Source organism: Mus musculus, chromosome 15, assembly GCF_000001635.26.
Source record: "Mus musculus strain C57BL/6J chromosome 15, GRCm38.p6 C57BL/6J".
In the NCBI taxonomy this organism is placed as follows: domain Eukaryota; kingdom Metazoa; phylum Chordata; class Mammalia; order Rodentia; family Muridae; genus Mus; species Mus musculus.
The window spans coordinates 11,947,102-12,018,514 of record NC_000081.6 but is presented as its reverse complement, the minus strand read 5'-3'; the positions used below and the strand labels follow the sequence as shown (position 1 = coordinate 12,018,514).

Here is a 71,413-nt window from a genome sequence, read left to right as displayed (position 1 = left end):
TGCTCCCTGCATCTCCCCCCACCCCTTATATTCTATTGATTGTGTTTCTTTGGAAACCTTAACTAATTTAACATAAAAACTATAAAGTCCAGAGACCTATAACTCTTGCACTCTCTAGAATTTTGTGTTTGGCTGGATATTTACAGGGCCCTTGGGCCCAGTCTTATGGGGGGGGCAAAGCTGCAGAAATAACCAATAGGAGGCTTAGTAGGATACAGTGTACAAGGGCTGTCCCCTTTAAAAAGTGCCAGGAATGTATACAGCCTGCCCTTGAAATGTTCATGGTCTAAAACACGACCCCGTTTGTAGCTTTTTTTTTTTTTTTTGTTATTCCTCCTCCTCCTCCTGCTACTCTCTCCTCTACTCACTCTTTCAGGGAATCTGCAAAGCCACCCCAGACTTATCCTCAGGAAGACAGCCACAGAAACAACGACACACTTTGGGAATTAATGGTCCATCTCTATCCTGTCCCAGAGCCTCGGGTACAGGAGGTGTCCGTGGTGAGGCGGGGCGGGGGCGGGCAGAGGGCGGCTCTGCGCATATTCAGAGGCCCACCTTGAAGCAATGAAAAATTGATGCTACCAGCAGAGAGCTGCGGAGCAGCAGTGACAGGCAGAACCAGTAGAGGAGGGAATGGAGCTGAAGGAAGGGGAGAAGCCTGGCCCTGGCCCTGTGCATGCCCAGGAGGCAGAGGCAGAAAAGAACCTATCTCCCCCCCCCCCCCCGCCCCAACACACACACTCCTGTGGCTACCACGGATGCAGGATGCACAAGAAAAGGTGCCAATCACTCACCACTGTGCTGGGAGCATCCTGTGTCAGAGCACTTAAAGCTGTACCACCATCCATTTCACTGCTGCTTTCCATATCTGGAGAACAGCAACTCCTATTGTCAGTTGGTTAGCTGTATGAAATGACTTTGTAAATACAACGGCTCATACCTGTTTTAGACGTTCATCTATGCCAGGGTTTCATTTTATGTGTGCAGGTAAGGCTCCGCTCTTGAAAAAGTGATTTCTTAACTGATAACACTGTTGATATTTCCCAAATTACACAATTTACAGTGTGATGAGTGCAGCTCTTGGCATCCTTTTCAGCCATGAAGGGCAGAGCGGAGGAACAGCTACAGCGAGCTTTGGGGTACGGGGAGGTGTGTGCCATTTTAGAGATCTTCACCTTTGGGAGAGGTACCACGTCTCTTACCCCCTCACTAATCAGTTTCTATGTAGTATATTGAAAATACAGTTATAATGCGTTTTTGGAGACTGGTCTGAGGTAATAGGACTGGAAGGTAACTACTGGTCTGGGATCAGTCAGGTCAAACTCAGAGTTCCCAGGCATTCTATGGGTTTCTGAAAAGTTCCCAGGACCTGAAGCAATGGCAAGTCTCAGAAGTTGTGGTTTGGGTCAAGGACCAGTTTCCTACAACTCCAGGGGGCGTTTGGTAATGTTTGGAAAGAGTTCTTGGTTATTTCTGGGGGTGGGGGTGGAGGTGGGGGTGGTGATAACTGGCATTCAGGGAGTAGAGGCTAAGGATGCTGCCGGTTATGGTATAGCAGTGGTCCCCATGACAAGGAATGACCCGACTCAAAGCCGTGTAGCGTTGGGGTTGAGGAACCCAGCCCAAGAGAAAGTCTGCCGTCCCCGAGACTGAGAAAGTCCGCCACACCCCAGACCGGCCCCTCATTCCACGCCATGTAGGACACGAGCTTAAGGTAGAATCATCAACCATCTCTGGCTTGTTTGTTTGTTTGTTTTTCTCTTGCTTTTTTTTTTAATCCCTTTTGAAATCTCTTGTCTAGGAGGTCCCCGGCGGCTGCCTTTTAAACGGAGAGAGGGAGAACACTCCTGTTTAGACCATGGCGCCCTTACTATCTTTCATCTTCTGCTCCATTTCACTATCAAACCAGTGAGTCATGCAGGCATGTTGTCAGGATCAAGGTCTCGCTGGGGTGTGAGCCCTCATAGGTGCCTCCCTTGGTCTCCAAAGAGATGTGCTGAGGAGAGCCCCTGCAGGCTGGCCGGCAGCAGGGAGAAGCCCACTGGGTAGAGGTCTCCTTTCATATCTGCTTATGGCTCTGGAACTTTGATGTCTTCAAAGTTAACTTAAAACTAAAGGTGGGAGGCATTCGGCCTTTGTCTGAGTGCTCCCCTGGGTGAAAGGATCCATTGAAATTGCCTAGACTCTGAAATGAAGGTGTCGGCTAGGGGTTATATTGAGAAGACTCATAAATTAGGCAGTTTAAAATGTCCTTCTGCAGGACTAAGGATGTAGTCTGGTTGATAGAGGGCTTGTTTAGTATGTGGGGAGGCCTGGATTTTGGCCACAGTATCACTCACATAAACTGGGCGTGGTGGTGTGAGTCTGTAGTCTCTAAACCTGGAAGGCTGAGGCAGGAGGATCCTAAAATCAGGGCCATCCTCAGCTACATAGTAAATGATAAGCTAGCCTGAGCTATGTAAGATTGTTTTTACAAACAAAATCCTTTTTCAAATTGTTCAGCACTGATACAGTTTGCATTTGTGGAGGTCCGTCCCACGTTTGAATGCTTGGTCCTTAGGTTTTGGTGCCAGTTTGAAGGATGTGAAGCTGTTATAGGCCTGGCTGAAGGGGGTAGGGGACTAGGAATGGGCCTTTGAATTTTATACCGGCCTCTGGTTCTGTCCCGCCTTCTCTGCTCCATGTACCTGCCACAGAGTATGCCGAAGAACTAAACTCATATGGAACTATGAGCCCAAATAAACCTTGCTTTTACCTAGTGGCTTCTGGCTGGTGCTTTGTCACAGCTGACAAGGATAACAAATGAACACACACACACACACACACACACACACACACACACACACACAGGCTTAGTATATTCTTCAAGGAGATGTCGTTTATATGTAAGTCTCTCAGAACTGGGAAAGAGGAGAGATGCCATGGGTACAGAGTTTAAGGAGGAGGGAGGCCTTCACTTTCTGGGTGCTCCACGCTCAGGGCCAGCATGGTCGTCAGCTCAGCAGTGCCTTGGGAGGCCCCCTTGTTTTACTTGGTGCCAGCATCCCGTTCTCATGGCACGCAACCGTCATGAAGGACGTGGGAGGACAGGAAATGCTTAGACGATATGTCCCAGGTCATGAGTGATCTTGCATCTCCTCGTCCCACTTTGGAAATAAGCCCTCATGTGAGGTCTTCCGGTCTCAAACTCTTCCCTTCAACCCCCACATCAGCCCATTCAAAATTCACAATTATTTCCCTAGTTCTCAGCGCCGTTCCACTGTCTTCCTATTTCCAATCAGTGGCTACTCCTTCATCTGACTGAGAAGGGTTTTTCTACATTCTATATCTCTATGGTTCTCACCCCTCCTTTCTTGTCCTTATTAATGCAATAAGCCAAATAATATCCATGTCCTAGTGGCTGAGACTATTTTTCACTGTATACAGCAAAAGGAATTTGCAGGTGTAATTGGGTTAAAGGTCGGAAATGGTGAGACTTTTCCTGATTTAGTCAGAAGGACCCTGAGTATAATCACAAATACAAATATCTTTTTTCTCTTAAGTCTCTCTCTCTCTTCCTCTCTCTCTCCCCCCCCCTCTCCTCTCTCTTCCTCTCTGTCTGTCTGTCTGTCTATGTGTATGTGTACATGTGTATAGGTACTCATGAAGAACAGAAGAATAAATGTGTTAGGTTTCCTGGAGTTGGAGTTACAGGGGGTTGTCAGTCACACAACACAAGTGCTGGGAACTCTGCAAAAGCAGCGAGCCTTCTTTACCACTGTGCCATCTCTCCAGCCCCACAGACATCTTGGGGGGCTGTGGTGGTTTAAGTGAGAATGGACCCCTACACATGCTCAGATATTTGCATGTCTAGCCCCGAGTTGGTGAACTCTTTGGAAAGCTTAGAAGGATTAGGAAGTGTTGTCTTGTTACAGGAAATGTGTCACCAAGGGTTGACCTTGAGATTTCAAGAGCCCAGGTCAGGCCCAATGCCCTGCCCCCCCCCCCCCCAGTGCCAGTGGTCTGCTGATCAGGATGTAAAGTTCTCAGCTACTGATCTAGTGCCATCCCTATCTGCTTTCCACCATGACAGAAATGGACTAGCCCTTTGAAACTATAACCAAGCCTGCCCCCGTCCTCCAGTTAAATGCTTTCTTACGTAAGCGTTCCCTTGGTGTCTCTTTACAATAATAGAACAGTAACTAAGACAAAGACAGAGGGAGATTTGACACAAAAGCAGAAGTGACACAAAACAAAGAGCTAGAATGGGGTGGGGGGAGATCCCTTGAATCTAGTTTCTTTCTTCTTGCTTCTCCTTTAAGCATGACTACTATCAAACTGCAACCAACCACCTTGAACCACCACCAACCACCAACTCCACTGCTCAAGCCCCTAGCATCTATATACTCTCTGAAAAATTCCCAGAATCTACGTGTCACAGAATCGCAGAAACTGTCTGCAGCTGACAAAACCACACCTCTGCTAGAGCACGAGGCAAATCGTAGTTAGCTGCTGTGGACAGTGCAAAACAGTCCCATATCCCACACCTGGGGTTAAAACAAAGAACATACCTTTTAATATGTCTCTGTGTGTGTTTTAACAAAACCAAAATTTCAAAATCCTTACTTCAACAGACAAATAAATAAAATAAATAAGAAGATGTACTGATTAGTTTTTTGTCAACTTGATACAAACTAGAGTCATCTGGGAAGTGGGACCTCAATTGAGAAATTGTCTCTAACAGATTAGCCTGTGAGCATGTCTGTGGGAGAATTTTTCTTATTAGTGATGTGAGAGGGGCCAGCAGACTGTGGGCGGGGCCACTGGGGGCAGCTGGTCTTGGGTTCTATAGGAGAGCAAAGTGATTGAGCTATGGAGACTAAGCGGCTTTCCTCTGTGGTTTCTGCCTTGGCTTCCCATAATGTTGGACTGACACTCAGAAGTGTCAAGTGTCTGTCCTCAAGTTGCCTTTGGTTCTATTCCAGCCACAGAGAGCTAGCAAACTAGACTACTAGGTAATTCATTCATGCTGTTTAGAGGTACAAAGTTTGTGTCAATATGAAACAAGGAGAGATATATATCTATATCTATATATATCTATATATATCTATATATACACATATATATATGTATATATTTATACAACATATACCTTTTTATGATGTATTAGCTTGAGTGTATATTTTTCTAGACTGTATAACTTTTAAGGAGTCAGCATATCCTGGAGTTAATCATACTGACTCAATGAGAAGACATGAGTTCAAATCCCTATAAGAAACATTTGTTGACATGTATCTGCCCACATTTTTGCACTTTCTTCCTGTTTGCGGCTCAGTGTGTTAGCTGACTTTAAATATTCACTATCCATCATGAATAGATAATAAATGTGGCCAGCTTAAAAATAATCACATTTTGTAGTCTTCATAGAAGCCCCGACAGAGTTCTTGCCAAGTGGTCAAACCTGGGAGGGATTTAAGGGATAGCTCTTTACAAAGAGATTTGAAGGGCCTGGGACATACATGACACCTAGGGTTCTATTCTCCACCACTGCAGAAACTGGACATGGTAGCACATACCTGTGGGAAGGAACATCAGAAGTTCAAGATCACCTCCAGTTTCCAATCTGCTGGCTACTTTTATGTCAACTTGGCACAAGCTAGAGTCCTTTTAGAAGGGGTACCCTTTACAGAGAAAACGACCCCTCCAGATTGGCCCATGGACAAGTTTATGATGCATTTTCTTGATTGGTATAGGAGGGCCCAGCTTCTGTGGGTTGTGCTACCCCTAGGCCGGTGGATCCATGCGTCATAAGAAAGCAGGCTGAACAAGCCCTGAGAAGCAAACTGGTAAGCAGTAGTCCTTAACGGCCTCTGCTTCAGTTACTGCCTCCAGGTTCCCGTTCTAACTTCCCATCATGCTGCACTGTGGTTAGGACACAGAAGCTGAAATAAGCTCTTTCCTCCCCAAGTTGCTCTTGTTTACAAAACCCTACCTCGAGGCCAGGTTGGGCTACATAGGGCTGTCTCAAAATTCACCAATCAGTTAGTAAATGGGAGTGGATATGACTGGCATACAGTATTATTGTTATCCTCCCAGAATAGCACATGGAGTAGGAAGGTAGCTATAGCCTGGTCTCTAATAGAATCACAGAGGTAGTCAGTCCTTCATGCCTGGACTGCTGGCCTCCAAGCTTCTTGCTGTGTAAGAGCTAGCCATTTACTTGGCCCAGCCACTGTTTTGTGTTCTCTGTTAGGTAAACTCTATGCTCCATCATAATGTAAGGAGGTTACTCATTTCAATTTTTTAATTCCAGTTTGCTGGTGCATTGTGTATTTGGCCATCTTTAGATTTGAATGACCAGCAGGTAAGAGTGAGTGAGTACATTGGAGTTCGACAGCTCTGGTCTGTTAGTCAGGCATTCCATCAGACATAACCCAAGTTCTTTGTGGCTCTACAAAGAAGCTTGCCTCTTGTTGCTGTGACTTGCTTTCTGGAGTGTGTTGTCATTCATAGATGTGGGCTCTTATGTTCTTGTGGTTCTGTGCAGCATAGTCTTGATACTACAGTCTGACCCGTGCAACGGAGAAAACGGACCCACATTTCCAGTTAAGTTGGACCGTAAGAAGGGGATGATGTTTAAGGTAAGCATGATGGTAAACGCCTGTCATCACAGCACTTGGGAGGTGGAGGCAAGTGGACCACAAGTTTGAGGATGGCTTGGGCTTCATACTAAGACTCTGTTTCAAGAAACCAAAAGTATCATGGTGGTGGGTCATACCTGTGATCTCAGTTACTCAAGGAGCTGAGGCCAGAGGATCGCAAACTTGAGGTTTACCTGAGCTACAGGGAGAGTTCAAGTCTAGTCTGCGCCCTAGTAGATCCTGTCTCAATACAAACAAACAAACAAACGAACAAACAAACAAACAATGTGAGGAGGGCCACATATTTATCTCAATGATAAAACTTGTCTAACTTGTGAGAGGTTTCAGGTTCAGTTTCCAATGTCAAACCAACCAACCAGTCAGTCAACCAACCAACCTAATAACATTTAAACACAAAATCAACCAACTAACCAACCAACTAACTGATGGTTATTTGAACACAAAACCGCCTAAAAAATGCAGATTCATTTGATTTGATCTAGTTTTACGTGTGTGATTTTGAGCAAGGGGCTTTGTGAATCTGTCCCTTGTCTTAAACAAGGTCCTAAGGCTCTCTTAAGAAAGTCAGAGAATATCTACAAAGAATATCTCAGGACCAAGTCTGACACATAGTAAGTGACTCAAAAGGATGAGCTTTAAATATTATTATTATTATTTTTATTATTATTATTATTAATCCAGTACCTAGTACAGATTCCTGGCACACACTAACTACTTTTTAATCATTTTCTTGTCAAAAGATAGGACTATAACTCATATAGCGTTAAGTTCAACCTCTTAAACTGTATATGATTTGGAAGGCTTTAGCATGCTCTGATCACAGATCTGGCCCAGTTTTTATTTCCGGGGAAAGAAACTTCACACCCGCTAGCAGTCACTTTGCTTTCGTTTCCAAGCGGCTGGTATGGCACCTTTCTGAGTCAGTCAACCTCAGTAGCTACTGACTTGATCTTGCTGGGTTAAAGAATAAAAGTCCCTGTTTATTCAGCAACAACTGAGATGCTGCCAACACATACAGTGCTCACCTACTACTCGGTAACAAAAAGGACAAGGACAGCAACGCAGCCGCTGATAATGACTGTGCATCCACCCCTTCGTGGGCTCGCGGTGCCAGCGGGCCAGCACAGGAATGTCCTGCGCCTGCGGTTTGCCGTGTAAGAGAATCTGAAGATGGGGAAGGGAAGTGTAGCTGTGCCCTCCTCATCCTCACGCCGCCGCATCTCTTCCTCCCTGCTCCCAGTGGTGGCTGCTAATGGGTCCGAATGAGCAGAAACTGCACCAATGGTCAGGGGACTGCCTCGAAAGCTACCGGGTATTATTAACCTTTTGATTCCAGAAACTTTTCGTAGATAGCGTTATTTTGGTCACACACAAACAAGGGTGAGTCAAAGCGAAAACGGTCTACTTCTCCTTCTGAGCTAAGAGTGCCTGCTCTTCACACCTGCACAGGGTGTGCCATCCCGGATGGTGCCTGGCGGCTGAGTCACAGCTGAAGGAGGAAATGCATTTTTACCTATTGAAAGCAACACCCCCACCCCCACCCCGAGGGGATTCTTATATTTTCATTATGAACCTTCCCTTACGTTTCCTTAACAACCCTCTTCCTCTACATTCTGTTTTCTTTTCCTTCCAATTTCACATCTTTTAGTGTTTCTTAGGGTTTGTTTGTTTGTTGTTGTTTTTCGAGACAGGGTTTCTCTGTATAATAGCTCTGGCTGATTTGCCTGCCTCTGCCTCCCGAGCGCTGGGATTAAAGACGTGCGCCACCACGCCCGGCTTTTTTTTTTTTTTTTTTTTTTTTTTTTGTACGTGTATGCGTATGTGTGGATGCTTGAGTGTAGATGCCCGTGGAGGCTGGGGGACCGGATCAGATCTCCTGGATTGGAATTACAGCTGCTTAGTGTGATGTGCACGAGACAGGAGCTGGGAACTGAACTCAGAGACTTTGGAAAAGCAGGGAGTAAATACTGAACAATCTCTCCACCCCCTCCTATCTTCAAAACTGTGGAGTACACCGAGAGGTCTCTCCCCTGGCTCTCCCCTGCCTTCCTGTTGGTTCCTTGCATTGAACTCAGGTTGTCAGCCATTGTGGCAAGAGCTTTTAACACTGAGCTATCTCACTGGCCCTGGTTGAATGAAAGAATGAATGAATGAATGAACTATTTACTGTTTATTGAGTCCCAGTCTCACCAGGAATTTCATATACAGACCCTAGTTTATAGAGTCCTGCCCGGTTCTGTCCCTATCCATCTAGTGCTGGGACTAAGGGCAGGCACACATACCCAGCCCAATCTTCTGATTTTTAAATAATTTTAAAATTCTTAAATTAGCATACAGAATACTATATATCATTATGGCATTTTCAATCAAATTGTGTCTTACTAGATTCTCCTTACCCCTACCTTCCCCTATCTCCCTGCTACTCCCTCCCCCTTCCAGCCCCTTCTCCTATGTCCCATGTGTCCACCCCCCACCCCCTGCCCACCCGGTCTTGTTTCATAACCTAATCTTACTCTCTTGCTCTCCTTTCTAGCTTTAGATTTTACCCTAATCTACACACACAAACACACATATACACAGACACCACACCACACCACACTAAAGGCTAGATACTACATATGAGAGAGAGCATGTGGTTTTTGAATTTGAGTAATTTAATATAATAGAGGAATGTGGTTCCTCTTTCTCCACGTCCTTACCGGTATGCGTGGTCAGATTTTGTGATAATGGCCATTCTGATTGGAAGGAAGTGATGTCTCAAAGTAGTTTAACTTTTCTTTCTTGTTTTGTGTTATACTTTCTAAGTCTACCCATTTCCCTGTAATTTGCATTTTCTTTGTAACCAAGGAAAATTCCATGATGTATCTGTACCACATTTCCATCCTCTGTCCATCAGCTGGTGAGCACCAAGACTGGGTCCGTCTTCTTGCTACTTCAGGTAGAGTAGAAAGAGGCACAAATGTGCAAGTATCTGTCCGGTAAGACTATGGAGTCCTTGGATACATCCCAAGAGTTGTATAGGTGGATCATGTGGTAGTTTGTTGCGGCCATCCAGCGGCTCACATGGACGGGGTACACCTGTGTGGCAGGCTGGCGCTGAAAGAAAGGGAAACTAGGCGGATGAGAGAGAAATGGAGCCAAGACAATGTTCTGATCAAGGCTCAAATGTTTAATGGCAACTGTGCTTATAAAGGGGGGAGGGGAGGCCCATTCCCGCTAATTCATTCTTGGAGCCCAGGTGCAGGTGATGACATGCAGGATAGGGTGTAGTCTCTGGAATAGGCTCAGCGGCCTCCCAGCAGGTAGCAGTATCTTGAAGAGGAACAGCACACAGTGGCTGAACAATAGAGTGATCTAGGGAGGCTCCATTTTAGGTAATCTCCTTAGTGGCAGCAAAGTCGAGGTCTGGCTCAGCCTGCTTCAGGCTTGAGGGAGGTTACAGTAGTTCTATTTTTAATTTTTTTTTTTTGAGAAACCCAAATACTGATTTCCACAGCAGATAGACTATTTTGCACTCACGCCAGCAGTGGGTGAGGATTGCCCTGGTTCCTCTTTCTCCACGTCCTTACCGGTATGCGTGATCAGATTTTGTGATAATGGCCATTCTGATTGGAAGGAAGTGATGTCTCAAAGTAGTTTAACTTTTCTTTCTGCATCATCATCACTATCATCACCGTCACCAGATCTGCTGAGGAAATGACATCATGGAAAATAAACCAATTTAATCTTAACATGACTCTGCATGGTTTATGGTTTCAAGATGCTAATTGTTTATACCTATGGGGCCCGTTTCCTCGCTCTTGTTTTTTAAATAGCCCAGTTCTCTTTTGAGCCAGCAGTGGCGCTCTAGCCTGCCCTCTGCTCTCTTTCTAGTCTTTGAAGGTTTGCACTGCTGTTTATTGAGGAGGAGGAACAACGGTATTGGCTCCAGTTTCTTTCTTTGGACAGCAGCCGGTGATGTCCTTTCAGGGCAGTGAGACTTGACTTCGCTCTTGACGTTCAAGCAGGTGTAGCCAAGGAACAGGGATGTTCAGACACAGACTCACTGTCTTGGTTCATTAATCACACTCAGACTGCAAAGCAGAAAGAGACTAAGTCGATGACTCCCAAGCAACACATACATTTACCGAGGACAATGCAGTCAAAATATGATCAAATGACGCGGTAACCTTGGCCTGGCTGTTCCCTCTTTTCATAGCTGGACTTGGACTTGCAGCTGTTCAGAACGCTTGGGATCCCAGAGATGTTGTTGCCCAACTGTATTTGATTTGGACTTGTTAGTATAGATGTCACTGAGGTCTGTTGTCCCCGATCAGTGAACCTGCAGAGCTTGTGGCAGATCCAGTTTTTACTTCTGTGGAACCCGTGACAGTGCTGGCCACTGCTCAGTCACTACAGCAGTTCCTGCTCTGGTCCTTGCTAGGGGCACAGCTGATCAATGCTACTTCAGCATTGTGTCCAGGTATCGAGACGTGAACTTGGGTTGTTTCTCTTTTCTTTTTTCCCTTTTTATTTTTAATTGGTTTATTTTATTTATTTACATTTCAAATGTCATCCCCCTTGCTTGCTTCCCCTCCTCAAGTCCCCTATCCCACCCCTCTCCCCTGCTTCTATCAGGGTGCTCTCCCACCCACCTTCCCACCCACTCACACCTCTCATTCCCTTACACTGGGGTATTGAGCCTCCACAGGATCAAGGGCCTCTCCTCTCATTGATGCCAGATAAGGCCTGCTACATATGCAGCTGGAGCCATGGGTCCCTCCATGTGTACTCTTTGATTGGTGGATTAGTCCTGGGAGCTCTGGGGGTTCTGGTTGGTTGATATTGTTGCTCTTCCTATGGGGTTGCAAACCCCTTCAGCTCCTTCAGTCCTTTCCCTAACTCCTTCATTGTGGTCCCTGTGCTCAGTCCAATGTTTGGCTATGAGCATCCGTATCTGCATTGGTCAGACTCTGGGTGGCCTTTCCTTTACCCATCTATCTCAAAAATCTTAACCCAGAATTGCTCCTGTCTAAAGAAAATACAGGGACGAAGAGTGGAGCAGAGACTGAAGGGTTGAGTTTTTCCATTGATTCCACCAGCAGAAGCATAACAGGATAGAACTCATATTAAATATGAGGAACAGTGAAAATTTAACCCAAGTGATACTACGCACAAACCTTCTTCCCAGAGACTCTCTGAGGGGTTACGGATTTATTCAGACGCTGGTCCTGCACTTAACACTCGATTTTTAAAAAATCGTTAGTGGGTCAATTAGTGGTCCTTGTCACTTCATTACTTCATAAATGTCTTCATCAGCCACATTACTTATCTGATTTCTAGAAAACACATTGGTGATGTACAAGGAGGAAAGGCCTCACAAGCTCAGCATTTCTTGTCTCAGGGACTTCTAAGAGGTGATGCTTCAAGTGAGCTGCCTTCTCAGACTTCCAAAGACTAACTCTGGCTAGTGTGAGCACTACTGCGGCACTCGTGTGGCCTCCGCAAGGACTCCTGAAGGAGAAAGCACTTTCAGGCTTGAGTTATGGCATATGTACGAGAAACTAATTACACTGTTTTATAGCACATTAAATAGAGCAGGTGTAGCTCACAGGAGACGCACACTATTCGCCCACTCAGAATGGTGTACACACTCATTCCCTGTTATAAAGTGCATTCTTCTATAGAAAGTGATCCAGTGTTTCTAATGAAGGTTGGAGCTAAGAAGAGCTTAAGTACCAGGTCCCCAAAAGTCACCTTAGGGGGAAAACACTCAGCAGGTTGAAATTTAAATGCTTCCTCAATATGGTTTCTGGTACTTATTACATATGACCTTCATAGAACACATGTTTATTTGTAATTATTTGAGTAAGGAGTATTAAGCCTTAGGACTTATAGCTTTTTTATATTGTACTTTGAAAGTTATGTTCTAAGAGCAGGCAAGATGTGAGCCTGTAGCAGCTTTTTTGCGACAGTTTTAGTAAGTGATTCATGGGTTTCCCTGTTGTGGAGCAAAGGCAGGTTTTCCTTTTCTTCTTCTTACCCCTCCACAACATTGTCTCCTGTGGGATCCAAATGACCAGCATTGCTGGCATTTACCGGCCAAGTGTGGCATGCGCTTTTCTAAGTGAAACGGTCACTAGTTTACGTTAGGCATGGCAGACTGGAGGAATGACTCCACTCAAATCTAGCTCTGTGAACCAATGAATTACATTGTGCTTGCTAATTGAGCAAATAGGTTACTGAGAAGAACATGGGTGAACTTTATTTTCAGGTACATGGCCTGCCTTCTGAGTGCTTATACCATGGAAGAAAATGTCCCTCATTCTCCCAGTAATCATCAGCTGTCCACATCCTCAGGGGTGGAGGGGTGAGTGAGTGGGGTGAGGCATCTTTCTCCCATCCCCCAGGAACTGTTAACTGCCTATAAACCTGCTATAGTTCCCCCATTCCCACCCCACAACGGAGCATTAATGGGCTCAGTCCTGCTCAGCTCCTGGGCTGTCAGTCACAGCGTTGAGTTTAGAAGGGCAACAGCAATGTCATGTCCAGAGGACAGTGCTCCACCATACAGAGCGAATGCTGCTTTCTTGGGTTTTGATTGCTGTTGACTTTCTGACTTGGAAATAGCCCATCAGAGTTGAACCTATCTAAGACTAGGCAGACACATAGTGTTTGCTGGTTGCTCCTCCTCTGTTTCCAGGAGTCATTTTCCAGCATCTCAGCAGATAAGACAGAAAAGTGTAGTGGTTTGAAAGAGAATGTCCCCGGTAGGCTCATAGGTTTAAACATCTCATCCCCAGCTGGCTTAGGAGATGCGGCCTTGTAGGAGGGAGTATACCACTGAAGAAAGGCTTCGTGCCATTTCCAGTTTTGCCTTCACACTGTTTAGGAGACGAATTCTCAGCTTCTTGCTCTGACTACTAATTATCTCCCAGCGGCCTTCCTTCTAATATAACTTCACTGGGGGCTGGCATTTCAATGACTGAATGAGAGGGCATAAACATTCAATCTACAGTAACTTTCTTAGTTGTCTCTCTTTCTTCCCAGTTCTTTGCAATGACTGATTGGAGGATGACCAGGGCTCCTACTTAGGGTTTCTAGTCCTGCACAAACATCATGACCAAGAAGCAAGTTGGGGAAGAAAGGGTTTATTCAGCTTACACTTCCACATTGCTGTTCATCGCAAAAGGAAGTCAGGACTGGAACTCAAGCAGGTCAGGAAGCAGGAGCTGATGCAGAGGCCATGGAGAGATGTTCCTTACTGGCTTGCCTCCCCTGGCTTGCTCAGCCTGCTCTCTTATAGAACCCAAGACTACCAGTCCAGAGATGGCACCACCCACAAGGGGCCTTTCCCTCTTGATCACTAATTGAGAAGTCCCTTACTGCTGGGTCTCATGGGGGCATTTCCTCAAAGGATGCCCCTTTCTCTGTGACAACTCCAGATTGTGTCAAGTTGGCACACAGAACCAGCCAGTATACCAGGCTTCCCCTTCGTTAATGTTTTCCTCTTCTGATCTAGATGACCTCATCCTAAGTATCCCAAGACCCCAGACCTGCAGGGACACCATATCCTTTCACAAACGTACCTGCTGGTGCTACCTTCCCTTGTGTTCTGAGACCTCCAGCATCCTTGCTAGGTTTTCCCCAAGCTTCCTGGAGGAACGTATACTCTTCTAGTCCTGTGTGCTGAGATCTGCTTTCCTGATTCAGTCTGCAGACGGAACCGGAAGCTGCTGCCTTCCATCTGTGTACACTGTGGTCCCAGCATAAACACTGCTCTTCTCCCTGTAGTTCTTGCTTCTTACTCTTTGTACATCTCTGGTAATAACTCTGCCACAAATCTAAACTCTCACAAATTGGGAATACCTTGATTTTTCTACAACTGTGATGAACAGTGTTGGGAACTTATTCTTAGCTGATTTGGGGTCAAACTCATGACTCTTACACTTCGTCTTTTCTCTCTTCTAAATCCTATGTAGAGGTGGGTGGTCTGCTGTGATGTCGGAGCAGCAGGTGAGGTCCTGGGGTCTGGTGCATTTCCCACGTGTCCTTGCTGCTCCTGAGAGTGCATGCTGCATCACTCCCTGGCCTTTTGTAGGATGAAGTGAGGAGTGCCTTTTCCTCAGGCTGGTGCTCATTGAGATGCCTTTGTTCTGCCCAATCTATGCAGGCCATTGCAGCCGCAGGCTTTTCATTCACACCCCAGTTCAGATAGATAGTCAGAGGCTGACTATTCATTTAAAATGCCTAGGCCTTAAGCTAGGCTTGTTCCCACTGTCTCGTGACGTATTTAACCCATCCATACTATCCTATGCCTGCCACATGGCTAGTCACCTCCCCTTGGTTTCATATGTCTAGACTTCCTCTGAGTCTGGGGTGAATTTCCTGCTTACCTGACTCTTCCCAGAGTTTCCCTCTCTCTACTGGAATTCCCACCTTCCACCTCCTCCCTTTTGCTGATAGGCCATCAGCTATTTATAGACAGGTGAAGCTTTTACACAGTACAGAAGAGATTATCCCTAATGGTTGGTGAGTTCTTGACCTGACTGTAAGGCCTTCTTTGCTCTCCTTGGCAAGGGTCTGGGGCTCTGTGAAGCCGCCTCACTTCTCCTTTTCCACAGAGACCTTTCCTTCTCCTCCCACAGCCCCGAGTCTTCAGGGGGGCTTCCCTTCACTCCCTTTCCCCCATCAGCCTGGTGAAGCACTGGCTTGCTTTGCTCTCAGAACCCTGAGTGAGATTATCTCAAGCTGAGTCACTTGAGGAAATATAACCTCAGAAATGGTTATTTGATCTGTCTTCCCTTTCATGCAGAAAGCTAGAAGATTCCTTTGGGAGAGATAGTTTTCACTTACCAAGGTCTGAAAATAGCCTTGATCACTGGAAGCTAGCAATTGGGGTTACAATAATTTGAATAAACAAGTTCTTTGAAGCCACTCTTATCTTTTACTAGCCATCTTCCCACAACATATATTTCTTAGAAATTTGCCCAGAATTAATGATGCTAGCCTAAATAGCCATTGTCCACTATCCCTTCATGATTTTCTTTGTCTGAAAAGCATCATGCTTTGATCATTTCTTTTGACATCATTGTCTTGTGGATACCCAGGTATATGTACATTTAATAAAAGCGTGGATACTTTTCTCTTGCTAATCAGATTCAATATTAATTAGATCCCTAGATCCAGCTCCAGAGCCTAAGAATCAGTGTAGGTTGGAGAGGAACCTTCTCTTCCCTAATCTCCAAAGTGTCTTCATGGTTTCTTCTCCCCTGAGCTGTTCTGGGAAAACAGAGTGAACAGCTTTTCAAAGACACTGAGGTGGAGTCTTTCCCTTTGACTCTTCCCTTTCACAGTGCCAGGAACAACTAAGAGGGGGTGGGGGGGGGGTGGGGACTGAAGGGTTTTATTCTTTGACTAAGAATATTTTATTTAAGTTTGTAATTTGTGCCTGAAATCCTCATAGTTTAAAGGTCCGGTGCCCAACATCTGACTCCTGTGCTCTACCGTAATATGCTAACAAAATGCTGTGGGGGAAGGGCAGGCTCAGAAAGAAGCAGCAGCAAGAGATGGTGCTTGACACACACATGGGCAAGAATACTCATTATTGTTTGGGGCTTCCTTTTATGGTGTTCAAAAGAAGGAGGACTTTGGTCACTAGGCATAATTTGGGTGGTTTTCTATTTTGATAAACAATTTTCAAGTTGTACAACCTTGTCTCTACTGAGCATATCCCTACCTGTAATATCCCTGATTTTAGTTACATGCGTGCTCCACTGTAAATATGAATAAGATGGTAAGTAGAAGATTCCCTCTAAAAGTCCCCTTAGAAGACAGTTTTTCATATTGTGAATGAACTCAAAAGCAGTTCAGACCTGATCAGCTCCTCTACCCTCATATCCATGATGGGTGCTCAATTGAATAGAATATGTGTAAGTTTGATAGTTGTTAAGGTGAAGAAAAACTTAATGCACTGTTCATAGTGGTGTGTGCATGCAAATTGATGCAGATTGGAGTCCCTTAAAAAAAAAAAAAAGCCAGGCAGTGGTGGTGGCACACGCCTTTAATCCCAGCACTTGGGAGGCAGAGGCAGTCCGATTTCTGAGTTTGAGACCAGCCTGGTCTACAAAGTGAGTTCCAGGACAGCCAGGACTACACAGAGAAACCAGGTCTTGCTAAACAAAACAAAAAACCCCAAACAAACAAACAAACAAACAACAGCAGCAGCAACAACAATAATAATTTGTGTGTGGGTGTCTCACCTGCATGCATTCAGTGCCCATGGAGGCCAAGGCAGGCATCATATCTCTTGGAACTGTAGTTACAAATGTCTGTAGTCACCTTATGGCTGCTGGGAATTGAACCCAGGTCCTTTGGAATCAGTCAGTACTCGTAACTGCCAAGTGTTCTCTCCAGCCCATAGGTGGGAGTCTAAGTTGCTAGGAGATGCGCATGTGCTTAGGGCGTGTAAGCAAGAGACTTCGGCTGTCAAGTGCATTACTATAAGTGTATGCAGACTCTAAGCCAAGTGCAGTTCCAGGATGCTAAGCTATTCCTTATGCTTACGTACCTTATAAAGAGTTCTTTTCTGAGACGTCTGCTCACGTTAAACAAAAATCTTGATGTATGCCACAGAAAAGGACTTTCAGGACAAACAAGTAAGAAAAAAACTTAATAGGATAATTAATATGAATAAAAGGGGTACGTGGAGAGAGAGTTCAGCAATTAAGAGTGTTTTCTATTCTTGCAGAGGACCCAAGTTCAGTTCCCAGCACCCATTGTTGGGCAGCTGATAACTATTTTGTAATCCCAGCTCCCAGGAATCTGATACCTTTGGCACACATCCATGCATATAGTTAAAATACATCTTTAAAGAAAAGAAAAAGCGTTAGGAGTTGGAGAGATGACCCAGTAGTTAAGACTACTCACTGTACTTCTGGAGGACTGAGGTTCAATTTCCAGCATACACATGGTGGCTCATAATTGTAACCCCAGTTCTAGGGGAATCCAGTGATATCTTAGAGCCAGAAGTGGATTTAAGCTCATACCAATTGTCCTGCTTCAACTTCCTAAGTGATGGAATCACACAAGTGAATCATCATACTTAGACATTTTAAGTGTATTAACATTAGTTATATAGATGATTTAGGTGGCATTTGCAGTCACATTTTTCAAAGGATTTAAAATAAGGACTAGAGAGATGGTTGAGGTTCAAGCATGTCTGTCTTCTGCCGAGGATCTGAGCTTGAGTCTCAGCACCCAAAATGGGTGGCCACAACCACTTGTAACTACAGCACTTAGGGAGCTGTACACCTCTGACCTCATCAGGCATTTTTTGATGTCAGTGTTGATCTTTGTGTGTGTGGTGTATGTGTAGGTATACACACGTGTGTACGTGTGAGCGCGTGTGCAATAGCTGGAGGCTGGTTGGCTTTGGACGTCTTCCTCTGTTGCTACTCATCCTGGGTTTTTGAGACAGGGTCTTTTGGTGAACCTGGAACTCTCATCCAGCCAGTGTGGTTGGCCATGACACCAGGCACTCTCCTATTTACTCCCTACAGTGTTGTTCTCCCCTGCTCCCCCAACCCCATGCTAGTGTTTCAGAGGAGAGCTGCCACGCCCAGCTTGAGGGTGCTGTGGATCCTAACCGAGGTCTTCAGACGTACACAGTCAGCACTTCACCCATGGAGTCTTCTCCCCAGCCCTGTCAGCGTTCATTTTTACTGTGATTACGTGCTTCACAAAATATATTTTACAGGTCTATTTGCATTTTTGTCTGCATCTAATTTTTTATAAGTAGTTCTAAAAAGATTCAGGGAGGGATGCTTGCACAAGATTGTGACTCAGTCCCCTCTGTTGTCTGCCTTTCACTCCCTTAACATACACCATTTATCCATTCCTTCCAGCCAGCTCCCCACAGAGGGACAGCATTATTCATTCTTCTGTGAGGGGGGAGTAGACAGGAGTCACGGTGGCGGGCTATTTGGTTTATTCTTCTCTTCTTTCTTTTTCTATTTTTGAAACAGGGTTTCTCTGTCCAGCCCTGGCTGTCTTGGAACTCACTCTGTAGACCAGCCTGGCCTTGAACTCACAGAGATGCACCTGCCTCGGTCTCTGCTTCCCAAGTGCTGGGATTAAAGGCGTGCACCACCACTGCCTGGCTTACTCCCTCAGGGTTTCATCTACCACCCTGACTTTGCCTTCTCTGGTACCTCTGGTCTGCAGCAGGGCCTCTCTCCAGAGTTGTTTATCTTCTCTTTGCTCTTCTGTCCCTCTCTGATTCACTTTGACATTCCTTCCCTTTTGTCCCACATTCTAAATCCTAACGATGTTAACTGTTAAATAGTGTTGCCTAAGATTTACAAAATCCAAAATGATGATCCTTATCACCTCACCCCCCACTCCCTAGTCTTTAGTTCTGTCAGTTGCTATAAAGCTTAACTTGAGGAAAAGCAATTTAGCTGAGATCAGGCTGGCCTGGGGTGATCCATCCCAACCTCTACAGTTGCTATAATAGTCTCCGTGCCAGGTTACAATTCAATTTCAACCTTTTAAGTTTAATGTTTATTGAAATATACTTTTACGCTGGAACAAGCACAAATGGTAAGTGAAACATTTTATCTGCATACTATGTGTAACTACAGTCCAGACCAAGATATTTTCGGCACCAGGCAGATGGCTCCATATTGCCCCCAAAGACCTCCTCCAGGGCAGCCTATAGCTATGTTTGCCCTTCGTTTTAGTCAGGGTTTCTATTCCTGCACAAACATCATGACTAAGAAGCAAGTTGGGGAGGAAAGGGTTTATTCGGCTTACACTTCCTTGCTGCTGTTCATCACCAAAGGAAGTCAGGGCTGGAACTTAAGCAGGTCAGAAAGCAGGAGCTGATGCAGAGGCCATGGAGGGATGTTCTTTACTGGCTTGCTCAGCCTGTTGTCTTACAGAACCAAGACTACCAGTCCAGAAAGACCCACAAGGGGCCTTTCCCCCTTGATCACTAATTGAGAAAATGCCTTACAGTTGGATCTCATGGAGGCATTTCCTCAACTGAAGCTCCTTTCTCTGTGATAACTCCAGCTGTGTCAACTTGACACAAAACTAGCCAGTACAATTGACCCCTTGTCAACTTGACACACAAACACATCACTAGTAAGCCTCAACACTTACATTCTTATTCATCCCCAAGATCTAAATAACTTTAAAAGTCCCACAGTCTTTACAAATTCTTAAAATTTCAATCTCTCTTAAAATCCAAAGTCTTTACAATTAAAAGTCTCTTAACTGTGGGCTTCACTAAAAAAAAACTTCCTTCAAGAGAGAAAAATATCAGGGCACAGTTCTACAACCATCCAATGTCTGGGATCCAACTCATGATCTTCTGGGCTCCTCCAAGGGCTTGGGTCACTTCTCCAGCCATGCCCTTTGTAGCACACGTGTCATCCTCTAGGCTCCAGATGCCTGACCACCACTGCTGCTGCTCTTGGTGGTCATCTCATGGTACTGGCATCTCCAAAACACTGCATGACCCCTTCAGTCCTGGGCCATCAATTGCAACTGAGGCTGCACCTTCACCAATGGCCTTCCATGGCCTCTCACAGTGCCGAGCCTCAGCTGCTCTTCGTGACCCCTCATGCCTTCAAAACCAGTACCACCTGGGTGACTCTTACACATTACCAAGTCCAGCCACAGCACAAGGTACAACATTGGCTATCTCTGGAACACAGCCTCTGTGCTCTCAAAAAAAAAAAAAAAAACAAAAAAAACAAAAAAAAAAAAAAAACAAAAACAAAAAAAAACCAAAAAACCAAACCAAAACAAAACAAACCACTTCCCAGAAGATGTCAAATCATTGATGCTGGTCTCTTCTTAATCACCGCTAATTTCTTAGCTCCAGCTAACCAGCATCAATTGTCCCAGTAATGCAAAGGTTTCACTCTAGTGGTTCTGGTATTTTGTTAATCACAGCTGATTCTTCAGCCCCAGCTAACCAGAACCACTGAACCTTCACAATCAAACTAGCAATGGCCCTGAAAAGAGTCTTTAATTTTCCCTCTGAAATTTCACAAGCCAGGCCTCCATCTTCTGCACTGTTCTCAACATTATCTTCCAAGCTCCTACACAACATCTCACAGAGTTCTTAACAGCGAATGGATCTTCTGGCCCAAAGTTCCAAAGTCCTCCCCAAAACATGGTCAGGCTGTCACAGGAATACCCCACTATGCTGGTACCAATTTGTCTTAGTCAGGGTTTCTATTTCTGCACAAGCATCATGACCAAGAAGCAAGTTGGGGAGGAAAGGGTTTATTCGGCTTACACTTCCTTGCTGCTGTTCATCACCAAAGGAAGTCAGGGCTGGAACTCAAGCAGGCCAGGAAGCAGGAGCTGATGCAGAGGCCATGGAGGGATGTTCTTTACTGGCTTGCATCTCCTGGCTTGCTCAGCCTACTCTCTTATAGAACCAAGACTACCAGTCCAGAGATTGTCCCACCCACAAGGGGCCTTTCCCCCTTGATCACTAATTGAGAAAATGCCTTACAGTTGGATCTCATGGAGGCATTTCCTCAACTGAAGCTCCTTTCTCTGTGATAACTCCAGCTGTGTCAAGTTGACACAAAACTAGCCAGTACACCCTTGTTTAGAGCTTCATACACAAAGACTCCTCTCTCACTTTATTTTGATGACGGTGTTGCTCTAGTTGGACTCCCGCATTCAGTAGGGATGCGCTGGGGCACTTCCCTACTACCCTTAGTAGGTAGTAGTTCCATTCAATACAAGGTTTGAATCACTTATTAATTTTTGCAGCTGTTAAATGTGAAGACAACGATCATTTCAACTCTTGAACCTGTTAGGATGATCACTATCTGTCAAATGCTGTATGTAAACCTTTGTGATGAACAGAACTCTGTTTGTTGTTGGCTACAGGAGGAAACCATCCAGTACACATTCTAAGCCACCTGCTTGTGGTTATTTGTGATGGTGGAGTGGATTTCCTCCGCGAGACTTTGGATCCGTGTTTAGACAAAGGTATGGCGATTCAGTATGCCTCCCGGTTTCTGTCTCCAGTACTTAGCTCCTGTATTCTAGGCTGGTAGTGAGGCGGAACACCAAGTCCATGGTAACCTGCAGAGGAGGATGCTGCGGAAAGGGAACACAAAAGGGGCCAGGGAAAAATGTAGCCCCCAAAGGACACATCCTTACTTTTCACCACCTCGTAATAATGCTGTCATATTATGACTATCAGAGCATTAATTCACTGATTAAGGCACAGCTCTCAGGATCCAGGCTCTTCTGAAAAGGTCATCAGTTGAAAACCAGATCCCCAATGAATGAGCCCACAGGGAGATTTTATATTCAAACCACAATTACTTTGGAGCCCCAGAACTCCATTTTAAGAATAAAGGTTTCGTGGCTAAGGACATTTGTAAGATTTCTTTGACTTTCTGAATTAAATAGTGCGCCTCGCAGGCTTGCTTCCTTTGGATTTTAGCAGCATGAGTCAGATCTTAAAGGTAGAAACGGAAAATCATCTGTAGGCAAGTGGGTCAGCACATTGTTTTTTCTCAGAGTAGCTCCCATCATTTCAGTACAGCATTTATAGAGCGGTACCATATACAAGCTATTTGCAAGCGCAAAGCTCCGTGGATCTTGTCATTTATGTTTCATTGACATCTCATTCTCCTTCAGATCAGGCCCAAGCTGCGTGGCATCTCACTGTGGTGCCATCTCCCTCTTTCAGGAGCATTTACTTCAGTATCTGTGGCGGCCCCTTTAAGGCCCTGGAAAGGGCCGGCTGGCGGTTGGGCGGCGAGGCCACGCCCCCTTCACGTGGCCTTCGTGCCATTGGGCGGAGCCAGGGCCTCTAAGCTGCCGTCATTTCCGGCTCTCTGTCAGTCCGGAGTAGGCGAGCGAGCGAGGCAGAGGTTTTTGGTCGGCCGGAGCGGAGCGTGAGTGCGTGGGACCCCGGGCCCATTCCTCGGGGCTGCGGCCAGGCCGACCCCAGGCTACCGCGGCCCCCTTCGCTCTCCTTGCCGGTGGGGAGAAAAACGGCAGCTCGGGGGAAGGGCCTCCGCTCTTGCCCGCGTCCCCGCGGGGCCTCGTGTGGCGGCCGCTCTGGGGAGCCGAGCCGAGGCGGTGGGCGCGGGCAGGCAGGCGAACGGCGGGTGATGGCCGCGCGCCCCTCGGACTGGGTGATGGGGCTCCGGGCGGAGGCGCTAGCGGTCTGCCCTGAGGCTGCGCTCGCCCACCCCTGTCCGGACCACCGTGCTCGGGAAGCCATCCCTTCCCCACCCTCGGGGGACGCTGGCCCCGCGGGGTCGAGGGGCGGGGGGCGCGCTCGGCAAACATGGCTGGGCTCCGGGGCGAGGAGAAAATGGCGCTGGCGCAAGGCCCTCCTCTTGTGCACGCTCTCGACGCCCCACGCCCCCTTCCTGAGGCCGGCAGTAGCCCCAGCCCTCGCCTCGGGGCTTTCGGGAGCTTCCTGGCCGCGACCCCCACGGTGCCACGCGCCGGCTCGCCCTCGAGAGCCTCGCACTCTGGGATGTTTTCAGTATTCCCCAGCCCCGGGCACCGACTGGTCGGTCTATAAACTACGGTCACCCCTTTTAGTTACCTTTTGCTCGAATTACGAAGCCCCCCGCCCCCCGGCCTCCAAGAAACCACCCCAGTAAAGCCTCATTAAAGTTAAAAGTCCAAGTGTAGGGAACGGGGCTGGCTTTAGTTCCCAGTAACAAACATTGTTTTCTTATTGGGTAGATTTAGGTTAGATAATGACGTGGTTCTTTGAAGTAATTTTAGTTCCCCAGACAGCTTTTCGTAATGGGAGATAGATATGGCTGGCTGTTTGCAAGCGAAAGATTTGTTTATGTGCAATTCCCTCTCAAAAAACAGGCTTTGTGTAGTTGTGTGACCGAGCTAGCTTGGGAAACTTGATTTTGGAGGTCGGGTTGTGAAATGGAGCAGTAAGAGGAAAAGCGAAGGGACTGGTTAGGAGCCTTCTCCCTCCTGAGTTTAGGTATTACCTCTAACGGACTGGCCAGTTGTGTAGAGTCGTGGGCAGGATTTGGGTAGCTCACTTTTGCCTTGACCTCCTATTTTGCACATTGAATGCCAGTTTGGTCTTTAGAGAGCTGGGTTATAATTTTTTTGATGTAGGAGGTAGGAATTGATGTATCTTTCTTGAGCATTTACAGAATCTTGTGTTTTTTAGGACCTTTAAGCCATGTAGAAGTTAGTAAGTTTATTTAGATGGAGAGAGCAGAAGATAGTTTGGTAAATAGCTTTTGCTACCTGGTTTTACCATTTGGTGTAAGTATCTTGAAAAGTAGTTAGGACCTGCCTAAGGACTTCTTGAAATGTGGGTTAGACGAGTTGTCTGCCCTTTGTTTTATGCAGTAAATAAACAGCAGGCTCTGCACTGTGTGCCTGTCTGGTGAGTTTTGCCTTGCACATAAAGCCTTCACATTTTATATATTTCCCTAAGTAGAAAATCAGTGCAAAATTATTGTGAATTGTGTATAACATTGTGAACTCCGATTGTTGCCTGTTGTTTTGATAGTGTGGCCACAAAGTAAAAACTAGTGTATACAGAACATGTAAAAGATGATTTATAAGGGCAAAATTAATTAGGTATTATGCTTACATGGGCAAGCTGTTTATGTTGGAGCTGGTCCCCTCAATGTGAGTGGAATTATGTACATTTCTCTTGATTTTACGGTCATTATTCTCAGCTGCTTTCTTGTAGTCTACCCACAAACTTTATAACCTGTCTAAAAATCAGTTGTTAAAAAGGCCCATTGACTTTGAGAAGGGTGAAGGAATGTGCACATGGCTTTTATTTCTTTTTTCTGACTGGGTTCAGAATAATTGGCTGTGCTTGTTGTTTGCAATTTAGACATGTGTTCTGTGTAACGACTCCAGTACCACAAAAAGGCAGAATGAGCTGTGGAAGTTAATTTTTTCTTTTGGTCTGGGAGAGCTAAGATGAAGGTACTAAAACACCTTGTAAATTATTCATGTGATGTCTTTTTCTTTCAGAATGCCTAAATCAAAGGAACTTGTTTCTTCAAGCTCTTCAGGCAGTGATTCGGACAGCGAAGTTGAAAAAAAGGTAACTTTTACTCTACCAAGTTCTTTTATAGAACAAAATGTATGGTGCATTAATTGCTCTATAATGCTGACATTGAGTTTTGAAGGGAAAGGCCTGTCAGTCTTTTAAAGTAGGTTTTGCTATGCATCCTAGACTTCTCCAAACACCTGGGATTTCCCTGGGGGGTGGGGGTGGGTGGGACGCTGGGATGGTGTTACCAATGCTGGGCTCAGAATGTGAGAGAATCTACAAGGGTAATTTTGTAAAGATAAATGACTGATGGATTCCTTGAGTAGAATATTAGATTCTAGTCTCATCTGCAGGACTTACATCAGATTTAAGAGGTCTTTGTGTTGTACTTGGGGTTCAGCCTGGCAGCCCAGTGCATCCTAGGCAAGTACTTGCTATATCTTTAGCCTTCTTCTTACTTTTTATTTGCAACAGGGTCTCAGTAAGTTGTTGGGCTGACCTTGTACTTTTGTCCTTCTGCCTCACCCTCAGGATTAGGGACCCAGCTCAGACTAAGCAAGTCCTCCATTGAGCACCTCTAGTAACCAAGAGTCAACAGAAATGCTTCATTAGACTCTAGAGCACTAGAATTCTAATGAGACCAAAGACACTACTTATCATTATTTAGAAATTCGTGTCATTCAAAAATCCAGTTGATCTAGCCTGCTGTGGCGCCTCGTGTGAGTTTGATCTCTGTTCTTCCACATGGTAGGAGAAGAGACCCCATTATACCAAGTTTGTCCTGTAACCTCATGTACCCACATACAGGCACCACACGTGCAACAAATACAAACTGATGGTAATAACATTTCCAAAGCTCTGTCTGACCTACAGGTATAAGTCACTATTGGGCTGCATGGATTTTTGAATGAAAACATTAATGTTGATAGTTTCTCAGTCATTGCTCCTCTTCAAATTACTGAATTTTAGTTTTGGTACATTTTAACTTTAAAAGTTATTTGCTTTTAGTAAATAAAGTCATCCAACACAGCAAATACAAAATTACCCATTTTGTCAGAATAAGCTTTTTCTGTGTTAGGTGATCGTTGTTTTGTCAACTTCATTCCACTCAATTGATCACAGCAGTGAAGTGTGACAGAGCTGTTCACCTTGTGGTCAAGACTTCCTTCCACACCGCTGTGTCTTAATAGAAATTTATGTCTGAATAGACATTCATATCCTAGAAATTGAACACATTGTATTCACCCTTATTTGTTTACTTGCTTTGTTGAAAATAAGTAATTAATGCACCTGTGGTTTACAAAGTGTAAAAGCAGCAGGCAAAGCTAGTTTTATAGTTCACTTGGTAGAGTGCTAGTCTAGCACTCAGGAAGTCCCAGGTTTGATCCCCTAGCCATGGGAACGGAAGCAGGAGGGTCAGAAGTTCAAGGTCACCTGGGATAATGGGGACCCTGTTTTATTTATTTAAAGCAGCAACCCCCCCTCTTCTTAAAATTTTTTTTAAAAAAATTTTTGTTATTGTTTAGGTTTTGTTTGTTTTTTTGGCCTCTGTACTCCCTAAGAAAAGGGAGCTCTATAGGAAAACTTAGGAAAGTTGGAGCCTATAAATGTACAGATAGACTGTAGTATCATTTATAATTTTGAAATAAGGCTTCAAACATCATATATAGCTGTACTTGAAGTCTTTTCAGAACTTGTAGAGTGTAGCCTCTAAGAGTGAGTGTCACTGACACTGAGGTTACTTGCTGCGTGCACCACTCAGAGGATTGTGTTTTGCTTAGCTGACTGTGTAGCTTGTCTCACAGTACTATTAATTCTGTAAACATTTACATTAGGTGCTTCCATAGTTTTCATTTCATAGCATATTATTGCCCTAGCCTCAACAAATTTAATATACGTTTAGTAATATTAAACTAGTTTGTCCTTTCCACTAAGAAGGAACATGCCTGCCCTCTACTGTTTGGGCTGGAAACTTAACATGGGTTTTTAAAAATTCTTATTTTTTTAACTTTTCGCTCATTTTGAGAATGAGGTCATATGCAATTTTTTTATACTAGTGCTAATTCTAAAATATGGGGTTGAGTACACTAGTCTTACTACTGTCCATCATCAATTCTTAGTGCTGAAGAAGTTTTTGAGTTGTTGATTTTCAGTGCCTGGTATAAGATAGTAACTTCCTTTACCTAGGCATGCTTTTTTATTTTTTCCTCCTAAGAGTTAAATTATGTAGCCCTGACTGGCCTGGAGCTTGCTATGTAGTCCAGGCTGGAAGCATACATTCTTGAGAAAGTACAGATACCTTTTGGAATAGACAAAGAATTAGTAAGTAGTCAGTTTTAGTCATAAATATGTTGGTTTTGTTTGTTTTTTTGTTTGATCTTCAGCTTTCCTGCCTCAACCTTAGTCAGGGTTACAGGATATACCAGTATACTTTGTTTTTAAAAACTTAAAATAATAAGAGGAAAGCTTCTGGTGGATTTGTGGTTTCCAAAAGTTTATACAGAAGTTATAGGCTGCTTGTCTTTCTCTTTCCAGAGAGTAGTGTGTGGGTTCTAGTTCACAAGATCACTGTTTTAACATCTGAGGAATCTTTGGGGATTTTGAGAGTAGAGTGTAAAAATACTATCATTAGTTATGTGAAGACTAGATTCATAGTTAAAAAATTTTAATGTACATATTTTTCATAAGTCAAAAATTTGAGTAACTTTTTAATGAAGTGTTTTGAACTTCACAAGTGTGTGTTCTTGCCTGTTTTAAGTTAAAGAGGAAAAAGCAAGCGGTTCCAGAGAAGCCCGTGAAGAAGCAGAAGCCTGGTGAGACTTCTAGAGCACTGGCATCCTCCAAGCAGAGCAGCAGCAGCAGAGATGACAACATGTTCCAGGTAGAGTCGGAGGGCACTGAGTCCAGTGGACAGATCCTGATCTGAGCACACCAGTCTTCCCTTGTATAGTCCTCTTGACCAGAGTAGAAAGTGAGGGTAATTTGTTCAATTCTGGGCTATTGGTAAAAGCCCAGTAGAAGTCTAGTTTTACTATATTTAAATGATACAAATCCAAAGGTCACAGAAAGCCAAAAAAAGATTTAGAACTATATATTTGGGAAGCAAATTTGAGTAAGTAGGATGAGTATTTGACTGGAAAGTGTAAATTTGATAGTATTTGAGAGAAATGGCATAACTTAGGCTTCATAAGAAACAGAAGGCTGGGGACAATAGTGTATGGGTACAGACAATGCTGGGATAGCGTGTTTAGACCAGGAGTCTGAGCTTAAGGAAAGGGGCATCGGAGAGAATAGATGGAGTGAGATGGGAACCCCAGGGAGGGCTGCTGGGTGTCTTGGCTTTATTAAAGTGTTTGTAGCAATTCAGTATTTGCTTCACTGCAAACACTGATCGGTGAGATGAGGCATTGTAAGTAAATAATGCTGTGAGATTATGGAGGCAGTTATATAGACTTTCATTTGTATTGATAAGGGAGAGAGTGATGATTACAAAGACGGTGATGAAGAAAGACCAGCTGTAAGGTAGACCTGCCAGCAAATGTGGCCACTGAGGATCTCCTGTAGCGCCTGGGGGGCTTGGCTGGGAATTATTCTTGTTGGCTTTTACACGTGCTCGACCAAATAGCCAACCACCAAAGAACACAAACCAAAGAGAGGAGGCGATAGCAGCTTATGAGAGATTTGCAAATGAATGATGAGAGGAGAAAGGATGTAAGTAGATAAAGTGGTGAAAGAAAACTAAAAGTAGTAGAAGAAAGAAATAGACAAAAAGAAAATGTAGATTAATTATTTAGTTATAGGTTTCAGTTCTTCGACTTCAGTATAGTTTCGGGGCAAAGGTTGGTTTGATAGAGAATATAGGTGAAGGTATGTGATGAGGAATGTAAAAGAATGCTGTTATTGCTTCAAATGGATATTAAGTTGGATGCTTACAGTGCTCTATTTCATTCAGGCTTTGCCAGGTCCTAGTAATCCATGTGGAATGTGATCTGTAACCTTGTGGAATTTAAGGGAACCATGATTACATACGCATAGTAAAAATGACAATGGGTCCTGAGAAGTAGTGAACAGATTGAGAGAGTAGGCATGAGAATCTCATTAAAAAGATAAGGCACCTAAATCTTAAAACGTGATCGGTGCGGTGTGTGGACAAAGGGAGCATTTTCAAGAGCAGGAAATTGAGTTAATACCTTGAAGTGGGAAGGAGCTCGGGTTGTGTATGAACTACAGAGCCTGTGTGGTTGAAGCCTGGGAAGTCTTGCTGATATCAGAAGTCTGGTGGAGATCTTCCAGGGCTATTTGACTTAAGTACAGCGAGTAACTGGGGCAGGATAAATATATAATTGACTAGAGTATTTTGTAGTGTTTGTAAAGAAGGGCTTTGGAATATCCAGTTTCATAACTGTATCTTGGCTTTCTTTTACCATCATGCTGTGCGCTTTCCTTTCTACCTCTGGCCTGATGGGGTGGGGGGAGTCTGAATTGAGGGTCTTTTTGTTTGTTTTGTTTTTAATAGCCCTAGCTTACTTGGAAGTCACTATATAGAATAGGCTAATTTGAGTTTTTAGCAATCCTCCTGCCTCTCCTCAAGAGCAGAGGCTGTAGACATGTATTACCATGACTTTTAAAAGTTGTTTTTTGGTAGAGATTTTTGAGAAATGGGGTCTATTTTTAGGGGATGACTTTTTTTTTCTCACTAGGAAAAAAAGAGCTTTGGTTCATTTTTTGTTGGGTTTCTTGAGACAAGGTTTTTTTGTATGGCTCTGGCTGCACAACAGAGCTAGTTTTAGACCCACAGAGATCCACCTGTAGCGTACACCTACAGTTTTGCCTTTTATGAAGACTTTTGTCTCAGTCAGTGTTCTGTTGCTGTGAAGAGGCACTATACAACTCTTAGAAAAACATTTTCTTGGAGCTGGCTTACAGTTCAGTGGTTTAGTCCCTTGTCACCATGGCAAGAAGCGTGGTGGCAGGTAGGCAAATGACTTGCTGGAGAGTAGCTGAATTCCACGGGCAGCCGGAATGGAGAGACACTGAGTGTGGCTTGAGCTTCTGAAACCTCAAAGTTCACTCTCACTTCCTCCAAAAAGACTGCACCTACTCTGACAAGGCCAGGTGTCCTAATCCTTTAAAATAATGCCTCTCCTTAAGAGCCTAAGGAGGCCATTTTCATTCACATCACAACAGCGGCCCTTCCTTTGAATACTTTGGATCTTTCCTAAATAACTTGGTGAGTTTATTAAATGCATGCCCTATTTTTGGGCTGCATTCTTAATTCTTGTCCTATGTCTGTCTGCTTTAGTACACACTTTCCTTACATGTACTGAATCTAGAAAGTGGGGACATTCAAAAACCACATAGTTTGTGTTAAGCCACCAGTATAAATAAGGTTTTTTATTTATTTTTTAAAAATGACAGGGTCTCGGTATGTAGGCCTGTCTCTTAGCTACAGTTTTTGTTGCTGTAAAAGACACTGATCATGGCAACTCTATGTGTAAAGGAAAACTTTTAATTGGGGCTGGCTTTTATAGTTTCAGAGGTTTTATAGTCTTCAGAGGAAGAGCTGAGAGTTCTGTATCTTAATCTGAAGGCAGCAAAAGCTACTGTGAGCCACACTGGGCATAGTTTGAGTATGAGACCTCAACGCCCACCCCCTACAAGTGTGTACAGTGTTGTAAGATACTTGATCACACTGTGAACCCTGAGATTGTATTTACTGGAAAAACCTGTTTTTAGTTGTGTGGCTCAGCCTTAGCACATACCTTTAGTCAAAGCACTTGCTGCTTGAATATTGTAAACAGGATTAAACAAAGTCAACCATAGGTCAAGAGGCAGAGCAAGTGACAGGAAGTGAGCATAGGATCATTAAGAAACGTAGAGGACAAGAGGAGTCAGGAGGACAGAAATGCACAGGAAGGAGAAGGAGGGACATTGAGTTTGAAGGAATTTGTTTGACATGGCGTGAGAGAGAGGGCATTCTGGTGGGACTTGGGCTAAGGAGGAAGGTTAGTCAGCTGGGTGCTTTCTCTGCCTCTCTGAGCTAGCAATTTTCCACCCCAGCACCTGGCTCCCAAGACTTCATTGGTAAAATCAAATAAATGATTGTGATTTTGTTTTGTGTGTTTTGCTTTTTTTTTTTTTTTTTAAACCAACAACAGTACACACTTCCTCCAATAAGGTCATATGAACTCTAACAAGGCCACACTCCCCAATAGTTGCAGTCCTGTGGGCCAACCATTCCAGCTCATTGGTAGCTAGCTGTTTCTGTTCAGCCAGCACACCCTTGGTAGCCTGGAGCTTGCTATGTGTAAACCAAGCTAACCTTGAACACAGCTGCCTGTTGCTGCCTTCTGAGGTGTTTTACTTTTTGATTTCTCTGAGTTTACTGCATTAGGCTGTAGGCATTTCATTTAGGTTGAATCAGATTGTACTGCTGTTATTTCACTTAACGCTATAGCATAGACAGGATTGCCTATATAAAGACTGAATAGTGTTCCATTGCATGTGTAAGCCATGTTCTATTTGTGTCCTCATCTAAGGATAGACTTTTGGGTTGCTTCTACTTCTTAGCTATTATGAATAGTGTAATTAAGGATAGTTAAGATCTCTTGGGAGACTCTACTGCCAGTTGTTTTGGATGTGCAGTTATGTGCCGCAAGTGTCAGTCAATTGAACACATACATATAAGTGAGGATACTCTAGGATTGGTACCATGGTGTGTAAGTTGTCTCACTAAGTACATTCTGATGCTCACACAGGAGAATCTTCTGAGTATTCATTTCTCAGAATATGTCCGGTCTGTTAAGTATATGTTTTGCCCTCAAAGCGGGATTATTGGAACATTATGTTTCTATTTTTGTCAAAGGACATCCATTCTATTTACTGTGTTATATTAAATTTCATAATTTTTAAAGTGAGACTGAAGAAAGATAGCTCAATAAGCAGAAATGCTTGTACAAAGAAAGACCAGAGCTTTAATGCTCAGCACCCCCCTGAGGTAGTTGGATTTGGCTGCAGATGGCTATAATCCCAGCACTGAGGGGCAGAAATGACAGCTCCTGGATACTCTGTGGTCTGCCAACTTAACAGTGAGAGATCTTTTCAAGGCAAGGCAGAGAATGATAAAGACACTTGAAGTCATTCTGTGGACATACATACATGCATGCACCCCCCCTTCCAATTGCAGTTGAATACTTATTCCAGGATTATAAGTGCAAGTTGTGAATATAAATTCAAAACCTCTCTTTATGCATTTTCTTTCTCACTCTCTGCTAGATTGGAAAGATGAGATATGTCAGTGTTCGGGACTTCAAAGGAAAAATTCTAATTGATATTAGAGAATATTGGATGGATTCAGAAGGTGAAATGAAACCAGGAAGAAAAGGTGAGGTTTTATTTCTTCAGTTTGATGTTAATACTGATTGAATGCTTGCCTTAAAATGTTACAGGGAATACAGGTTAAGGATTGGCCTTACTTGGTTGATCCTCTTATAAGCAGTTTGTAATGAAACCTAGGAAAACAGCATCTATTGTCACGTTGAATTGATCACTAACTTTAACTTCATTTTTATCAGTTCCTAGGCAGATTAGGCATTACTTTGGAAACTGTAAAATGAGAAGTAGCAAACTCCTGGGTTTAGTGTTTGCTTTGGATTCAGCTCTAGCAAGATGTTCTCTAATACAGAGTCCTTAAAGGTCTCTATCCCCTTAGTATTGGTGCTTTGCCCAGTTCAAGCCTCTTAGCATGTAGAAACAGTTTATTCTGTTACAAAGTAACTAGAAACCATTTGCACCAACTTATGTTTAGTTTTCTTGTGACAAAATAGGAGATAAAAGCAACTTAAGGGAAGAAGGGTTTATTCGACCCAGCCAGAAGGCAGCTGCTCACGTGGGGCCCAGTCAGGATGTGGAGAGAAGAGTGTCCTGGGGCTGGGCTTGGTGTCACTGAGGCCTTAGGCGGGTGGGGCCACCCACATTCAGGGCAGGTCTTCTTTCATCAGTTTAATCTGTCCACAGATACTTGTGGACACTCACAGAGGTGTGTTCATAATGGTTCTAACTAAATCCATTGAGTTGATGGTCAAGATGAACTGTTAACTTGTGCTCCAGGGAGCGTAGACAAAGGCGCGCACATAGTAGAGGAGGGACTGGTTGGGAAGAGGCAGGCGATGGGCAGGAGTGGGAAATGGGGCATAGCAAGGGAGTGGAGGGTGAGATACATTATATACATGCAGGAAAATGTCAGGTGAAACTGTTGTACATGGTCATGTTAAAAAACTTTGAAAAAGATTAACACTACACTACCTAAATTTATGTAGTTCTATGGGTTGATTTAGTTGAGGAAATGCTTTCTTGGGCCAGTAAGGTATGGTGCCTCAGCAGGTGAAGGCACTTGGTGCCAAGCCGTATGATCCAGGACCCATGAGGTAAAGGAGAGAATGGATACTACCTATACTGTGGAAAACTCTGTGGCACAGGGGGGCCCATACATGTATGCATGTGTGCACCCATTCAGTGAATAAATGTGTATTCTTTTTTAATAAAAGGAAAAAAATGTGTTCTTCTAGTACTAGTCTGCCCACTGTTAAAGGTGACACTTCTTTGATGCAGTTTTCAAGTGTGTCTTAGAAGCTTCCTTTTTTATCTTTACTGATTATTTCTGTCTGAGATTTCATTCAGGATTTTCCACAGTGGCTAATCCTTGATTTCATTCTTGCATATGTTTCCTAAGGAACTGACTTAGCCTCACAGGCTTCCTTCCTGCTGCTGCCTATTACATTCTCATGGTCCCTCAGCAGTTTTCTGAAAAATACATTGTTTGCGTGTATGGGATGTTGGATTGAGGTTTCATTGTACCTGATTTAAATATTATAACCACCCTTTGATGTGGAAGTCATATTTACTGATTAAGAAACTGAGTCTAGGAAAGGCAGCTAGGGATGGTGAAGCTGAGTGTCACTCTTGATAGCACGATTCCAGAGTGCACCCATACCCATCTGAATTGTGCACTCTGCCATGCCCCTTTTGAGTCACTCTAAGGAGTTTCCCAAAGTGAAATGGATGCTGATGGAAGAACTCAGCACAGAGCTAAACACATTGAAATTTGGTGGAAATATGGAACAAATGTTGGAAGAGACAGGATATAAAACTGCCAATGTCTGGATATAAATTTGCCAATGCCAAATCTGGTTCTCTATATGTTTGTGACAATCTTCGGATTGTTACTGTACTTATTGGTCAAAATAGGCATTATGTAGGTGCACTGTTGGAAGTTAAACTGGATATAAAATTGAACCTATGACTAAAAAATTTAAGATTTTAATATCAATATAGATCGCTCATAAAAACTTCAATATTCTGGTTGCCATTCAAAAGGCAGCTGGTGTAATAGAGCGTGTATGTGGCGTGCCTGAGATCTGGGTTTTGTTCTCAACACTAAAAATCCACATAAGTGAAATGACAGTTTTGATTCAAATATTTGTATATATCAAAATCCCCCAAAAGGCTTGATTTTCACCTTGTATTTCTTAAACCTTGTTTAGGTATTTCTTTAAACATGGAACAATGGAGCCAGCTGAAGGAACAGATCTCTGATATAGATGACGCAGTAAGAAAGCTGTAAAATCTGAGCCATATCAAACCTGTACTGTTGTAGTTGTCTTTTTACATTGGCTTTTGTTTTCTAAATGTTGTTTTCCAAGCTGTTGTATATTTGGATTGCAGAACAATTTGTAAGACAAATACTTTTTTTTAATGTGCATTATTAAAATGTTCTAAGTGAAGCTAATTGTCAAGTTTATTAAAGAGGATTGCTTTGTGCCCCCTACCTAGTGTGTAAAATAAAGTCAGATCATTACAATCTTAACTGTGGTACCCTTTTTTGATCAAAAAAACCTAGTTACTGTTTAAGGCCAAAAGAACAACTAGGCACACTGTTGAGTCAGCTTACATTCAGAAGGATTTGTATTACATTGAGTTTCTTAGATTGCTTTGTGAAATGTATACTCAGCCTTTTTCTTTCCAACCAGATTTACTGCGTTTTCCTCTCCAGGACTTCTCCCTACCACAATAACTTATCTTTTCTTCAGTTCTCTTAGTGCTCAAGTTTAAATCACTCTTTACTCAGATAGATTACGCTTATTTAGAAAGTCAAACTGTCAGTTTTGTTGCCTCCTAAGTCTACTGTGCTAATTACTAGTATCTGTTTGGCAACATGACTTATATGAGAACTCCAAGCAAGTGTATGTCATTATTCATAGTGCTCTGTGTAGATGTTGCTTAGTTTACAGAACATAGTGACTTTGATGTCTGATGAGCTGTCACTCAGTAAACATTTGTGCTAGGGTGATGGTTATAAAGTCAGATATTAAACTAGATTAGACTTGTAAAAAGTGTGAAACTTACTGGCCTACTGTTATATTCTAATAATGTGTGGATTCTATGTAGTCAGATGTGGCACTGAGCTCAACTGTGGTAGGTTCTGTGGGCAGTTTTAGAGTTGACTGTTCTACAGTTAATCTGGACAAGTGACTTCCAGACTTGATGTTAACTAGGTTTGATAGACATTTCCATTGGTTTTCATTTCAATTGTGATGATTAAGCAAGCAGACAGGCACATGTTTTAGGGACATTGCTCCAATGAAAAGGGCATAGTGTTCTGAGGGAAAATGTTTGCAAAGGAAAGTCACCACACTGAAGGGAGCTAGCCTGTGATGAGAAAGGAACTTTCTTGAAACTAAATGTTGTGCACATGATATGTTGGTGATAACATTAAGATGGGTCTTCGTAGAATAATAGCTAACAAGGACAATTTATAGATGTGAAAAAATGCTGCCACTAAGGGCTGCCATATCAGAATTGCACTGTCATACTGAGTCCCACCGTCTAAGCATTTTATAGAACTGTTAAGGATTAAATTTAAAAAACAGTCTGCCAGGCCTCATGTGGTTAACTGTCCTCCCCACAGATACTCTTTAGGTAACTTTTTAGTGTGTTACTCCAAATTGATACATATATATCAAAGGGTTTAAGATATATACCATAGCTCATTCTTGAGGGATGATCCTCTTATAATGTGTTGCATTTCATTGATTTTATAAAGTATTCCTTATTTGTCATGTAAAGAAAGGATAGTTAGAACATAAGACTGGTTTGGTGCAGATGAGGGGAGAATAACAGGTAAATTCCTGAGGCCATGTGTTATATGTACATTTCAGCTGTCCGATTGCAGAGATCTGCCGTCTGCTACCTAGGCATTGCTAGCTGCTTAGCATAAAATTCCATGTGGAAAGCTTTCTCGGGCATAATTTGTTAGGTTGATAGCTAAATACATTCACTAATGTTATACCAGAGTTGTTGTTATTTTTCTTTGTGTGTTGAAAAGGAAAATTGAGTTAAAAGAAGAGGAAGGACTTTTCAGATGGAAAAGAAAGGGTACAGTCCTTCTATTTTGCGTTCAGATGCCTTTCTCCTCAGTGTCTTAGTTTCTTTTCTGTTGCTGTGGTGAAGTGCCCTGACAGAAGCAGCCAAGGGAGAAAGGGTTTATCCTGACTCACAGTTCCATGTTCCAGTCCGTTGTCGCATTGTCACAGTGGCAGGAACTCCAGACATCTGGCCACATGGCTCCATAGCCAGGAAGCTGAGAGCTGTGATTGCATGCTCAGTTCCTTTTTGTCTCATTAACCTGAGCCCAGGAGCTGGAGTTGGCCACAGCAGGCAAGATGATTCTCCAGACATCATGCCTAGAGGCCTATCTTTTGGGTAGTTCTAGATTCTGTTGAACTAATAACCATCATAGTAAGTTTTCTCCCAGGAAGAAGGCTTGACATTTTAAGGCATAATATCTTATTTTGTAACACTAAAATAATTAGATCTGCTGCCAGGTTTTGCCCTTTAATATGCTCCATAGTAAGGCTTCCAAATGGGTTTTCCTCTTAGGGTAAAAAGCCTTTGGCCAATTTCCACAATCACTGAAAAAGAAAAACTCAGATTTTCTTTTGTTTGCTTCACAAATGCCTAAAATCTTGAGAAATACTACCTCCTTACCTAGTCAAGACGCTGTGATAACCAGTCTGTGCTGCGTAGTGTTGGAGTCAGCAGCGTGGGGAAAACCGTGGGGAAAGAGCATCCTGGTCTGGCTGCAAAGGGAGGAAGGGATTGAACAGTTATGTAAGCGTTCCTGACAGGAACGCTAGCACAGAGCTTGCCATAGAGCCTGTGAACGTCTTCAGAACCGTTGAGTTATATTTAGGTATCTTTTCTGAATTTCTTTGTGGTTCACTTTTTATAGAAATTAATGTAGTGAAACACTAAAGATTTTTTTCTTAAGAAAGGTATTTTTTTCCAGATAAACTATAATGTAAACATGCATCTAGTGAGAAGTATGTGACTCTGTAATTGTGGAATGACTGTATGCTTTGTTTAGTACATCTTCCGTGGAGGTGTCAATGAACCTATTATTCCACCTGTGAATATTTTAAATGTTGAATAAAAACAAGAAACACACCCTTTGTGTTATCCCATGTTCACACACCTGAAGATGGAGTGAGTTCACACACCTTTATCTGCTGTAAGTAATGTTTCTCTGGATGTTCTAGAATCTGTACTAGCTTTCAAGTGTTAAATCTGAAGACTTCGGGGACTTGGTGTGGGATTAATGGGAGCCAAATGGGAAAATATATGCAAATGCCAAGGAGTGCACAGCATCAAGTTTTTATCCTGCAAGTGCTGTGCAGTCTGATGCTGTGGTGTGTGTCTTAGTCACTGTTGTCACCATGACCAAGTCAACTTGTATAAAAGCTTCAGCCCATCATGTTCATGGCAGGGACCATGGTAGCACTCAGGCAGACATGGTGCTGGAGAAGTAGCTGAGAGTTCTACATCCAGATGTTTAGGCAGCTGGAGAAAAGATACTGGGCCTTAGTTGGGCTTTTGAAACCTCTAAGCCCAGTCCTAGTTACACACTTCATCCAACAAGGCCACACCTACTCTATCAAGAACACACCATCTAGTCCTCAAGTAGTGCCACTGCCAGGTGACTAAGCATTCAAATGTGTGAGCCAGGCTCATCCAAATCACCACAGTGCACTTGTATTTTCATTTATAAAATCCCTTTCATCTTGTCAAGTTGTATTACGCAGCTATGTAGAGAGCTTGTTCACATTTTTATTTATGAACTTCAATAAGGAGAAATAAACTTAGGACGTTTATGCGACTTTTAGCGTTAGATTTTAATAAAACGTGGACTTAAATGTCCTGTTAGAAGGGAAAACCAAAGTAGTACTTGAGCTTCCTGCAGTCTAGATGAAGTTAATAGGATAACAGATTTTACATACGTGCAGTATGTTGCATGTGCTTGCTTACTGCACAGTGGTCTGTTGCTGACCATTTAAGACAGGCCTCTGCCCTCCTGCCTTACGTACAGTCTTCAGAGTCCATAGTCTCTAGAATTGAACTCATTTTAGCGTTGGACTAATAGTGACCTGACCCTGTTTGTTCCTATGTTTTATTGCAGGCTTCTTAAGAGTTTGTTGCAGGCTAGAGTTCAGTTTATTATCTTCTAACAGAGAATTGAGAAGTATAGAAAAAGTCTGAAATGAGAGCAGAGTTTTATTGGCAAGCAGTATAAACTGAGAGGGGTCCCAGAGCTGGAAGACCCCCTAATGAGAGCTAGGCTTTTCCTTGGTTCCAAGTACCCACTTGTGGTGACCCCCTTCTCTCTCCTCTGTTGGCCCTATGGTGTTCATGTGTCCTTTCTGGCATGGGGCTGCGTTTCACAGCTGCAACAGGGCACATGCCCAGACTACTGCTAGTTAGTTGGGGTCCTTGAGCCCACTTCATGGTGTAGTGGGGAGGGAGAAATTAACGCAGGTGAAGAGGGAAGTGGGTTGCCCTCTCCCCTGGGCCCGGGGCTCCTGGATCACTACTGTAATTAGATGATGACATATACCACTTCCTTTCTCTGATTCTGACTGCACTTTGCCTCTGAATCTCAGGTGGATACAATAATATTCCTTGTTTGAGAAAAACTGGATCAAGTAGTTCTACCATCAAAACCTAGAACACATCTGAAATTGTGTGTTCTAGAAAATGCTAGGACGTTATAGTTTTAACTGTCCTGTTGATGGGTTTAGCTTCCGGCCTAGTTTTGTTTAGTTTCCTATTGCTGTGATATAATACCCTGGCAGAAACAAGGGAACAAAGGCTTTGTATTTGTTCGGCTTAGAGGTTCAGAGTGAGCATCATGATGGGGAAGACGTGTGGCAGCAGGTAGGGAAGGCACAGGGACAGGAGTAGCAATCTGGCTGGTCACAGTGCATCGAAGGTCAAGAAGCAGAGCAAGGACAGCAAGTGGGCCACACTAAGAGGACGGCACTCAGTGGGGACATTGGGGGCAGTTGAGGGAGTTGTGGGAGGGATAGCACTAAGGATGTTTGAGAAAGCCATTTGGAAATCATGCTTTCTAAATTTACAAATACATCTATATATACAAGAGTTTAGCTGGAGCTACCCTACGTAGGTTGCCTAGTATGGGATGCCTCTCCTTGAGTTGTTGGTCAGGTGACCCTCCCACCCACCACCACAAAAAAAAAAAAAAAAAAAAAAAGGCTGTTGCTCATGTTTGCCCATCAGAACCTGGTAAGACCCCGCTGCTGAAGACATCATATTTGGTAGCAGGACGTGGGGAAATCTCTGGCCAGCTTTCATAGTACCAGAAGGTGCAATGTAGGCTGTAGGGGGTAGGGGGCGTGAGTCAACAGTTTTACTTGAACTGTGAATTCTGGGAGCTACAGTAGTGACCATTGTGCCAAGATAATGGCTATGGGTGCAGCAGTTACATGTTACAGGAGTCACCATGGGTGCAGCAGTGACATGTTAAAGGAGTCATGACTTTCTGGTTGGAGTTAAGGCCCAGTGCCTAGGAGGAAATGTTAATCTGGCCAAGAACTAATGGCTAAGAGGTTCCAAGTCCCCACTGCTGCGAACCATAGTGGATGTACTACTGCTGTTCTGCTAAAGGGTCATAGTAGCAACGTGTCCTTTAAATTTGCAGCTCTGTCTTCATGGGAGAAGTCTCTCTGTGCAGTAGACACTGGTTAATGCAGAAACTCATATCTGACCAATACAGACATTATCTAGGGAGCGCTCAGTCGTAGATAGGACACCCATGTATAACACCCCTTTCCACCGGCTTGACTCCTCTAAATAATCCTGTCAGCACAAACTGGACTAGGTAGGTTATAAAAGAAATGAAGTTAGGATGGGGGTAGATTTGGGAGGAGTTGGGGGTGGGATGGCTATGATAAATGTTATGTGCAGGTATGAAATATATATACTAAAAGTGAAAGCCAAACCTTAAAGCCTTCTCCTGTGACAGATTCCAGCAAGGAGCTACCTCCAAAAGGTTACATAACCTCCCCAAAGAGTGACACCAGCTGGGGACCAAATGTTCAAACACACGAGCCTATGGGAGAAATTTCATGTCCAAAACACAACAGCTTTATTTTCTAAAAATGCACATTGGTATAAGAATGGTAAGAGAACACTTAAATACTCCCTCCCTCAGACACCCGTTCAAGACAGTCATGTTCCCAATGTCTTCTAGGGAAAGCTTTCAATCTAGGATTGGGGATCATTTAATTATGCCTTTTGATTTATTCTGGGAATTCTTTTTTCTCGATTTTCACAACTGTCATTTCTGAGATTTCCTAAGTGAGGTTCACTGGAGCTGACGACTCGTGGGGGGAAAGTGGAAGCTGTCAAATGCGGGAGAAAGTCTGTAGTTGGAAAAGTAGGTTGTCAATTAGGTGGCCCGTGTAGGCTGTAGAGGCGTGCAGGGCATGGGTGGGCATCCGAGAGGAGAAAGAGTTTACCTGCCTTCTTTTATCAAACACTTAGGTTGAGTCGGCTGGTTTCACGTTCCTCTCCTTGTGGGTTGTCCTGGCGTGACTTTTGAAATGCCACCCTAGACCATCAGCACGTTTTTATGCCTCAGGTTTGAAAGTGTCTTCTGGGGTTCAAGTTTGAATATGAATCCACTAAAAATACTCTCAGAAGTCCCAAGGCTTTCTTCAGAGACGTTAGTAACAGGATTTTTGTTATCTAGGCATCCATACCCACATTCATGTAACCTGGGAACTCTGCTGCTTTTGAAGATGAGAAATGGCTTCTTGCTCATTCTACAGCCATTAGTTATTAGGCAGAGGAGGCTCTTAGAAACTCTTGATAATTCAGCACAATTGAGTCCTCATGGTGGTCCCTGAAATAGAAGCCGCTTTCATCCGAAAAGCATCTCAGAAAGGTTGATGGTGTACACATTAGAGATGAATCCGAATTGCATCCAAGACTGGGTTTGCTAACTTATATTTATGTGCTTACTTTTTTGGGTCAGGGTCTCACTGTGTAGCCCTCGCTGGCCCAGAACTCACTACATACACCAGATGGAATTAACAGACATCCACCCATTTCTGCCTCCAGAATGCCAGGATTAAAAGCATGCATCACCATGCCTGGTCCACAGCTTTTCCCCCCTGTCTTTTTAAAACTGTAGCAGTAATCAGGGATGTGTGGGAGGGCACAGCTTAAGATTGCTTAGGATTCCTTCCTCTAAGTGTTGAAAAGTTGAACTAGACAGGTTTGCCTGCTAACTTTGTAGAACTATCCCTTACTGTGAGCTGCCCTGTGGGGAGCCTGTTATATACACAGATGTGGGTTAGGAGTCCACATTTATTGAGAACAGGGCTAGAGAACCATGGGTAGCAGCTGTGGGGCATTTATTTCTCCACCCGATTTTCATTCTCTGAGAAACGAAAAAACAAAACAAAAAAACCAGACAACATTTTGTACAGGAAGAAGTCGAGGTCTCCAGAGAATCGCTGATGTGGTCCAAATAGCAAAAGTGGCAGGGGTGGGATTTGAACTCCCATCTTTTAACTCTAAACCTTGAGCCCCTATTTACTTATGTCCTTGTGTAGCAGGCACAGGAGGATGGCAGAATTTTTTGTTAATTGATGTAGCAATGGACTTTATTGAAGTAACCCTTGCCCTAGTTTTCACTGTTTAGAATAAAGAGCTAGGATTAGCACCTGACCCGGCGAATCTTGCTGGGTTTCTTACGTCCATCTCCCGTTTCCCCACTGCTGCAGAAACAACAGTTGTCCACACGTCCACCTCCAGCTAGCTCAGATGACCCCTTGCTGATCCATTAAACCAGTAGTCTTTAACCTGTGGGTCTCAACCCCTTTGGGAAGTTTGGTATCAGGTATTTTCAGTACAATTCGTAACAGTAGCAAAATTACAGATAGGAAGCAATGAAGTAATTTTTATAGTTGGGGGTCACCACAGCAGGAGGGACTGTGCTACAGGGTTGAAACACTAGGGAGGTTGAGAACCACTGCTTTAGGCTAAGCTAAGAAAACCGACGGTACTAGTAAGATTTCATCCTGGCCAGACCTCATGAAGGAGGGACAGGAGGAGCTGGGCTTGAGTCTAAGGGCTGTGGTGGCTTTTGTCTGGTCTTGGCTGATTGCCGGGCATCCTGTGTATTATGACTATAAAAGCTTAACCATTAGTGAAGATGATGCTGGCAAAAAGAAGAAAAGTGCTAAATTCCTGACCTCGCTCCCTCTGTCCACTTTTACACAAATGATCGTGAGTCGGTCCACCATTGGCTCTGGACTCAGAGGCTCTTTACGGTGGGTGAGCGTAGGATGCTTTCTGGAACCCTTTCAGATTCGCTCTTCATCTCTCCTATCTGGCCGGCTGCCCAGGATGAATGTGGTAACACACTTTCCCCCTTTCCAGCCGTGGCCAGTGTGGATCCCTGTGGGGAAATCAAAGGGAGAGACATGAGTTAGACATTTGTTTCTCCAGCCGGGCTCCCTGCTCACCCTGGCTCACTGTGAGTCTCAAAGAACTGTGACTTCTTCAGTTTCCAACTTAGCTCCTTTAGCCACCCTGTTCTTTTGGACCTAATACTTTCAGGGGGTACACATGTTTTAATGTTGCTTACTATTCTCCATGGTCTCTATGAAGTCCTCTCCATTAGTGAGGGTTCTCTAGAAAGGCAGAAGGAAGTAAGAAAAGGCTTACTAGGAAACCTGCCTCACAAAGTCAGAGGTTGATTTTTAAAAAAACAAATCAATCAACCAACCAACCAACCAACCAACCAACCAACCAACCAACCAACCAACCAACCAACCAGGAACTCACTATGTAATCCCAACTGGCCTTGAAACTTGTTACATAGATCAGGCTGGTCTTGAACTCACAGAGATCCGCCTGTTTCTGCCTTCAGAGTATTGGGATGAGCATCTGCCTGATCATTGAGCTTTAAGATCCTACTTAGGACCACAGACTGGAGAAGCAGAGAAGCAAGGCTAACAAGGTTGAAGGCCCTACGACCAGGGCTAAGGGTGAAGCTTTCTGGTCCAAGGCTGGAGGGCTAAGACCTAGAGTTGCCATGTCCAAGGGCAAAGGAAGATGGTGTTCAACTTCAGGAGGAGAAAGGGGAGCGACAGAGGAGAGCATTCATCCCCCACCTATGTTTTTGTTAAGCTGACTTACCCTTTTTCAGAAAGAGAACCTTCCTTCTCTTCTGGAAATGCTGCCGTATTTAACTAACCAACCAACCAGGATCTTTACGGTGGGTGAGCGTAGGATGCTTTCTGGAACCCTTTCAGATTCGCTCTTAACTAGCGTATTTAACTAGCGAAGTGAGTTAGTTACTCCTACTCTAGTCCAGTAGACACTGCAACCAGATAGCATGACCTCGGTAGACCTAGTAACTATGGTTAAGTAAGTGGGATTAAAATTTTAGACACTTCATTGGAATAAAGGTGTGTAAGGAAAGGAGAAAATAATCACATAGAAATAAGAGTTAGAAACATTTATGACATCTTTGAATTACTCTCCCAGTGGTTGTAGAGCAGCTGTGGACCGGGTCAGGGTTGGCTTGGCTGTCAGGGCAAACACTGGTTCAAGTGACGACTGTGGTTGGAAGGAAGATGGGAGCTTTTGGTCTGGGAACTTCAAACCTCCCACAGGAGCAATTGTCACGCCTCCCTTTTCCCCTTAGCAAGACATATCCCAGCAGCTGCCGTCCCTTCAGTACTGGGACCTAAGGTATTACTGTAGATAACGAAAGAAGGAATGCTAAGCTTTCTCCATTCTGTACTGAAGAACCTTGGGAGTTTTGTGAGCCTAATGCCTCTACTAAGGAAGTAACACCACAGATGGCCCCTCTGACTTTTAGTCCAGCAACATGGCTGCTCTGGCAAGGGATCACATCGAAAGACCTTCGAGGTCTGTGATCTGGCTGGACTACAGACATGCCCTTAGTACACACCTTTAATTCCAAAGAATGAAGGTAAGGTTGGTTTGTAGACGAAAACAGCCATGTTTGAAAGTGCTGTATAATTGAGGGGCAGACAAAGTGACAGGTCATAGAAGGATTTGACAGAATGCGTCAGAGATAGGATATACCCAGCTCATACAGGAACAGCATAGGAGAGGCTACTTAAGAGCAGAGAGAGAGAGAGAGAGAGGGGGAGAGAGAGAGAGAGAATATGTATGACAGTTTTAGAGTCAGATTACAGAGAGAACAAGGTAGACATAAGTGAAAAACAGAAGGAGCCAGAAGATTAGAACATTGCCAAAGTTGGTTTGAGGCCAAGCAGAGCAATTCAGGCAAAAGCCAAGAGAAGCTGGATGGAATCACTCAGCTTGGAAGATTAGATTGTACAGAGGCCGGAAGCTTCAATGCCGAGACTTAGGGATAGTTAGAACAGAGAAAGAAATGCTCCGGGCTCAGCCCAAGCCGTGCCTTCACACAGCTTGGGCACAGCTCTCATCTCATTCCTTGACCTGAGGAAATAAAAGTGACCATTACACTAGTGTTGTGTGTCTTTTTGAGACAGAGTCTCATGTGGCTCAGTCTGGTCTTGAACTTGGTACGTAGTAGAGGAGGACTTTAAACTTCTGACTTACACCTCCACTTCCAGGGTGCTGGGCTTATAGATGTGCATCATCACAGTAGTTTATGTGCCGCTCGGGCTTGGGGCTCTGTGCATGCGAGGCAAGCACTTTGTTAAGACAGGCAAACCCTGACCCTTACGCTTCACTGTACTAGACACTTGGACTCTTTTTCCCACCTCAGTTACTTCGGGCTTGGTTTTACATTCATAAACTCCAAACCTATGAGAAATTTGAACAAATGGTTATAGGAAACCAATCTGGCTTCAATTTATGACTACTTTACGATGAGGTATACAGCTTGCGAGTAGCCAAATGGAAGGGTTGGCGGAGCATCTTTGTCTTCCCTGAGGGCTCCCGCTCCTGACACCATAGTATTCGCCAACACAGGTCTGGAAGTCCGTCCCCACCCCCCCCCACCCCCCCCATGTAGTACATTTGTAGTACATGAGAAATTTGAACAAATGGTTATAGGAAACATATTCTTCACTCGTTAATTCACAATGTTTTTTGTCTTGCTGTTTGAAAATAAATTGTAGATATATCTACGCACACATGTATGCTTCCATGTTTCCACTGAAAGAGTTTGGAGGTAAAGTACTTTTCCAAAACCGCCTGTAGTGGTTTGAATGAGAATGGCCCCCCTTGGGCTCCTAGGTTTGAATGCTTGGTCTAGTTACTGAAGCGTTTGGGGAAGGATTGGGAGGCATGGCCTTGCTGGAGATAATGTTACTAGAGGTAGGCTTTGAGAGTTCAAAAGCCCAGGCCGATCTCAATCTCTCTGCCAGATGCAAGCCCTCAGCGATTGTTCTAGTGGCATGCCTGCCTGGGCTAGCCTTTTCTTCTTTTGAGACATATTTGTTGTGCGGCCCGGAGTAACTTCACATTCACAAGCCTCCTGCTCAGTCAACCAAGTGCTGAGAGTTCAGGTTTGCCCTGCTATGTCTGGCTTCAATTTATGACTACTTTACGATGAGGTATACAGCTTGCGAGTAGCCAAATGGAAGGGTTGGCGGAGCATCTTTGTCTTCCCTGAGGGCTCTCGCTCCTGACACCATAGTATTCGCCAACACAGGTCTGGAAGTTCCCCCCATGTAGTACATTTCTGTGGAGTGCCTTAGTTCTTTCCCCTTTAAGGTGATTAGACACTCTGGCAAAAGCAACTTGAGGAAGAAAGGGTTTGTTTTAAGGTTACAGTTGGCAGAGTGTGTTCCTACCATGTTCAACCCGCAAGCTTGGTTGCAAGATTACCTGAGCAAACCAGGTGGAAGTCAGTGAATGTGGAAGTCTGAAATGTGGCCAGGGCAGATATACAGGCAGGAAATGGGACTCCTGGTCCCAAGCGCCAGTTGGAAGCCTTATTGCAGGAGGTGGTGGCACACTTGACTATTGGCAGGTTCCATTCTCCTCCCTGTCTGGTGCAGACGTCTTTGAGGAAGCGTCTGTTGAAAAAGGTCTTGATGATTTATAAAAGCATCAGGCCGAGGAACTACTGTTGCTGATCGTCAGGTGGACTCTTCAGAACTCGATTCTCTATTTGTGACTGGAAAATTTGGACTCTTCTTGCTTTTTTTTTTTTTTTTTTTTTTTTTTTGTAGCGCCAATAGATGTTTAAACATAGGTGTGGCCTATGAATGGCTGCCTAGGAAGCCAGACGTATCGTGAGCTATGAATTAATACTGTGTACAGGGAGTTTCTTGATGGCTTTGGATCACACACTCAAGAGAGCTCCGTGCAAGGAAATCTGGAAAGTTCGTGCTGTGTCACACTTGAGACAGCTCTACCGCAGCTCAAGGAGCACGCAAGCAACAGGGAGACGGTCCTGCAGCACCACCTGGTGGCTAGGAAGGGGATAGAACGGTGACCACACTGGTCAAACTGGTGAAATAGATGATTTCCAGTCAGCTCGGGACCAGAACAAAACACAGCACAGAACACAACAAATATTAGATGAAAAACAAATAAACAAACAAACAAAAAATAAAGACATAATTTTTATTATTAAACCTGTCAAACTTTAACACTTCAGTTAATATAACTTCAATAAAAAAAGACAAGGAGGGCTGGTGAGATGGCTCAGTGGTTAAGAGCACCCGACTGACTGCTCTTCCAAAGGTCCGGAGTTCAAATCCCAGCAACCACATGGTGGCTCACGACCATCCGTAATCTGAGATCTGACGCCCTCTTCTGGAGTGTCTGAAGACAGCTACAGTGTACTTACATATAACCAATAAATAAATCTTAAAAAAAAAAAAAAGACAAGGAAAAAGCTGACCAATTTGTTCATAAAACGGATGGGAAAGTTGGAGTGTAGTGGCCACATCTTCATTATAAACGCTCTGATGTGATTTTGAACAAATGCCATAAATATAAATATTGCTTTACAGTAACAAATGAACTTGTTTCTTTTTAAAATGTATCTAAGTTAGCTGAGTTTGGTGGCATATGGCTGTAGTCCCTGACATTTAGGAAGCTGAGGCAGTGGGACTTTGAGTTTGAGGTCAGCCTGGGTTACATAGTAAATTCCAGGCTAGCCTGAGCTACAAGAGGAAGACTGTCCAAAAAAAAAAAAAAAAAAAAAAAAAAAAAAAAGCAAACCTGGGGAAAAGATCCGTTATAAATTAAATTGATGACGTTTCCACCTATGGGGATAACGTATGTTTTAAAAAGCATGGCAAAGAAATTGGCTCACAGGGTAGATTTAGCACAAGCTGAAAACACTTTAAGGGCATCCTTAGCAAACAGAGTATTAATTTTAAAATTTTATGTAGAACGAACAAGTCAGGCTACATGCATTTTCATAAGTCATCTCTAATCTTGGATCAGCCAGCTTGAGTAACTTTTATCCAGAATACACTTGTCTCTCCTCAAGCTCTAACTTTGCAGGAGTCCTCTATCCCTGTTAGATTTTCAAGTGAGCGAGACTCAGATTATGTGGCGTTCATTTAGCTTTAGTGCGGTCACGGGGTAAACCACCCTACTACACTTCTCTAGCGAGGCTGGCTACTTCCCCAGCTCTGCTCCCCAGATACTTGCTGTTTGAGTCTTTCTAGGCTATTTCTGCTCCAGCTGTCTGTCCTGGCAGACCCTTTGACTCTGGCGCGTGTTCCTGGTCCATCGAGTCTAATGGAGCTCTCCTCCTCTCCCTTCTTCTTTCTCCTCTGTGCTCTCTCTCGCCCCCTTTCTCCTTCTCCTCTTGGTCCCTGCCTGTGATCCCTGCCTGGTAACTAAAACCCTGCCGCCTCCTACTCTCCCCAGGAATTTACCACTTTTATTTAACCTATAGATTTAAATTGGGGAACAAGGTTTACCCAACAAAGGCTGGCATATGTGGGAATTCTTGGGGCAGCCAGATCTTGGAGTACAGAATTTAGCATTTGAATGCACAGCAGCACCAGGCCACCCCCAACCGTTACTTGTGTTGGTTCTTAGATATTATTTGCCACTGAAAAATATGTTGTGTGGAACTCTTAAAATAATTGAAAATACTGAATAATTGAAAATACAGGAAGATAAGTGATGAAAAGATGAAGCTAGGGACACCAGGGGCTACACTTGTGAATTCTCAGCAACCTACTGACTAAACATGGGCTGGTTACAGAAGACACAAATAGACATGCTAACTTGGGTGAGGTTGGGGTGGTCGGGTGGGGTGGCCCAAGAAGATCCAACCCTACATGAAGAACTACAGGCTACTCTACGTTGCCGAGAGAAGGAAGAGCACGCCTGCTGGCTATCCAATACCGTGTGGTCAGCCCTGAAAAGCATATATACATGTAACATTATGCAGACAGAACAGGTTGTATTTGTATGTTTAGTAATATATATGCATAAACATATTTGCATGAAATGACAGTTAATAGAGGAAGGGGGACCATTTTCTTGAAAGTGAGCAAAGAGGGGTATATGGGAAGGCTCAGAGGGTGGAAAGGGAAGGGGGAAATGATGTGATTATAATCTCAAAAAAAATAATAAAAAATATAACTGCTGCTAGCTCACTCCCTTAAAATGTATGAAGACATCTAAGGGAAGAGTATTTAAGACACTCAACAGACCTTCCCGGTAACCACGCCCTCTCGGCCCACCACTGTCGCTGCTATGATCTGGTGCTGTGGCCTCACATGGGGAGTGAGTATTCTGGATTTCGAGGCTTTTATTCCATTCACAGGAGTTTCTCTGTATCAGTAAAACACTGTGAGGCTGACACTCCACGAAGAGGCAGTGATCATGTTGGCTCTCCAGATGGAATCCACAAAGAGACGGGCGTGAAGCAGCGCGGTTTTCAGGGGCTCAGAAAGCCTCATGTGAAAATTGTGCCGCTGATAGCTGGGGAATCAGGAAAGGCAGACGGACTCTATGACTTCGTTGTTTCCTCCTCATAGTCTGAGGTGAAATATGACTGGAAAGAAAAAAAATAGCTGATTAGACTGGGAAGTATCCTTCCGTGGGGGAGCTTATTAGAAATACAGATTTCAGGTCTCATCCTAGGCTTCCTCTGTCAACACGATCACCAGGTGATGTGGGAATGCCTTAAGGTTTGCCAGTGCTGTCTTGGAGAAAGTTGAGCAGACGGTTTAAGAGAGAGCTGCTGGGCCTGGAGAAACAGCCCAGAGGTTAAGAACACTGACTGCTCTTCCAGAGCTCCTGAGTTCAATTTCCAGCAACCGCACGGTGGCTCACAACCATCTGTAGTGGGACACACACCTCGTCTGGTGTGTCTGAAGACAGAGAGACAGCGTACTCACATACATAAAATCTTTATAAAAAAATGCAGCTGCTGTTGTACCGTGGGTGGCAGCTTCCTCTTTCAAAGCACGTTAAGTCCCAGCGGTACCCCGTGGTTGGATGGATGGATGGATGGATGGATGAGTAAATTGGTGTATACCCTGGCTTACTTATCCCCCCTTAGCGGGACTATGGACAGAGTGGTTTATACAAGGGATCTATCTAGTTCCTGGTCAGGTGAATGGACTCATAGTTCACCTTACTTCACTGTTGTGGCTAACTCCATGCACACCCTTTTTTTAATCAAAAAAAAAAAAAAAAAAAAAAAAAGGATGTTTGCTTGTTTGGTGTGTGTTCTTGATGCCCAAGAAGCCCCCCCCCCCCAAGAAAGTGTATTAACTCTCTTAGAACTGGAGTTATAGTTGGTCGTGAGCCATCATGTGGGTGCTGGGGACTGAACCCCAGTTGTCTGCAAGACAGCCTGTGCTCTAAATCACTGAGTAGTTTCTCTAGCCCCCTTCATGTGACCTTTATAAAGAACTGGCCATTTATTCTGCAAGATGTCAGTGTGTGTGTGTGTGTGTGTGTGTGTGTGTGTGTGTGTGTATACGAGATATGTTTCCTTGTCTAGCCTTGGAATTACAGAGATCCACCTGCCTCTGACTCCTGAGTGCTAGGATTAAAGGTGTCACCATGCCTGTCCCACACAATATCATTTTTATAGTGTGTCTTGGTTAGTTTCATGTCAACTTGACACAAGATAGAGTCATCTGAAAGGAGGGAACTCAATTGAGAAAATGCTTCTGTAACACCCAGCTGTATGGCATTTTCTTAGTGGTTTCTTGGGGAGGGCCTAGACCGTTGTGGGTGGTGCCATCCCTGGGCTGGTGTTCTGGGTTCTATAAGAAAGCTGGCTGAGCAAGCCATGGGAAGCAAACCAGTAAGCAGCCTCCCTCCATGGCGTCTGCATCAGCTCCTGCCTCCAGGATCCTGCTCTGGTTGTGTTCCTGTCTTGCATGCCTTTAGTGATGAACGGTGCTGTGTAAGTGGAATAAACCCTTTCCTCCCCAAGTTGCTTTGGTCATGGTATTTCATTACAGTACTAGTCACCCTGTGATATAGAGAATTGCGAATAAGATGATCTCATACCGTGTCCCTATTCTATCTGTGGCTTTCCTGCTGCTGTGATGAAATACCATGGCCGAGGCAATGTGTAGAAGGAAGTTTATTTGGACTTACAGTTTCTAGAGGGTTAGAGTCCATGCTGGAGGAGAGAGGCATGACGGCAAGCAACAGTCACAATTAGGAATGGACAGAAAGCCGAGGGAACCTGAAGCAAAAAGGAAAGAGAGGAAACTTGGCGTGGCTTAATTCTTTAAACTCTCAAAGCCCGCCCCCAGTGACGTACCTCCTTCAGCATGTGCACACCCCTTCCTAAGCCTCTCTTGCTGCACCACCAACCTGGGACCAAGTGTTTAACTACTCTACGCTATGGGACACATCTCATTCAAACCACTAAGGCTTTCTTGTCCATTTACCTAAATTGGTCCAGTGCTCTAGAGCAACGGTTCTCAACTTGTGGGTCGTGGCCCCTTTGGGGTTTGAGGGGTCACCTGAGAACATAGGAAAACACAGGCATTCACGGTTATGAAGTAGCCATGAAAATACCTTTATGGTTGGTGTCACCCCAAGAGGAGGAGCTGTTTTGAAGGGTGGCAGCGTTGTCAGGAAGGTTGAGAAACGCCGCCCTAGAGGACCTCAGGGAACACGTTCCTCCCTAGCAAGCAGGACACCATGTGCTGGTCAGCTTCCTATCCCTGTGACTAAATAGCTGAGACACGAACTTAAAGGGAGGAAAGGTTTCAGTCCACGGCTGGCTGGCTCCACTGCCTCTGAGCCCCGGGGCAAGGCATCGTGGTAGGAGGAAGTGGAGGGGCAGAGCATCACCTCTTGGCAGCCAGGAAGCAGGCAGAGAAGAAGGGATGAGAGATGAGATACATTCCTCAAACTCTTTGCCTCGGCGATCTTGTTCCAAGGTGGCTTCCTAACAGCCCATTCCATAGCGGTTAAAGCAGGAAGCATAGGGGTTAGATCGGAAGCAGGGGAAACTCTTTACTCTTGAAGCCTACCCTCCCACCAATGCCCCTCCCACTCATCAATACCCCCAGCTGCCAATACCCCCCACCTCAGTTACATGCCTCCTTCAGCGACACTACATTTACACATCATGAACAGCGACACCAACTGGGGCAGAATGACAGAGCCTGCGGGGGACATTCTCATTCAAACCAACACACGGGCTTTCCTTAACCTTCTCGTCCAAATTTTCTGCTTATATTTGTGGCCACCATTTTTCTTTTCCTGCCACTGCTGGGCACTCAGTATTAAAAACAGTTTAGAAATGGAATTTTCTTATGTGTTGGAAGAAGACCTTTTTTCCCTCGGTGCTCCCTCTACCTTTTTAACAAATTTCATTTTTAGTGGTAGTAGATGAACTGAAATAAATGCACAATTTAAACAAAATTATAGAAACTCGGTGTCATCAAATAGCCTAAGGTGTTCACTTTTTTGCCAGAAGGTGGCAGCAAAGCCACGGTCAGACCTTGGATAAAATTTTTTCATCACTCGTGGAAAAACCAAACCAAACTAAATGGAAAGCAAAACCAAGAACAAACTAGACAAACAATGGGGTACCACCTGCTTATTTTATTCATAGTTTCATAAGTCCTGTTTTAATAATTCAGCATTGCTTTTAGGCTCTAAAATAAGCCTAATCCTTACCTTCTAAACATGATAAAATGGTTGCTTATTATTTTGACTTTTCTTTTTTCTTTTGAGATAGGGTTTCTCTGTGGAGCCCTGGCTGTCCTAGAACTAGCTCTGTAGATCAGGCTGGGCTGGAGCTAAAGATCTGCTTGCCTCTGGTGCTGGGATCAAAGGTGTGTGCCACCCCTGCTCGGTGAGTCAGAGACTTTTTTGACTTATTATTATTTTTTAAGGCACCCAATGTGAACACTTTTCTCCACAGAAGTAATGTCATGGGTTGATATCCATACTCTTTTTTTAAAAAAAAATATTTTTAATCTATTTATTTTATGTATATATGAGTATACTGTAGCTGTACAGATGGTTGTGAGCCATCTTGTGGTTGCTGGGAATTGAATTCAGGACCTCTGCTTATTCTGGCCATGCTCACTCTAGCCCAAAGATTTATTTATTTATTATATATAAGTACACTGTAGCTTCAGGCACACCTGAAGAGGGCGTCAGATCTCATTATGGATGGTTGTGAGCCACCATGTGGTTGCTGTGATCTGAGCTCAGGACCTTTGGAAGAGCAGTCAGTGCTCTTATCCAGAGCCAGCTCACCAGCCCGACTTCAAAATTTTTTTTTTATTGTATTTGTTTAATGTGCACACACACATGTGCACATGAATGAGGGGGAAAGAGAGAGATAGAGATACAGAGATACAGAGAGTACACAAGCATGCCTGCCCATGTCGCAGCGAGCATGTGGAGGTCAGAGGACAACTTATGATGGTTCCCTTCTTCCACAATGCAGGTCTTGGCAAGTGCTGAGCCATGTCTCTGGTCCCATAAACAAAATGATCTTATTTAATTACTTTGTGTTTTGAGAGTTTATTTGGAGGGTCTATCAAGAGATGAAAGCTACTTGAATACCCTTGGCCCCCCTCTACTGGGGAAGGTCCAGCCAACAGAATGGCTTTGGAAGGGATACCAGCCTAGCCAGCCAGATAAGTCAAAGCGACTCTGGCAATCAACAGAGTGACAGATGCTACAGCCAGATCACTCTCCCATCCTATTTAATTACTTAGGAAACCCCCCCTCCCACAAGCTATGAACTGACGGTACACAACATTGGCCCAAGCATCTTTTTTTTTTTTTTTTTGGTTTTTCAAGACAGGATTTCTCTGTGTAGTCCTGGCTGTCCTGGAACTCAGTCTGTAGACCAGGCTGGCCTCAAACTCAGAAATCCGCCTGCCTCTGCCTCCCAAGTGCTGGGATTATGCATCCTAAATAATAGATTTGAAGTCGTTTTAGTTTCCTCTTTATGAGCTCTTTCAGCTGAGCAGTGGATTATAGACCACAAGGAGTCATGTTCAGCAAGATGCACTGTCAATCTGGTCATGTTTATAACTGTTCCTGGGAAAGTACTCTCAGTGCAGGCGAGAGCTCTTCTTTTCATGTGTCAGGTTAGCTGTCTTACAATGTCATCCTGCGAATGGCACACGGGGTTTCAAAGCCTGCCCGATGCCACTCCCGGCTCTGCTGATGCTGACACAGAACCCCAGCCCTTGCTGACACCACCGGTGTACTCACACTTCCTGTCCATCAACTCCTTCCACCGGGTCACCTTACTGTCTCTGCATAAGACAGCAAGGGTGCTAGCTGTGATAGACCAGGTTGTGTCTCCCTCCCTCCATGTAGCAACCTTGTGGTAACAGTGCCCATGTCCAGGTGAGTACATTACCATCCTAGGAGCAGCTGGCCATGGTGCTGGCTGGAAGACAAATATAGTGGGCCCAGGCCACACTGAACTCGGTGCTACGGGCCTCCTGCTTCTGCTCCCCCGTCTACTGCTTGCCCTCCTCTTACCATGGCACCAGACTCAGACTTCTTGATGTACTTGATTTCTGGCCCTTCAGCTGATCCACGAGGTCTTCAAGTACCAAGTATCCCACTTGACAGCACGATAGCGTGTAGTGTGAGCATGGCTGATCTGAACTTGCTACTGGCCTTCTGTAGTGTAGGTCAGCTGTGAGAGGGTCCAGCCTGGGCTCTCATGAGTCAGATTCAGACCACAGTATGTGTGGTAAGCCCAGCGCACAGAGGTCAATGAATGGTCATGTCCCGAGTGCCAGTTTCCTCTTTCCAGACGATGTTTCTGGCCACAGGAGCATGCGTGATTTCTGAGGATGATGAGTCATGGAATGGACCCAGACTATTTTATACACACATTTCTTATCACCCTTGGAACCGGCTTTGAGAATCAGCCCATACTTGGGCACACTGAAAAATTTGAGACCTATCTGAGGGGCAGGTTGCTAACTGGATGCCACTGGAATTGGAATCCATTTGGGCACGGTGCTGCAAGAGTCCGACAGCAGGAATCCTGTCCCCATGTGAGTTGCCCACATTGCTGGCACTGGAGTTGCCTTGGTGGACACTGGGCCTTTGATATGGCAGCTCCAAGTTGTTTCCCAACAACTCTCCTCCTGGCATCGGACTGACTGAGTCAAAGGCTCTAATAAGCTAAGCTTTTCTTCAACAGTACTTTCAACTTAATATACAATAGAAAATGGAATTAAAGCTCAACCAAAAACTTCACAGTGTTCTATGAATCCTCACAGTGGCGTGCCACTTGGTGTCAAATCATTCAACTTATTTTCTGAAAGGTAAGATACTAAGGTTAGTGATCGGAATGATATTGTTATTATTGATATGAGAAATATGGGGCTAAAGGGCTGAGAGAAACCTGAGCAAGTGCCCCCATTTTTCTCCTGTTCCAAGTTTCAGCAATGCTTTACCCCCTGCCAGCCACCCAGTGCAATGTCCTGTCCCTCCTTCCCTTCCTTTTTTCCTCCCTCCTTTCCTCCCTCCCTCCCTCCTCCTCTCTTCCTTCCTCCCCCCTCTCCTTTCTCCCTCTTCCTTCCTTCCTTTCCCTCTCTTCCTTCCTCCCCCCCCAACTCTTCCTTTTTCTTTACTGAGCTCATTATATACCAGGATCTGCTTGAGTTACTGGAATAACTGTGACTCAGACAAATAAAGATCCCGCTTCATATTCTAGAATACCTTATGGTGTGGTGCTACCTAGAAGAACCCTCTAAGATGGTAGAAATCAAGTTCAGGCCATAAACTCTGGGCGATAATGATGATTGTTTGCCGTGGTGTACAGTACAGTAGCCCTCAGTAAAGGGCTTCGGTTCATCTGACCGTTGGCAGGACTGGACTTGGAAGGTTTCTGCTAGCTTTAAAATTTTGTAACTCTGTTTCCACAGAATAAAATTCCACAAATTCCTCTGGCAATGGGGCTTCAATGCCCAGTGTCCCACTGGTTTTAGAGTCAGGACATTTCATGGAAACACTGAGAAAACAAGTCAGGGTCTATGGCACGATTTCCAGTAGGTGCAGAGGGTACCCGGCGCAAGGATGGATACCTCAAGTCTTAAGGATGCCTCTCCCCATAGGAATTCTCAGCTAAGCAGTGGGGATGTCTTGAGGGAAGGATAAACTTGCTCACAGTCAGACTCAGGAAATTGCACATGCTGGATGTCTGAGTTCCAGAGATGCCCGAGTGTTAGGATGGGAAGATGCAGCTCTCGGATTTACTTTGCAATTTGAGGTCCCAGTGGTTAGCTCAGAATCTATAACCTGCTCAGAACACTTTCATTACACTAATGTTGAACAAAATCTAATTTTATATTATTTTATAATACGATATTTTATAATACGATATTGACTTGGTTATGTCAATTATTGAATACTGAACTGAAAGTGAAAACCAAGAGTGGTCATATAAGCTGGGCGGTGGTGGTGTACGCCCCTAATCCCAGCACTTGGGAGGTAGAGGCAGGTGGATTTCTGAGTTCGAGGCCAGCCTGGTCTACAGAGTGAGTTCCAGGACAGCCAGGGCTACACAGAGAAATCCTGTCTCAAAAAACAAAGAACAAAAACAAAAACAAAACAAAACAAAAAACAAAAGCAAAAATAAAAATAAGAGTGGTCATATACTTGAAAAACACTTTCTATAAAATTCCCCTTTCCTCACCACTGGGAAGTTGAACTGATTACAAGTCGGACTGTGGAAGGCAACTAGCTGACTAAACCAGCTCACTGTGTGACGCTATCAGCTATATCCTCACATTTAAGTCCTTGGTTAGAATGCGATATTTACTTAGAAAGGTCTACGAGAAGTGGTTTAGATTGTATTTTAGAAGAAAGAGTGGACAGTAGAGAAAGTGCACTTTGGTAGAGGTATATGCAGCACCCAGCTTTGGGAACTCTCTAAAGCCTGTTTGGGTGGAGCCTGAAGCAATCTGCCTTTGATTATTTGTCCTTGCTAAGTGGGGTCTGAAGCAAATCTGCCTTTGATTATTTGTCCTTGCTAGTCACCATTGTGTCCGTGTCCGGTGAGATTATAAAACTGAAATATGTTGTTAAACATATGCAAATGCTGGCCCACACTCATTTTCCTTGAAATCAGAACAGGCATCTTGATTTGGACGGATTTTTCTGGGTGGCTTCTCCCATGCGTAGATACCTCCTCTGTTACTTTCGTGAAGAGACCAGGCCAAACAATTCAAAACCCACCACTCTTTTTCTCTTTAGCTCACAGTGACCAGTGACAATCACTAGGAAGTCATTTTCACACTACCATTGTAGAGAAGACACGATCAACAAGTCTTTAGACGAGTTCTCTAGGGTGGCTTACTTGTCTCCAACTCGTTTAAGACCCAGATTGACCTCTGTGGGAAAGCACAGGGGTTCTAGGGCATTTGATGCACACTCACTCCTCCCCTGAGAGGGTGAAATGCATCAGGAGGTGCCCCATGGGCCTTAGGAAGCGAGGATGCCCTTGAGAGAAAAGGACAAAGAACATGACTGTGTAGGAGAGAGAGGTTGACCTTGGTGCTTTTCTTAAAGAGAATACAGGGTCTGATTAGGACACACAGGAAAGGCAGGGACCCTACAGAAGCATCATAATCTCACTTGATTTGGGGCAGAATTATACAATAGAATGTTATGTTATTATTTTTAAGATTTTAATTTAGCCATTAAGTAGAAATGAATTGAAAAAAATCCTATCTTGTAGTTTAGTCACATCTTACATTCTTAGTTGTTACATATATTAATAGTCAAAGGTCTCATGAGAGAAACAGAGCTGATAGAATATATATATATGTGTGTTTGTGTGTATGTTTATATGTATGTGCATATGTATATATGTATATAATGTGTGTATATATATGTACACCTGTATATGCATGCATGTATACACGTATATGTGTGTATATATATACATATACACATTTGCACTTAAAGGGGATTTAGAGTGGCTTACAGGCTGTGGTCCACTAGTCCAATAATGGCCATCTCTCAGTGAGTAAATCCAAGAATCCTGTAGCTGTCCAGTCCACAACACTGGATGTCTCAGCAGGTCTTCAGTATATGTCATAATCCTGAAGAAGTAGGCTCTAATGCCAGTGAACTGAGACCGAGAGCAAACAGGCAAAGGACAGAAGCTTCGTGCTTCCGTGGGCTTTGCTGCAGGAAGGTGTGGCCCAGATTTAAGGCGGGTCTTCCGACCACAAATGATCCAGACTTAAGGTGAGTCATCCTACTTCAAATGATCCAAGAACTAAGAACTCCTCACAGCTATGCCTGGTGACTTTATCTTAGTGAATTCCAGATGTAGTCAAGTAGGCAAGCAGTAATAGGTATCACACTCAGGTGTGTTGCTATGTTAGATGATGAAGGGCTATATAGCAACTGCTTAACGTGCCATGGTGTTATTGTGCTCTGTGGATCAATTAGGTCCAGTTCAATCCACTGGTCTGACTTAACATGAGTTAGAGACAACTTTCAAATGATACAGAGCAGTTTAGAGGAAGTAGCTGCTGTAGAGCTGGGATGTAGCTCAGCTTTTAAGAGATTGCCAAGCATGCAGTAGGACCACATTAGACTCCCAGCTCTGCACAGACGGCATGGAGATATATGTATGTAATCTCAGCACTGGACAGATAGAGGCCAGAGGATCAGGTGTTCAGGGCTATGAACTGCTGCAGCGGACTCTGAGGCCACCCTGGTCTATATGAGATCCCGTTTCAAAATCAAACAAACAAACAAACAAACAAACAAACAAACTGAACAGAAAAGAAGGTACTTAACTTAATAATTCAGCACTGAGAAATTGCTATATTTTTACATTTATTAACTATTATTTTTATAGTTATTAAAATTTATTAAAAAGAACTTGCAAATAAAAACATCATGAACCAACATTAATCAGGTCCAAAGGCTATACATCTCAATGAACTTCTATTTAGTTTGTATCACTATATTGTATTTATTTGTTAGTTTGGGTAGCATAATAAAAATGGTGCATTTGCATTTTGAATTCCAGAATTATGTCTTAGTTATGACTCAGATGTTCTGCTGAACATTGTTGTTTTTTATGATTTTTTGACATGATGCCAAGAGCGTTGAGAAACTTGAGTCAAACTGAGGCAAACATCAGCACATTTCACCCAAGCGCAGAGGGAGCTTGCAGTGTTCAGCTGTTGCAACAGTCTGCATTTCTCATTTTTAAAAATTTCATTGCAATAGGCAACATTTATTGTGGGAATGTTGTGTGGCCTCAGCTAAGAACTCCCACGTTAGCTTACAGGGACAAATTCAATATTCTCATTCCTAACCATTACAAGGCTGAACATCAGGAACATCATTATCATTTTCTTCTGACCTGCTGCTCAAGTGGAAAATAATGACCAAGGGGCTAATATGTTCCAGGTAATATGTTAGGTGTTTGAGCCTCATTTCAGACTTCAAACAAATTAGCTTATGGAGCAATGTTGTAAAACACCACCAATGCATTTGCAGATACAAGAAATAAATTCTTTCTCAGAAAAGAAAATGCCATTAAACCACAAAGATACTGTCACTGTTTGATCATAGGGTCCCCCTCTCTCTGGAGATCTGCTGCACACTCTACTGTTCAAGCCATCACAGAACTAGTGGAGATGGACAGATGTTCAAAAGAAAGCTTTGTTTTATGTTTGCTTTCAGACAATGGTAGAAGAAGCCTGGGAGACAGACACACTCCCCAGTGCTACTTCAAACAATCAAACATCTGTCCTTATGCCTGAAGATACGTGTAGTACTCACCCCTCATCAAGAAAATGTCTCTTTGCAACAGGTTGGGACCATTACAGAAAACCACCATCAACCAAAATGCAGAACACATCTACAAAACACTCCCAACAGCCCAGCTTAGGGAACATTGCGGAAGACTGGATAGAAAGATTGTAAGAGCTGGAAGATCAGAGGGTTTGCTGTGAGATTATAACTCCTAGTAATATCAAAAACTATACCCATAGAGTCTCACCAACATGACCGTCAAAACATGAGATGAACAAGGATGATAGCAATGACCATGGCAAACTGGAGGGAGAGAAACCCAAGAAGCTCAACCCTATACAGGGAGCTATGTGCAATGGTGGAAGACAGGGATAGGGAAAGCTGGTCTTCCAGGGAAGAACACACCAACTGGTTGTCCAGTGCCAAATAGTCAGCCCTGGAAATGTACATACAATAGCATAATATGAACTGAACAGGCTATATTTAGAAATATGTTTGTATGTACATATGTGCATGTAATAATTAGTAAAGAATAGAGGCTATTAATTTGAAGAAGAGTGGAAAGGTGTGTATGAGAGGAGGGAGGAAAGGGAACAGAGAAATGTAATTATGTTACAATATCATAAAATGGGACTAAAACTCATTAAAAAGGTGGTTTATTTTTTATGATTTCAATTTGGAGTTGTCATGGTTTGAATATGCTTGGCCCAGGGAGTGGCATTATTTGGAGGTATGGCCTTGTTGCAGGTATGTCACTGTGGGCATGGGCTTTAAGACCCTCTCCTAGCTGCCCGGAAGCCAGTATTCTGCTAGCAGCCTTCAGATGAAGATGTAGAACTCTCAGCTCTTCCTGTGTCATGCTGGCCCAGATGCTGCCATATTCCCACCTTGATGATAATGGACTGAACCGCTGAACCTGTAAGCCAGACCCAATTAAATGTTGTCCTTTATAAGATTTACCTTGGTCATGGTGTCTGTTCACAGCAGTGAAACCCTAACTAACACAGAAGTAATCAGTCATGATGACAGCTACGAAAAAAAATCTCTTCAATCCAATGATGTCTTGAGTTCCTCTGTCATTCAGTCTACCATAGGTTCACCAAGGATCACATGTGTGCACAGCAGGGTACCACACAGGTCCTGAAGGATGGAGAAGTGGCAAGTGATGACCTTGCCTCATTCTATCATCTGAAGGTTTCCAGTCATGGCCATCAGTGGGTTGAGTCATTTTCTGAGGGATCATTGTAGGTGGTTTAGCCATAGCACATTATGGGAGAAGGATGGTTGTGTGATGTTAACAATTTGAGCTGACATTGGTTGTGTGTGCTTTAGAATATGAGTTCCTGGGCTAGTCACAGGCCTTTGAGGTAGGATGTGAATAGGAAAAATATGGCTGTACAAGTCCCTATGTCCAGTGAGAAGAGCCAGAAGGAAAATGTTGTGTTTAATGATTCGGTAAAGATAAGGAACAAATGCCTGCTTTCTGGTTAAACATAACCTACTTACAGGGAAACAGGGAGAGGCAGAAGTCTCTCTCTCTCTCTCCCTCTCTCTCTCTCTCTCTCTCTCTCTCTCTCTCTCTCTCTCTCTCTCTCTCTCTGTGTGTAGCCTATGCAAATGTGTGGGCCTGTGTACTGGAGGCTTTCCAGAGAGATCTCTGGCCCTACCCTGACGGTTCAGGCAGAGGGGAGAGAATGCAAGCAGGAAGGAGGAGTCGTCTATGTTGCCTCCAATGCTGCAGCTGGCTCCACCTCTGTCTCTGCAGTTGCTGTCTCAGTTACTCTACATCACCCTGTGCTGAATCTGGCCTGGCTGGGCCGAGGAGAGACTTCCTAGTCAGTGAGGAGTATGAGGGAGCTTCAGGTGGCACTTCAGGAGAGCAGACCTCTTCCCAAGCAGCAGTGTTACAGCTCCTATAACAGAGGCTCTCAGATGATGGAGTAGTTCTCACACACTTAATACAGTTTTGGGGTGGGTCAGGGTCTGACAGGAGGACATTCTCATTGGCTTGGTCTGAGACCTTGGAGATACCTTATCTGCATGTGGGAGGGTTTGGTGCTGCTCCTACGTGACTGATGGCCACAGACCTGTCTGCGGTGGGCTGGGTGGGAGGGCTGTAGGAGGCGGTAGCTATATGACAGGAGCCAGGAGCCCAAGGGGTGTGGCCAAACACCTCACCTGCTGGGTCACTGGGGTTTTAAGTTTGAGCTGGACCAGAGACCAGGTTGCCTATCACAGCTCACCACCCCCATGCAAATGCAGTGGAATCTTAAAAGCAAGTGGAATGGACTGGAAAAGGGAAAGCTGACCGAGTTGGGGAACTTAAAATAAATGAAACAGGCTCTACTATGGTCTAGATCTCTTGAAGGACTACGGGACTTCATCATGTTGAGAAATTAACTTCCATTCTCTCTCATACTCTCCAGGCTTTCTAATCCCTACAATTCCCCTTGGCTATTAACTTATTTCATCTTTCAGACCACCTGTGGAAACCACCTTCTCTCACCTAACATTCCCTTGAGTTCTGTGTCATCTGTTATATGACAGTGTCTAATGTAGTCAGTGGATGTCAGTAAGAGTCAAGGGGCTTACTCAATGAGCCTTTGGGTAGGGAGCTTCATGTTCCCGTTCATGGATTAACTCCCTTCTTGGTTGGCTTTATAAGCCCTTAAGACAGTCTTATAGCCTTCTCTCCATTTCAGGTGTGACGTCATTGCCAGGGTCTGTGATGACTGGCCTTCAGTGGCCTCTCGATGCAGCACATTGCCTCACACACCAAGAAGCCCCAGTTGCCCTTCAGGCCTGATTCAATGGTGTATAATGGTATCTAACTCTGGCCTGTTGCCCTCTGGACTCAGAACTTAAGTTGTGGCCAAAATCTTAGCTCTGAAGATGGAGACGGGGATCAGGTACCACACGGTCCCGAGTGCAGGAGCCAGTCTGAATGTGTCCTGTCACTTGATAGCAGACAGACACTCCTCATGAGCTACTCAGGACTCCAGGCGCCAGGAAGTAAGTTGAGGTCAGGGAGTTTGTTTTATCTACTGATTTGGAAAAATATTTAGCCTCCCTGGAACAGGGATGTACATTCCGTGAGCCTGAAGCCATGAAATTTGGCAAGTCCCGTATCAGATGCCTAATACTGTTATACAACACAGTCTAATTTAGATTGTAAGGCTGCCAGAGGGACCTAAGTCTCCTCCTAGGACCAAAAGTCCCCTTCTGACAATTCTTTGGGCCCAACAATCAATTACCATTATTAGTAATCATAAGAATGATACCCACGGCCCAGATTTGACCTAAAGGTGAATACAAACAACTTTGCATAATTAGACATTAGTATTTAGCCCAGAGGGACGTGAGGGTGACTTTTATAATGATTTGGCTGTTCTACAAATAAAAATGAATGGGCATGCAATATGAGTGAGTCCAAATTCTCCTAAACTACATGCTGTCTTTCTATTGGCTACTAGAAAGTAAAAGCGAACTTTCTTGATATCTTTTACCTAAGAGGCCTGTATATGTCTCAGATAATTTTTTCCAAACTGTTACAAAAAACATTTTAATTCTGCCACTTAAAATTTCAGGGTGTATGTGCATCTTGAAGGCAAGCTCTTGAAGCTATGACAGTAACACAGTTTGAGAACAACATAAAATGGAAACCAGCATGTTCAGCACCCGCCCTTCAAATGCTCAATGACAATCATGTATATTTGCCTGGGAACAGAGTTGCCAAAAGAGCACCTGTCATAGAGTCGAGCAGAACTGGCCTCAGCTTCAGCCCTGAAGGCTCTTGAGTTGTCTTCCCAGGGTGCTCCATCCACCTCAGCAAAGCATACTTGCTGGGAAGCTACCTGAGAAGAACTCGGAGAGTTTGCAAGAAGAAAGACAGCTTGCAGTTAAATATATTTGGAGTTGTTCTGTGGAATAAAATCCCCTGGCTTTTGAATTGTACGCTTCTCATGGCCTTTGTGTGTTAATGTGACTCTCAAAGAGGGAGAAATGTATAAATTAAAATGCAGCAAATAGCTAAATGTTGCCCAAGCTTGCCCAACTATGGAAACTTTTTTTTTTCTTCATTTAAGTATTTCACGGGGTTTAGGAATTCAGGGAAACAACTATGTCTCTCAGGACTCTTCAGGTCATCAGTGACAGAGGCCAACTACTAGCTCAGGCAAAATGTGGAAGCTATTTGCTCTGGGAACTGAATCAAAATCAGGACAAGGGTACGGATAGTCTTGTGGGCAACTAGAAGAGTTTATATTTATAAAATACCTTTACTTGTTGCATTTATTTAAAGTGTGTTGAGGGGCTGCATGCTATGGCAACCCTTGTGGAGATCAGAGGACAACTTTCAGGAGTCAGTTCTCACCTTCTACCACGTGGAGGCCTAGGATTTGAACTCAGATCTTCAGGCTTTGTGGCAAGCTCCTCTCCTGGCTGGGCCATTTTGTCTGCCCTATTATTTGTTATTTACTGTGAGATGACCATGTGTCAGGCATTGTTCAAGGTGCTTTATAAGGATGATTCCTTTCATTCTATTATCTCCATGAGCTAAATGCCACTGTAACCTTCTCTATACAAACAGGAACCTCAACTCCAGAGAAGACAAGTTCTCCATTGTCACCTGGGCACTCGGATGTTAGGCCTGCACTTGCAAGCACTGTGCTTCCCATGGGACTGAAATGCTGTCAAAGCTCATGTTCTTGCTATGACTCTCTGGTCTTTGACCTACTTTATTCTCGTCATCAAGGTTTTCTCATGAGATCAGAGACCTGGCTGCCTTCATCTTGCTCCCTCACCTCCTTCAGGAAACATTCCTCCCTCCAGTTTCTATGGCAACACTCTGGCAACGGGCTACTCTATGATTAGCTGCTGACTTGGGTCATTTGTCCAGTCTTGGGCTGATTGCCAGGATGGGGTTGAGGGAAGGACATTGATCTGCTCAACCCACTCGGGTTGAAACACAGGGGCCCTATGATTGCCACATTTGCTACATGAACACGTTCATGGTCTATGGAGAACAGTTATTTAAAAAGGATGGTGTGTTCTCAAGGTAGGAGGTCTAGGGCACTGATATTTTGAACTCTAACCTTCCCTGGGATCTGTTGGTTGGTTTTCGCTTTTTGAGACAAGGTCTTGATAGGTCCTGAAGGTCCCAGCTCTCTTGCTTCTGCCTCTGAGTATGCTGTGATTATAGTCCACAGTATCTGGCTATCTCTTGTGGTGTCTTCTATAATCAAATCATTCATTCATACATACATACATACATACATTCACACATATACATCATATATCTTTGCAGTGGAACTAACATAATTCCTGGCACAGAAATAGACAGGAAATTCATTGTGTCTTCTGTTTTATTCAGGTTGCTGAAGATAAAGACCTTCCTTTTGATGTGGGGATGCTCACACTGCCAGGTCTAAGACCTAGCAGTGAATGTTACTTTTATGCAAGTCTGAGAGGTGAAAGGAGACCTTGAAGGCTGAATCAAAGCCTAGGTCTGAGAAGTCTGCATAAGCTCAAAGACATAAGAGCAAGGTCACAGAAAGTGGTCACCAGATCCACATTTGTCATAAAGCAGAGAAATGTTCATGAAGCAGGCCAGAGGCCGATATTAGGAGGTCCAATCTAGATGAGAGGGTACAGGGACACAGGCAGAGGTCTAATTTAAACCAAGGTCTGGAGGGACCCTCAGGGGCTGGAGTGAAGGTTTCCAGGTGTCTTGAACTTAGGGGCAGCCCGCAGGATGACAGGAGACTCAACAGATGCTGAGAAATGGGGCTGTCTGTGTACCAAATTGAGTTGATGGGGAGCTAACTTCATCTCCGAAACAGGGAAGATATTTGCCCCAAGAGACATTAATTTACTCCCACCAATTGCTCCTGTAAGGTTTGCAAGGTTACTGTTCACTGTCCACAGAAGCAAACTCTCAAATCACATAACAGGGCCATGCGGCATGCATTGCATACGCTCCCCTGGGTGTCTCCCACAGACTGTTCTCCTCCCTAGCACGTCTTATGAGGCAGCCCTGTTCCCCTGTAAGGAACAACGAGCCTTTTCTTCTGTGAGTCCTCACCTTGATTGCTCTAGCAGATCCCAGCAAACCTAGAGGCTCACACAATGTGAATTTATTATCTCATGGCTGTAAAAGACAGATTCTAAAAGTTGGTCTCCTTGAGCTAATTAATATGAAGGTGTTGGGAAGGCTGTCTTCTTTCTGAGTGTCCCTCCCTCATTCTTTCCAGCTTCCAGATGCACCACCTGTACTACTTGGCTGGTAGTATCTTTCCTCCAACTTCAAAGACAGCGGCATCGTATTTTCTAATCTTTGACTCTGATCCAGTGACTCCCTCTACTATGGTTATTATTGATCGTCAACCCAATAGAATCTACAATCATCAAAGACACAAGTCTCTAGGCATGCCTGTCAAGACTCACCCTGATTGGGGGACACCATTGCCTAGTCTGCGGTCTTGAGAAACCTACCTGAGCAGCAGATGATTTGAGCTTAGACGCTTGAAGATCCTGCTGCTGTGACTCATGAGTGACTGTATTGGATGTGAGCCCCAAACAAACCATTCCTTCCCCAAGTTGCTCTGGTCAGGGTATTTTATGACAGCAACAAGAAGATGGTCAAGACACCTTCCAAGGATCTCTGCAATTACAGTGCATTTACTGCTGTAGTTGGTGTGAACCCGGGAGAGTGGTGGCCTAGAAATAAGGTGGACTAAAGTCTCAGACAATTTATGTCCTGAGGGCTAGTTAAGCAAAGTCAGGAGTAAAATTGGTGAGTTTAGGCTGTGTACAGCCACAAGGCTAACCTGTGCTTGGAAACACTGAGTAATGAAAGCAAGATGATGATTAATCTGAAGCAAAGTCCTCTCCGATTTACTACAGCTGGGAAGGACATGAGAGTATGTTCCAGGAAGAACCCACGTCATGGAGAATCAGGTTAGAAGGCTTTTGTCTCGTTTCCTTGAAGTTATCTCACAAGCACTCAGAAATCTCTTCACAAAACTTTATTCATAGTTTGTATTCTGAGAATGTTGAGTTTATCATCCCTGACAATCAAGAATAATAACCTCATCTCAAGGTCTTTAGTCACTCATGAAGTGACTTCTGTAATGGGAAACACAGGTTTCAGAGATCCCGGTATGGCAATGTATGCATGGGTATATTAACCAGCCTGTCACAGTTGTCACGTTTAGCTTTAACCCTCCAATAGCTTTCTCCATTTGACACGTACATTGCTTCCTTGATGGTTCCACTGGCTGTTCTAGGTTTTATAAGCATTTGTCTAGATATGCCTAGGAGCTGCATTTCTTGTTTTGTTTGTTTGTTTTGTTTTGTTTTTTAACCCCTTTTTGTGGAGGAAGATGGAGCTAGAAGGTATTTGCTGTTTCCAAAGTTTTTGTGTTAGTCGGGTTCTGTCATTAAGGCAAACAAACAAACAAACAACCCAAACAAATAAAACAAAACAACAAAACAAACAACACAAACAACTCCCTCCCCACCCCCAAACAAAACCAAAACCAAACCAAACCCGAGGCAAAACAACTTAGAGACAGGAAGGTTTGACCTCAGTTTCAGTGTCAGTCCACGGACACTGGCCTTAGCACGGAGGTCCACCAACTGTGTGGCCAACCTGCAGTGGGAGCCACCACAGTGTGCCAGTACGTGATGGTCAGATTGGCTAGAAAGAGAAGCAGAGCAGCCTGAATACTGTGAAGCAGGGTGGAACAGGAGACTTGAGGGTGGCGAGTAGTAGTTGTGAGTGGCCAGCCCTGCCACCTCGGGCCATGGTGAGGCCCCAGCCTGAGCTGCTGCTGAGGGCCAAGTCTGAGTACGTGGCTACGCAGCGGTAGGAGTCCATGTCTATGACTCATAGTAACACCAGAAAACATGGGGGTGTCCTTGGTTGGGGCATCCACCAGGGACCATGTGGATGTCTAGGAGCTGTGCATGATTGGCGTCATGACTGGCGTCATGGTAACTGTTAGCATTCTGTCTAAGCTCCACCCCACAGTTATCTGGCAACAGCCAGGTAGCCCTGACCCTCAATAAAAGGGGCTGCTTGCCCCCTCCTCATCCTCTTGCTGCCTTCTTGCTCCCACTCTGTCCCCTCACCCCTTCCCTTTCTCTCTCCATTCCCTTTGACGTCTCCACATGCTCATGGCTGGCCTCTAGTCCTCTACTTCTCTACTCTCGCTTTCTCTGCCTCTACTACCCTTTTAACTCCCCTCTCCATGCCCTGAATAAACTCTATTCTATTCTATACCGTCGTGTGGCTGGTCCCTCAGGGGGAAGGGATGCCTTGGCATGGGCCCGCTGAGACATCCCCTTCCCCCATACCTCTCCACACCTCCATAGAACATATTCCCCCTTCTCTTTATCTTTTTATAAACACATCAGTCACCCCTCACTGGATGCTGCGCTCTGAAGAGCTTGCCCTTTCTCTCACTGGCAGAGTAGGCCCTGCCTGCACCTTGTCCAGGCAGTACAGTGGAGTTGGTCCTGGTAGTAGGAGTGTGGGTGAGCCGGCCCGAGGGCATGAGTATGGGGGGGGCTGGCCCTATTAACTCGTCTACTGTGGGGGGTAGCACAGGTGTTAGAGGTGATGCCCCCTATCCCCTCACCCCCCCCCCCCCCAGCATGGTCATGAGTGCTAGATGGCTTGCCTTAGAGCTCACCAGCACTCTGGAGAGCAGGCCTTGCATCCCCGTGGGCAACACAGTAGAGCTGGTCTTGTCGGTGAGGGCACGGAAGAGCCAGTCCGGGGAGTGTGAGAGTCGGGGAGCTGGCCCAGCCCCTCAGGCTGTAGCACCTGACAGGGTGGGGCCCGCACCTTGACTGGGCAGCATTGTGCAGCCAGCTCTGGAGGCATGGTTGCTAGTGGGCCAGCCAGAGGGCAGGAGAGCAGGAGAGCCGACCCTCCTTTCCGCCAATGGCACCATTGAGCAGTGCTGCAGAGGCCCCCCTAGTGATGCCGGTAAAGAAAAGCCAGAAGGGTGACCAGTTCAGCTACCACCCAGGCCTCTGAGTTAATCTATCCCAGAATTTGTATCATCTGTGTACGGTTGGGGACTATGAAAGATCCTGCTGTTCCAAAGCTGCAGGATCTCTACGACACAGGGCAAGTGGAGGAGTCCCAATGGGGACCCAATATTGATGGTGTCAGAGAAGCCAGAGATCGTGAACCAGACCAATTCATTGCAATGAACATTTGCAAGTGAAGATGTGTGGACCGAGGAATACTCTGTAGGACACACTGTGGCATACTACAGCTTCCATGAGATGTTTTCTATGCTTTGTCTGCGTTTGTGTTTTATTTTGGTGGGAAGGTTGAAAGGGCAAAGGGCAGACATGAGAGGACAGGGAGATGAGTGGGACTGGGATCCATGATGTGAAACTCACACACACACAAAATCAATATAAAGTAAACAGCAGGAGCAACAACAACACGATTGTCATTTTGGAATTTAATGCAATCTTTCTTTTCTGCCCAGCCCACTGGCACCGGATGTGCTAACCATTCATCATCATGGTGTAGTGTTATTTTCCCAGTTTCCTAAGATCACAAGCCTGTGGCTCCTGACACCCTGCAGAGCAAAAGAATTTATAGTTGAAAAACAGCCCTTAGTGGCGCTGAGTGAGATTGGACATTGAAGTCTTGCATGGTTTTTATGCCAACTGGGTTAGAGCTGTACAAATTACAGATCTGATTTGTTGCTGGGTGATACAGCTCTTCTATGAAAAATTAGGAAGAAGTTATCTCGTTCTTTGAGTGGGCTAGCCCTCCCTGGGCACATGCTCCTGGGCACTGCCCCACAACCCTCCCCACTCTGGAGACAGGGTCTCACTATGTAGCTCTGGCTGTCCCGGAACTTACTATGTAGACCAGGCCAACCTAGAACTCACAGAGATCCACCTGCCTCTACCTCCCAAGTGCTGGATTAAAAGTGTGGACCAGCCCGGCGTGGTGGCACACGCCTTTAATCCCAGCATTTGGGAGGCAGAGGCAGGCAGATTTCTGAGTTCGAGGCCAGCCTGGTCTACAAAGTGAGTTCCAGGACAGCCAGGGCTACACAGAGAAACCCTGTCTTGAAAAAAAAAAAAAAGTGTGGACCACTCTGCCTGGCTGGGTGTGTGCCTTAATGGAGAATACAACATGCCTAACCACACATAGCTCTGTGATGGTTTCAATAGCATTAAAATTTTAAATTAATATATAATAAGTGCCTACATATGAGTGGATGATGACATTTTGATACATGAATATAATATGCAATGGATCAAGTGGGGTAGTCAGTGTATCTTTCTCAACAATCATACTTGCTGTGCTGGGAATCCTCAGAGTCGTTTGTGTAGGCACACTTCCCCTACGGGAGGATAAAGCGCTAGAAACGAGCTCTGTCTTAAGTGCATTTCCATATTTGATGATCCCTTTCAACGCCTCTCACCCTTTTACTCTCTCCAGGCTCTGGTTTCTCTTCTGTTCTCAGATTCTATGAGGTCACCATATCTAGCTCCCACAAGTGAGTGAAAACCCGTGGTATTGGTCTCCTGTTGTAGTGGTGAGTTTTCGCTACACCACTTTGGCTCCCCGCAGACTGCGTGTGCGCACCTTCCCAGGAGCTGTCTTTGGACCTGCAAATGAAACACACAAACACATTAGCTTGTTTTTAAATGCCTTGGCTACCTCAAAGGCTGTGGACTCCTACACTGTCCCTTACCCCAGGCCCAATCAGGCAAGTGGTCAGCAGTCTCGCACCTGAACATGGCTCATAGGCCCTCTCTCCTGAAGCTCTCCTTTTCTGTCTCCCCCAAACCGCAAACCTGGTGATTCTGCTCCATTCTTCTTTGCGTCCTACCCACTCAACTCCAAGTGTCTCACCCCATGCCCAGTCATTGGCCTTTGGCATCTTTTTTGATCAATCAAAAACCAACTGGGGACAAGGACCTTCAGTGTTTGGACACGCAGATTCCCTATTGAATCAAAGCATTAGAACCAACCTCCAACATCCTGTGTCCGGCTGATTTCATTTAACATAAGGTTCCCATCAAGGCTTATCCATGTGGGTGCAAATGACCGAACTTCAAGGCTATATAATATTCCATTGTGTGCATAATCAGCATTTTCCATTGATGAATGGCTCCAAATATGACGTCCATGGCAGAGTATGGGGAAGTAACATTCATTCAGGGAGGCAAGCCACAGAATTGCTCCAAGGCAACAGAATTCAGCGGTGCATGCAAGTTGGTCCTACAAATACCCATAGGTGGAGATCAAATAACATCAGTGCCAAGCTATGCCACCTAAACACTTCTGCAAAGGCCCCAGAAAATTGGAATTTGAAACTTAGTAAAACATGGTATAAACAACTGCATTGGAAATCATATATTTCATTATTCTGTATGCTCCCAAAAATTGGCTAAGATTAGCAAATTCAGAAGATAAGGAATGGAAAATACTGCTGTGAACAGACACCATGACCAAGGCAAGTCTTATAAAGGACAACAATTAATTGAGGCTGGCTTACTGATTCAGAGGTTTAGTCCAGTACCATCAGGGCAAGAGCATAGCAGCACCTAGGCAGGTATGGTGCAGGAGAAACTGTGAGTTCTAAATCTTCATCTGAAGGCTGCTAGTGGAAGACTGGCTTCCAGGCAGCTAGGATAAGGGATTTATAGCCCACACCCACAGTGACACACCTACTCCAGCAAGACCACAACTCCTAATAGGGCTACTCCTTAGGCCAATAGAAACTACACACACACACACATATATATATACACACACACACATACACACACACATATACACACACATATATATGTATATATACACACATCTATATGTGTATATATTATATGATTTATATATAATGTATAGTATATAATATATATACACATTATATATGAATATGTATATAAATACACACTAATTGCCATATCTCTGTATCTACTTATAGACAACTGTGATTTCATAGCAATACCTCCAATCCCAACTCTACCCCATAGGTTCACTCCTTTTTCATATCTCTACATGGCTTCTGCATGACGAGTCTGCCCATCTTGCCTACATTGTCTCCCCATAGTCGGCTTTCTCGTAGGTAACCAAATTCCCATCCCTTCTCCACAGCAATATTCTCCCTTC

General features: G+C 44.3%; 1 protein-coding gene, 2 long non-coding RNA genes and 1 pseudogene across 5 annotated transcripts; 2 read left to right on the top strand and 2 right to left on the bottom strand.

Annotated features, from left to right (window-relative positions):
• The first annotated feature begins 22,476 nt into the window (after positions 1–22,476).
• Sub1 (SUB1 homolog, transcriptional regulator) lies at positions 22,477–37,179 on the top strand. Of its 2 annotated transcripts, none has more exons than XM_006520042.4 (5): positions 22,477–22,568; positions 24,654–24,726; positions 27,434–27,556; positions 31,951–32,059; positions 34,218–37,179. In XM_006520042.4, exons 2-5 carry the CDS (start codon positions 24,655–24,657, stop codon positions 34,295–34,297), a joined length of 384 nt encoding a protein of 127 aa, XP_006520105.1. In that variant the 5' UTR covers positions 22,477–22,568; position 24,654; the 3' UTR covers positions 34,298–37,179. The 2 variants fall into 2 exon arrangements, with proteins under 2 accessions (XP_006520105.1, NP_035424.1); NM_011294.3 differs by having other exon boundaries at positions 22,508–22,564; positions 34,218–37,176.
• Positions 37,180–48,431: 11,252 nt separating this feature from the next.
• Positions 48,432–51,453, bottom strand: 1700047G03Rik (RIKEN cDNA 1700047G03 gene). Its single transcript, NR_040447.1, has 3 exons — positions 51,319–51,453; positions 50,611–50,701; positions 48,432–49,045 (listed from the first exon to the last, which is right to left on the bottom strand). It is a non-coding gene; the product is annotated as an RIKEN cDNA 1700047G03 gene (long non-coding RNA).
• Gm21997 (predicted gene 21997) lies at positions 53,651–54,531 on the bottom strand (annotated as a pseudogene).
• Positions 54,324–63,158, top strand: Gm34618. 2 transcript variants are annotated; one of them, XR_383841.4, is made up of 3 exons: positions 54,324–54,788; positions 61,953–62,262; positions 62,838–63,158. It is a non-coding gene; the product is annotated as a predicted gene, 34618 (long non-coding RNA). The 2 variants fall into 2 exon arrangements; XR_875041.1 differs by lacking the exon at positions 54,324–54,788 and adding an exon at positions 60,147–60,168.
• The last annotated feature ends 8,255 nt before the right edge of the window (positions 63,159–71,413 follow it).

Excerpts from the sequence above, each read along its gene's own strand:
- Sub1 (XM_006520042.4), top strand. The coding sequence starts at position 24,655 with ATGCCTAAATCAAAGGAACTTGTTTCTTCAAGCTCTTCAGGCAGTGAT. Across the intron at positions 27,557-31,950 it reads GAGATGACAACATGTTCCAG|ATTGGAAAGATGAGATATGT; the intron begins GTAGAGTCGGAG and ends ACTCTCTGCTAG. Across the intron at positions 32,060-34,217 it reads AATGAAACCAGGAAGAAAAG|GTATTTCTTTAAACATGGAA; the intron begins GTGAGGTTTTAT and ends AACCTTGTTTAG.